Below are 71,823 nucleotides of genomic sequence, written 5' to 3'. Positions count from 1 at the left end.
TGCTGCAAAGGGAGTACTTGTCGCGTAACATGAAAATTCATTTCAGGCAAAAACGCTGGCAGGGGTGCCTCAACCTGTTTCTTCATAGACGGCCTTTTAAAGGCCGAAGGTAAAAGGCAAATCCATCGCGTCCTTTTTACGTGTCGCACTAAATTTGCTGTAATATTTTCTAACTGATACCTGAGCTACATCGATTTACAACAGTGCTTCGCATTTACAATTCAACATTTTGTATATTCCAATAAAATGTTCGCAACTTCTATGAATCTTTTATGGAAGCTGGACTTCAATCGCTGTTCTCCAAGCGTCCTCCACGGTCTATCCGGTGTATTTATTGCGTGCCGCATGCGATGAGCTAACGGAGTTTAAGAGCAACGCATCAAACATATCGCGCATCTCATGTTGAACTAGATAAAGTGTTTGGCCCGCTGCTACGCAGTAGACGTGCAGAGGAAACATAATTTGGCAACCACTTCAGCCGATTCAGAGATGGTGACTATATTGCTGAGCGAAATATCATTCTTGCCTGACCAGCCTTGTCCATTGCATGCATTTCTTCAGCAAGGGCTCCTGATCTCCGTCACGGCAGAGTAGTATGTATAAAAACTATCGTTCAAATAACTGAAACTCGAAAGTCATATAGCGTCGCCATATTTTTCCGGATTGCTGCATGCATGCATCCGTATCATTGACGACGGCAGCAGGTGCACAGTGTGCTAAGGTGACTCTAATCGAGAGAACAAAGGCAGTCGAAAAATGGTCGACAATTACGCGGCGAGTGCACGCGGACGCCTGAAAATTGTCAGCTGATGTTCGATTTTTTTGTAATCAAGGAGTTCAGCTTTTACAGATATAGCAATGCGAGCGTTTACAATCATGGTATGTATATACGGCGGGATCACAGCCAGTCTTTACAGCTTTCATACATAGGAGCACATCATTACTGTTGCGTTTATAGATATTGCCCGTTATATTCGAAAAAAATACAACATGAAATGCTTCAGTTCTCGCAAAAACACCCACATTTCCATTCAACATTACGTCGACATCACTAAGGTGGAGTCTGCGAATGCCACGGTCGTTCAGCCTACGTTCCGCTTTGCCTCAGAACTTTCTTTCTTGAAAAAATGCAACACTATGGCACCCATGAGGACAAGCGGTGATTTCCCTCAACCGTGCCGTCATAAACGCCCATTCGTAATTTCGCGGTGATTGCCAACTTCTTTGCTTACTTATCCTGAGTAAACTACAGAGTTTTCATCATGATGCACATGCATTGACCTGAGCCATCTTGTACTATAAGACGCCGCGGTGGATGAGTGGTTGTGGCGCGCTTCTCTGCGAAATGCGCGGGTTCGATCCCGACCGCGCCGGTTGGTTTTGGATGCAGGTGAAAATCTAGAGATCCCTGTACAGCGAGATGTCAGTGCACGTTAAGGAATCCCATGTGGTCTAAATTTCCACAGTCCTTCACTGCAGAGTCTCTCGTAGTCTGAGTCGCTTTGGGACGTCAAACCATAATAAACAAAACCAAACCTTGTACTTAACCTGCGCTGCACATATACAGCTCGGGATTCAAAGGTGGTTAAAATCTGCTTATTAACTTTCGGCCTCAAGAATGCCTTAGCAGGATCGTGTGACTCTTTAACAAAATTTGGATTTCAAGCGCAGATTATCCCCGAGCAGTCACTGCAGTGCATCTCTCGAGTAACGTATACGTACAGCTAGCCCAAGGAAGGACCTCTTGGTAAGATGCTTACAGACGCACCTGCTCGAAAGCTTGTGTTTTGGAAGGAATGGAAGATTGCATTCCATAAACCAGGCTGAATAAGACTGGCATAGCAGAGGAGCTAACACAACCAGCAAAAGCATCCTTATCACCTGGACAGGATCGGAGAGGCTGTCGCCAGGAGACCGTCCCTGGAAGCCCTGGAAGCTGCGGCTGTTAGCCTTGCGTCCCTGCTCCTCAGCCTCCTCTTTGGACGTTATGAACAACGGCTTAACTCACACGGCAGCAAAGCTCTTCAGTTGCACCCAGTGGATAGCGGCGTTTTTGCATTCCAGTGCATGCATCCTCAAGCGGAATATTAACTGCGACTGTGCAGATGTGCTAATTTTCAGAATGCACCCATTTGACTGTTGTGTAAATGGTAATATGTAGAATGACCCGCTGAGGCAGAAAAGAGCGGGAGTCTTTCAGTTTAGTGCATACTTATTCTTGCGCTTAAGCAGCGGCAGCCTGAACGATCGCACATTGCAACAGGGCTGCGTGAAACGCCCATTGACGATGTAGCTGCTGACGATTGTTAAGTGCATCATCTGAATCAGCATGCTTTATAAATCGAAGGTAAGGTGTATTATGCACCAACTCTCGCGGACACCCAGTATTTTGTAGCGTAAGCTACATTGGCCGCGGTTGACCAGATTTGCGTGCATCCTGGAGAGCCGTGCTGCGCATGCGCAAGGAGCTGTGACGTCACAAATGTGAATTAAAAAGGCCCTGTGTCGAAGCTGGGAATCGAACCAGGGCCTTTGGCGTTTGAGGCGCAGACGCTGCCACTTCACAGCGATGGCTCGATGTTTAACCGTGAATAAAGGCGCAAAATAAATACGCGCAAGGTATCCGACATAAGGAAGTTTAACAGGGACAGAATCCAGCATGCTCTAAAGAACGGAGGTAGCCTGAAAGCGGTGAAGAGGAAACTAGGCATAGGGAAAAACCATATGTATGTGTTAAGAGACAACGAGGGCAATGTCATTAGCAATATGGATACGATGCTTGGATAAGAAGCAATATGGATAAGAAGTTGCCTAAGTAGCTGAATGGGGTGATGCGCATATGGCAGGTTCTCTCAGATAATGAATAGCAGTTCACCAATATCCCTCAAGAGAAAAGCGTACAACAGCTGTGTCCTACCGGTACTCACCTACGGTGCATAAATGTGGAGGCTGACGAAATGGGTGCCGTTTAAGTTAAGGACAACACAGAGCCATGGAAAGGAAAATGGTGGGTGTAACGCTAAGAGACCGAAAGCGGGCCGAGTGGGTGAGGGAACAAGCGCGGGTTAATGACATCCTATTCGAAATCAAGAGAAAGAAATGGGCTTGGGCAGGACATGTGATGAGAAGGCAAGACAACCACTCGTCCTTAAGGGTAACGGAGTGGATTCCAAGAGAAGGTAAGCGTAGCAGGGGGCGGCAGAAGGTTAGGTTTGCGGATGAGATTAAGAAGTTTTCAGGCATGCGGTGGGCGCAGCTGGCGCAGGACAGGGTTAATTGTAGAGAAATGTGAGAGGCATTTGCCGTGCAGTGGGTGTAGTCAGGCTGATGATGATGATGAGTGAATGCGCGCCTTTCAGAGATTAACTCTTCCGAACCCCATGTCGCCGCGCTTACGCTACGTATATACTGGCCCAGCAGGGCTAGGCCATCATTTTTTTTCCAGGTGTCCTTAATCAGAGACCCATACAAGATAATTATAAAGCAGAGTAATGTCTTTTTCTTCTCTGCGTTGACACGGTTGTCTTGTGTATTTGTTGTTGCTGTTGTTCTTGTTTGTTGATTTTAAGTGTGTACGTTTGCTCTCTACACTGGAGTGCTATTTTAAAAAAAAACAGATATTTGAATCGCCTAATGTAATGTGTATGCCTTGTGGATGCAAATATAGATGTAGAAATTATAGCTTGTCGGAAAGGGTTGAATACCACTTCATCTGAGAGAAGAACGCCGGCGAAGCGACGAACCCTTTGGGTCTAAGCACCCGCTGGTAAGTAGGTATTGCAGTATCGCCGTTATTGGCTGGGCGAGAACTTCACCGCGGCAGTTGGTTGGTTCTAATCTAGTACAGCATAAGGCATTTAACGTCAAACTGATGATAGGAGAATGATTTAGACACGAATCTTTTCCTTATCACCAGGACATGCCAAGACTCACACACGTTCAACAGCAGCAAATCAGACTTGAAATCAAACCACCCTTTAATAATAATAATAATAATTGGTTTTTGAGTAAAGGAAATGGCGCAGTATCTGTCTCATATATCTTTGGACACCTGAACCGCGCCGTAAGGGAAGTGATAAAGGAGGGAGTGAAAGAAGAATGGAAGAATAGGTGCCGTAGTGGAGGGCTCCGGAATAATTTCGACCACCTGGGGATCTTTAACGTGCCCTGACATCGCACAGCACACGGGCGCCTTAGCGTTATTCCTCCATAAAAACGCAGCCGCCGCGGTCGGGTTCGAACCCGGGAACTCCGGATCAGTAGTCGAGCGCCCTAACCACTGAGCCACCGCGGCTGGGCAAACCACCCTTTCCCGAAAAAGGTTGCTGGAAATGTTAAAAGGGACTTGGCGGTAACGGGGGACCGCGGAAGAGCAACAAGGCCAAGTTTCAGCGATAAACAGACATCGGTGAGGCAACGGCGCACATAATAATGGCGCTTGGTATAATAATTACGCAGCAGAGCTGACACAAAAACAGGGATTGACAGTATAGCGCTGTGTCCCTTCTGTGTCGATGCTTGTTAGCGCCTGGATTTTCCACAATAAAAGCTACCGCAGCTTCATTACTATCTTTAAGATAATCTTGTTCATCGCTTTCTGTATCGCTTGCCGAAAAGTGCAACAATCGCAGCACCAGTATACAAAATAGATCTTGAGTGTATCCTGTTTATGAAGGATACTCGATCCTCAAAGCACAGTGCGTGGCACATTTTGAGGGGGCTTTAAGCGACATTTTCGGCCGGTAGTGCTCGCTCAAGCGGTAGCCCAGAGAAAAAAGGTGAGGAATGCAACTAAGAAAAGATGACGCGAAGGCTGTTAGCCCAGGCCTCTTTATTCCTTTTGCATGCGTTTGTTGTCAGGTAGATAGACGAGGCATGCATCGCCCTTCAGCACACTCTTTGCCAGAAGGGACGAGGAGACGGGCTCATCATTGTGGTAGAAACAACACCCCATCACCCCAATTTTGCGTTGCGGCAGTTTCCAACCGTAATGAGACTTCCGCCCTAAAGCTCGCGACCTTAAGAGAACATTTGTTGCTTACTTAGTATGGGGTCATGTTCGGTGGCCTCGTCTAATGTCAGAGCCGACGCAGACCTTTCGTTTGGAGAAGCAAGCGCTCCAATAAGCCGTTCTCTAGAGGCCCTAGGGCACATCAGTTTCCTTACTACACCGCCGGAATCCTCGATGTAACGAGGCACTCTAATTCTTCGAGAAAATGCACCGTCATAAAATGCAACGCATCAAGAAACTCGACTGCTACTGTAGGCAAGAGCTTTTTTTTCTGCTTCGCTTACAACACGGCTGCAGCGCGGGGACCTTCTGGAACGCCGGTGTCAGCACATGCTCTTACTTAACACTGTTAAGAAAAGGTAACATAGAAATAACAGTGATTATCAAACTTTCTTCAGTGCAATAGAAACTAACACTCTTTTTTGTTTTTGTTGGCTTTATTCTGGGTTCTAACGCAGAAAGTTGGGCTTCGAACGTCTGTTAGTCGCTGTATTTGGGAAATAACTCGCTTTGGAAAGCGCATGGACCTTGTACCATTTAGTACAGGACAAAGGCAGAGGCAACCCAATAAGTAATGCAGCAACAAACGAGAAGAAGCTTCAAGTTTATTATTATGTAGTCAGGTTCTAAGAGAAAAGGCTTCTAACTTAGCTAATAAAACTTTCACAAATAGACATCTTGACGACTTCAATGATATACAAAAGAATCCACAAAGTTGTATCGAGTATCTGCAACAGAAATAAATTTTGGTTCTTTGTCTGACACCTGTACCGGAGATACAATTCCTGAAGGGATTGGCCATCGGTATTGAAGAGAGTCATTTCTTATTAAGTAACGTGATCAGCAATGCATTCAAGAAATGCGTATGCTGGATGAAAGCATCCCAAGCAGCGCATTTTATCGCCAAAGAAAATACTCTGCACTTGTTCCGAGCCACACAAATGATATAGCGATGGAATACCGCAGCTATAAAAGAAGATCTGCAAACTCACGCCAGACACAGAAAGTTAGTTGTTTTAGAGGGACCCGTAAATTTATTTCTGTAAAGTTACAGAGATCAAAATATAGATTTTAATAAGCTTCTTCACTTCATCGTATAAAATCATTTTCTCTTAAAGTTTCTTCCTTTTCAAAACAACAGGCTTTTTCATTCAAGAAATTTATAGGATAGTTCTTTGCCCCCCCCCCCCCCCCCCCTACTTCCAGTTGCTCTTCGCTAGCATTTTCAAGGCTGATGTAGCTGGCAACTGTTTTCAACGAAATTCAGATATCAGGATGAAAACTAACTTTGGCAACGATATGAAAGGGTTATGATCAAATCTAGGAGCTCATTTTTAGAAATGGGCCTTTTAGTCAATTTCGGAAGATAGTGAGATTAAGGTTGGCAGACATGCACCGCCACCGTTCGGTTCGCGTGGATCACACCAGGTGGCGATAGATGAAAGTGCAGAAGTTCAGTCGAGATTAGAAGAAAATCAGACAGCTGTTGAAAGATTAGCAGTAGGTGCCCATGGGTAAACCGCAAACGAGGAAGTACAGGAGAATATGGGCTGGGCATCGGTCAAAGCACGTGAAGCTCAGAGTAAAGTACTATACGAAGAACGCCTGGAGAAATTGGACGATAACAGTTGGGCAGCTAAGGTATTTAAATACCTATACAGAAAGAGCGTTGACTCACAATGACGGAAAAGAACTAGGAATCTAACCAGTAGGCATGCCAGATGCGATGCCGGAGAAAGAGCATTAAACAACAGGTTAAAAACGCGGAAGGTAAAAATCGGATAAATTCAATGGAAAAGAAGCATAGTGTAGAACTATATCGATATTGGGAGCAGCAGATCAGGAAAGAAGCGTTTTATGATAACTCAAGGGGCGGTGCCCTACTCTTTGAAGCTAGGTCAGGATGCTTAGAACGCGCAGCTATAAAAAGAAATTTAACGAAGAAGATGACACATGTTCTGTGTGTGTGGTAAATATGTAGAAACAATAGAACACCTCATAATAAAATGCGATGGTATCCATCGCGATGTCGATGCTGGCACAGTCACTCTTCCTGAGGCCCTAGGGTTTAGAGGTCATGTCAATAAATCTGCGGTGGAAATTAGCAGAAAGCGATTGGAAGATCGGTGGCTCAAAAGCAGAGAGGAGACATAAGGTCAAATGTGTAGTAAGATGTATCTAAAAAAATTGCGAATTTGAATAATTTATAACGCCGTTAAACAAAAATAAAGGGGGAAAATCTGAGCATGGTGGCAACCACTATCACCCTGTTTCAAAGGGGACGCTCCTACCTTCGATCCATCCATCCATCTAACAGAATGTGAGTGGTCGTTAGAATTGTGGGCGGGGCATTTGAACGGTTCGCTTTTGCCGGAGTGCCCAGCCGCTCCATGGTCGCTTTGCACTCGCGCAGCTTTTACGTGCCGGGAAGCATTCATTTCAAGTTTAAGGACCAGGCGGGACCAGGAAACCAAGGACGAAATTCCGAGGAGACCACGTGTGAGTACCGCAGCTCTTCACAGCTCACTTGCTTCGCGTCCTTTGTTGTCTGCTTGCGGTACAGTAGGTTCGAGGTGCTATTTACAGGTGTACGAAGAAATTTCATCTACAGTTAAGATTTCTTTTCAACAGCTCCTACTGACAAATACTGCACAAAACGGAGGAAGCTTCCTGCGGTCCGTTTAGTTTAAGACTCATCTGTCAATTAACCTAACGTGAATCTAATGCATACAAGCAGATTCCTAGGATAGTTTTCTGTAAACCTGCAGTGGCTATTATTAGAAAGCTTAAAGCCGCCGTTTAACAACGCCGAATCGAGTAAAAGCTTACCTTTCATAGCGTTCTGAAACGCTTAATTCGCCAGTAGGAGCCATAAGCGATTCCCTATCTGCATCATTTCACCTTTGGGAAATAGTGTGCGACCAAAATTAAATCTTGACACATATCATGTCGTTGCAAAGAAAGGATCAAGGAGAACGCTTACAGTTTTGTCGGGCACCAGTGACGCGTACCTAGGTATTTCAATGTGTACGTAGAAACCCCACTGCTTTGAGGTGTGAAATTAAAAAGGCGCATGTATTACAATTACTGACAACGGTGTTCAGTGAGCAGCATGAAACGCCGATTTCTTTTTCTTTTGATAAACGCGCGTGCTGTTTCCTTGTGGCTGGGGCTGGACAAGAGCAAATTTCATCTTGTACAGACTTCTTTTATCTATGTTGTTCTGGATCAAACCTAGAGCAGAGGAGCCTTTCGGCTTTGTCAACGAGTACGTAAGCAATCGGTGGCGTGTTAGCATTGGCAAATCCAAAACCAAATGATCCAGCAGTAATGTCCCAGCTTACGCAAAAATTGTACGAATAAATGTTAAGACAGGTAGGGACCCAGTTTAAAATAGAGGGCGGCTACGCGTAGCTCGGACCAAAGTTATAAAAAAAGCGATACGCCGTATCTAGATATGGTTTCCTTCCACTTGCGCAATGTAAGATAATTTAAATCCCGCCGAGTTGTTCATTAGCCAAGAATAACTATGCTAGGGCAGTACTGCACTCAAACCTCGTTATAACAAAATGGTTTATAATGAAATAGTGAAAATAACGAAGGAATGAGGATTCTCCTTATAGGCTCGGCTTACCCGGGGGTGGCTAAGTGGTTATGGCGCTCGGATGCTGCCCCGAAAGACGCTTGTTCGATCCCGTCAACGGTGGTAGAATTTCGATGGAGGCGAAATTCTAGAGGCCCGTGTAATTTGCGATGTCAGTGCAAATTAAAGATCCCCGGGTGGTCGAAATTTCCAGAGCCCTTCTACGTCACTCATAACCTGAGTCGCTTTAGGACATTGAAGAACCATAAACCTAAACCTTACCCCGCCTATAACGACGCAATGTCTTTAACGAATTAATCGTCGGGCGCCGTCCACTACATTATAGAGAGGTTCAATTTTTTTTTTTTACGCCCGACTGCGTTGACTGCGGACCAGTAGATTTCGTTGGTTTTTTTTTTTTTGCGCAACGTAGTTTCTCTGAGTAGTTTTTCGCAGAAGTTCAAAGAAAAGCTTGTAAAATATAAAGGAAGTCAGTTGCGCAGCCTGCGCAACTGACTTTTTAACCGAAACAAGTAGGTGTGCTAACCGCGTCGATATGAACTGCCGCCACCGACTTGGATTTCCGCGGTGGTGTACACAAACAAAAAATACTACGGCAGCCTCGAACAACTTCACTTCACCCATTTAACTTCCTTCTTTTTAATATATGTGACGACGAAATAAAATCTACGCTTCAGCGAGGTTTAGATTACATTGCAGTAATTCTTGCTTCAGGGATAGTTTATTCATGCTATGAGATTTGAAACGGCGCGAAGGACTCGATCACAGGAAATACAAGCACACAAACAGTTCCTCTTTCTACCCGACCTGATTCATTTGATAATGTGCATCGGGGCGTTCAAATTTAGAACTTACCTACTTATCACTTATCAGAGACGGCGGCACGCGCTGTCATAGTTCATGAGGAAGGCACCGAAACTCATTGATGGCTATGCTTATGGTATCGCCTGCTCGTTTTGATATAGCGCGTACATTTCTTCCATGATGCGATTGACAGCGTTATAACGTTGCCGTAGAAGAGTGCATTTACGTCGGCGTTTTTTTTTCATATTTCTAGGGGTTCATCTAAGTGCAGCAACAAAAAAAAAAACTCAGTGGATCCCGTCTAGATCTTCAGTAACAATACCACGTTGCTTTTAGGTGATCAAACACATGTTGATTTGTCTTATATGTTTTAGTTTCCCAAAGAAGCCAATGTTATGAACAAACTATAGGTATAAAACATTCACCTTTAACAGCAATATCTAACCTTGTATTTGGCGCGTCATAGCCTCAGTTGCTTTTGCACCGTTAAACTCAACTAGCTAGCCGTCTTGAACCTCACAGAACACGCGTGGCGCTAAATTAAGTTATACAATATATGTATGATTATTTTTAGTTAGTAAATAATTCTCCCAAATTGAAAAGCATTATGTATTGCGCAATACGACGTCCAGGAACTTTTAAAGAAATCTTGGTTCATGTCATGGGAAGTTCCCCCATATATCTTAGGCTTGACAGCCGTGGAATCAAGAATCCGTACGCTCAAGCTTATCTCCAGATACCAAAAACTTTCCCGCGCATCAACTTAACCTTGTCCGCTTCAGTAACACATCGATGTCTAAAAACGTATATTCATATCCGATATTTAGAGATGATAATTTCTTATCGAAGCCAACTTATCGTACTTCATAAGCATCAGTAACAGGTCTGCTCCTTTTTCATGAAACACCATGCCAGGTATTCAAAAGCTGCCCAGCCGATCCGCCTCGAATATCAGAGGTATGAGCAGTGAATGATATCAAAGGCGTGGTACTTTTAAGTAGAACGAAAATTTAGCAGCGATGAAGAGCTCACACGAAAATGCCACATGTATTAGACCACTTCGCCAATAAAAAAACAAAATACACGACCACGTAGGTGCCCGTTATATCAAAGACGGGAATCGTAGAGTCGCCCACGCCTACAGATATTCTAAGGCGTGAAGATTAGGAGAGTGCCGAAAACATTTATGCGAGGTCAAAAGATTCTGCAACTGGTCTGTATCTGATAATTCCTCTCCGGCGTCCAAATTATGCACTCGGGATAGGTCTTTAAGCGGGTAAACGTGTACCATCGCACTGCAAAATAAAACATAAGCTTGGTATCCTTTTGCTTATCTTTCTTACGACGAGTAGGTATATTTCCACATGCAGAAATCCTTCTGCACGCTTTTTCTGGAAAACGCATTTCCGAAGTCTGAAATTGTATTGAAAGTGTTTTGCGCCGTTAAACAGAAATAAATCGTATATAAGAAAATACAGACAAAAACCGCGGCAGTTGTTGAAATAGAAGTGAGTTATTACATCCCATTTCAAATCAAGGGAAAGCAAATGACATGGCTGTACAAGCTCCGAAACGACGACGGTAGTGTTATGTAGCCAACTCTCGAGGAGAGCCGGCTATTATAATCTCCTGCTACCATTGTTTATCCCCCGTTGTCACATCCTTAATCCATTATGGAAATACTGTTGTCCCGAGATAACCCTCATAGCTAACCATACACAGAAAGAAATTATTTTTATTGGATGTTTATGGAGTTCCTTGCAAACGTGCCTTGAAGTGGGCAGCGCCTTACATGCCCGAAGTAGATAATAATGATAATAATTGGTTTTGGGGAAAGGAAATGTCGCAGTATCTGTCTCATATATCGTTGCACACCTGAACCGCGCCGTAAGGGAAGGGATAAAGGAAGGAGTGAAAGGAGAAAGGAAGGAATGGGTGCTGTAGTGAAGGGCTCCGGAATAATTTCGACCACCTGGGAATATTTGCGACCACCTGAAGTAGATCTGTCTGAAAACGGCCACTGCGAGAAATCCCCAAGAGAAAAACCTGGCTCTAAACTAATGCTGAAGCTCTTTACCGTTCTCAAAGAGAACGGCAGCAATGATAACCTCAGACGTAATCAGTTCTAGCTGAGCATGTTGTAATTCGCTGTGCAAGTGCTTGACTATTTCTTTCTTCCCACTGCTGCTCTCTCAGTGATAAGGCTCTTTTCCATTCCCACTGCTGCTCTATCAGTGATAAGGCTCTTTTCCATTCTCTGAAAATAGTTATTGACGCAATTCTCCGCTTGTGCAACTGTGTAGAACTGGAGAATGTGGAGGCTACGTGTGAGAGGCTGATGGCGTTTACATCTTTTGGATACGTTCATGGGCTAGCGGGCTCATGGCAAGAGTGCCCCTGTGGATGCTTTCAAAGCGGTGCCACTTGCAGTTCTTGAAAGAGCGTTTATATTTTGCCTACAACGGTGGGCTTCCCGTTTGATCAATGGCGCGCTCTCTTTAAGGCTTTCCACAGATTAAAAGTACAATGACAGCTGGTCTCCTACGATTACGTTGGACCCATGGTTCAGCGTTAAAAGAAGAGAAAGTTAATAATTTGAAAACGGAGTGGTGTCTTCTTGCGACTAAGTGCTTGTGGCGATACAAATTTACGGGTACACCAGACCCGAAAAAAGATTTTACCGCAACTATAGTGTTTAAGCAGGAATCGGAACCTCAAGCTAAGGCATAAACGCGGCAACACGACAAGGTGCTTTTCAGGCTCCGTCGCGGTTAACGCGAGAAAATATTTTTCAGCCAATGGTGTGCGCGTAAACATTTCGTGCCTGGTGTACTTCGCAATGATTGAAATTTTCAATATATATAATTTTCATTCTTTGCAGGTATTAACGGGCCGTAACCTGAAGGCAAAGATATCGTTGCGAATTTCTACCATACGCACGGGTGGTGTCATCAACCAGCAACCATTAGGCCGAATTAGCTACCCCCATAAGCCCTAACAGGAACTATCATGGACTATGACCCCGAAACTAGCCCCCAAGTGGAAAACGGTGAGGCTAATTTTGGGCAAAGTCGTTTTCGCCTCTTCCGGCCTTGAGAATGGGTCGCAGTGCACGAAGAGTTCACTGAACCGCACTTCTTACAAAATGGACGCGATTCAGAGATATTACAAATCGCTCTTATTTCTCCAAAACGGAGCGACGCACTCAAAGCAGTACTTCAGAAAAACTAGAGTACAAAGAGATATTGCAACAGTGCCACCAGTAAATCAGTGAGACAAAGAAGGAAAACTAAATTTTTTAACCGCGCTCTGCGATATTCTGACGACCGAAAGATCGCGGAAAGCGCTGTTCCGAAGACTATAGCGACTGTTCTCTAGCTCGTTAGAGACTCGCAGACAGGGTTGTCGCTGCGGAAGTCGTGCATCAGCACTTTCTCGTAAGCAATCGCACTACGTGTATCTGTAGTTTATTTCTGTAATTTTTAGCAGTGTTTGACAGTATATTCTCGGGAGCATCAGGCACAGAAACTCTTTTTCTGATCACTTTTGCGAAAGTTGCACCGTGTTTCATTACTTTTTTCAGGGATATACAGTGGGTTTGGTGTCATACCTTCTCAGTCAGGGTTTCAAGTCTCTGATATTGTACAAAATGTTACTTGTGAATTGCGCACTGCTGAATGGGAATTTGAGCTGTGCCGTTAGTGCTTTATGTAAAGGTCTCAAGAATGTTCCTAGCCACACGTGAAATTACGGAGGTGGATAATGCACCTTATCTGGCTCCCGCCGCGGCGGCTTTGTGGTTATGACGCTCGGCTGCTGATCCCAAAGATGAGGATTCGAACCCGGCCGATGCGATCGAATTTCGTTGAAGGCGAAATTCGAGACGCACGTGTTCTGTGCGATGAAACGTTAAACAACTCCAGGTGCTCGAAATTTCCGGAGCCCTTCACTATAGTGTTCCTCATAGCCTGAGTCGCTTTGACACGGAGAAAAATGCACATAAACCATATCTTCTCTGGCCAGATTGTGGTTTTGCGAAAATTAGAGATTGGGTATGTATACGGTCACCCAGGTATGTCCAATAAGCCGCAACATTCGCCCTGCCGTCGTCAATTCGTACATATGTTCACGAAGTTGAGGCCTGCATCTGTTTAAAGAACACGAACTTGATCGAAATTGTTTTCTTCGGGTGATGATGTGAAAATCCTTTTTAAGGCAACTGGCCTGTTTATGCAGAAAACATAGGCTTGTCCTCTAGCTTGTACGCTGTTCCCTGGTTCACACCTATATGATGTGGATGTATACATGGAACTGAGATAAATCACGTGCATTCTTTGTGTACGCTCCTTTATTTATTTTTGCTTGAATTAGTGAAGATGATTTCCATAGGTTTATATCTACTCCTAATCTTTATTTTATTGCTATTACTGACATTGACCGTGCGCAGATTTTCTTTTCATTGGCTGTCAATTTTTTTTAATTACGTGCTTGTATATTCGTCGCTCTTCATACTAATTTCGGACGTCCCCTGGATTTGGCTGAACTACATAGACATATTGATCTCTTCGGGTACAATATTGATTTTGAAAGTTGCAATATGAATTATGAGGCGTTTAATTAGAATCAAATGCAAGCTCCTTTCTTATAAGTGCACTGTCGCGGTTGCACAGTAGTAAGGGTGATTGGCTGCGACTTCGATTAAGGCGGAATGCTACACACCCTAGGACTCCGCCATGTCACTGCACATTAATGAGCCCCAGGTGGTCAAACTTATCCGGAGCACTTCACTACGGCGTCCCTCATAAGCTGAGTCGCATCGAGACGTAAAGCCCATAAAACGAAACGATAGTTATGTTCTTCAAAATGATGCAACCAGTGTACGGACTAAATTTAAACAGGAGACAGAAAATAGTTAGCCCGTTGTAATGGGCATATTTGCAGCCTAGAGCTTTATAGAGTGCCCAAACACCTCACCCCGCCACAGATATTGTGGCTGCTTATGCACAATGAGGTGAAAAATGCTGCCCACTTCCTACTGCTAACAGAGCAGCATTTGCAAGCAAGGCTGCACAAATTACATCAACGACTGTGCCTACACCGCGGCTTAAGGTTCAAATCCGCCCTTGAAAATCCTTCTGATAGTTTTAATAGCCGTCGATGATGTGTATTTTCTCAGTGTCACTGTGTAAAGTGGGTTATTTAGCACGAGTTTCTTTAATGCAATGAGCCGAATAGTGCGGCATTCTTGAACCATTGTACATAAAAGTTGCCTGACGAGTAGGTACGAAAATAGCCGATTTCCTCTAAAGTTATATTTTATCAACTTTGATTCCAGGTGCTGTATCCAGCGCCGGGTACCTTCACCCGAACTCTGCTCCACAAACGCCGTCGACATCTACGCTCGGAGGCGTGATCCATGCACATTTGGAGAGCCAGGAGCCTTCGCATCGAAATGAAGAAAATTCGGTTCGAATTCATAACCCTGACGGTACACTAGAGCTTTTGCGATGCGGCCTCTGCCCGTTCACTTCTTCGAATCATGCCGATGTTATGAGACATATCCAATCGCACAAGGCAACAAAAAAATTTCAATGCTCCCTGTGCCCAAAGGCGTATCAGACGCGCTACCACCTTAATAGGCATATGTGCTCACACACGGGGCCGAGACAACACAAGTGCGACAAGTGCAATTTTGCAGCTCTTTCCTCTAGCGATCTAGCTCGGCACAATCTTACGCACGAAGGCGAAGAACGCTTCAAGTGTGACGTGTGTTCGTTTTCGACGATTCATAAATACAATGTAAAGCGTCACAAGCTCATGCATCTAAGACAAGAGGGATTTCGCTGCGCTTTATGTGCATGCGTTTGCCCAAGTACTGATAGCCTCATAGAGCACTTGCTATGCCACGGGAAGTGAATTACTCATGAATGCGCGCATGTGATGGTGGTGATGCTGAGAAGTTGCATGTGTCTCACCACATAAATAAGTATCCACTCTTTGCGCACGCGTGATCCGGATTCTGTTTGGTGTACTGCGGACAACCGGTATTTTACCACAAACTTATCAGCGCAAGGCGATCAACACGAGATTTTTCTATCTTCGAATAAATGAACTCCATCGCTTACTACTGCATGCTCTTATTTTACCTACAGACACAGCGCATCAATTTCTTCCGTGTTTTGCCAGAACCGACAGGTGGTGTCCTTGGTGCGTAAAGACTAGATCAATAAAGTGGAGACTGCGGACACTAAGGCCGTTCAGCGTCCGCTCCTTCTTTCCTCGGATGAAAATTCCGGCGGCGATGTCTCGAATCATTTTGTTATAGAAGGTCATTTATGAGTCTAAGGTGACGAACAAATCCCTTGCTTCCTCTTTAGTCGTGGCCGTATAGTATGCCATAAAATTTTCGCCACGACGCACTTTCGTCGCGTCCACCTTAGATGATCATTGCAGCGATCATCAGCCATTTCGCTGGCCTCAAGTTGAACCGGATAAAACGTTTGGCAAATCACTGCACAGTGGCCGTGCATCTTTCTGGCCCCATGAGCCTGGTTAGTTTTTTTTCATCATATTAGGAGAAGCTTAGTTCGCCAATAACTAATGGCGGTTAAGAGATGCGCACTTTATCGTAGCACGAATTATCTTTCTTGCCGCACCGGCCTTGTCTATCGCATTCCTTAGTTGTGCAAGGGCTCCTCTTCCTGCCTTGACGGGACGATGTGTCCATTAACACATGTTAGAATACTTACAATCTGAAAGTCATTGAGCATCTGGTTCTGTGCTGCTGCAGCGTGCGTGTGTATTATTGATGAGTGCAGCAGGCACATAGCATGCTGAGGCGAAGAAAGGGAGTGGAGCAGTAGTGAGCAAGCACGGTGGAAGGAACACGGATGCCTAAAAATTGTAAACTCATATCCAACTCTGTTGTAATCAGACAACAGCATTTTTAGATATTGCAAAGTGTGCGTTCATGATCATGGTACGTATATTTCCAAGCCATTGCACACGCGCAACACGGTGAATCATGGTCTGGGCGGCGAAACAAAACAAAGTTCCTGTGCAGAAATGACGAGCTGCAGTGCACAGTTTAGCCCCGATGATTTCCTTTGCAACGTCACCAGTAAGCAACAATTTTGACTGACAGAAATCACTTCACAAGCATGGTATATTCGCCTGGTAAGAAAAGCCGGAACTGTGGAAATAAAGTGCCGAAAAGTGAAAATGAGCAGAAAAAAGAAGGCGCTTGCAATGAATAAGCATGACAGCTAGGCCGCCAGGCTGCAACCTGTCTATTTTTCTCTCTCCACCTCCCCTTCCTCCTCCCCCAACTCAGGCTGGGTAGAGGAGGGGTGCACAAACCCTGTCTAAAACTGTCCAATGTCCGCTATTATTGCCTGCCCTGCCAAGCCCATCTGTCCCTTACTTTAAAGATTATCAACGTGCTGTCTGCTATGATGGCCTCTGGAGAAGGGTAAGAATTGGTTTCGAAAGGCAAGCCTGAGTTACAAAGAAAATTTGTCTCGGACATTACGCCGATTTACTTGTATTTCTTTCAAAATTGAAATTTCCTCTGAGGAGCTGTCTGCTATCGCAAATTTGGCCACATTCAAAATTTTTACAGTGAAAACTCAACTCTGTGCTACCAGGCGCTGGTTTGCCGTTGCCATGTACAACAAATGCCTTTATGGTTCCTGCCAAATAGATGGCACACTTGTGAGAGTGTTTATGTGATCACTGAAAACTGCATAGACTACTGCAGCTCCTCGCAAAAAAAACAAACAAAAAAAGCCAGAACTCTGCTCCCTCGAGAAGAAATTTGGCCAAGAACAAAATGTTAAGCTATCAGGTGAACGTACACGCACTGACGGACGTTCGACATCATTTTCAGTCTTCGCTATCTTCTTCTGCTCCGCTGTAATTCACCACCTTTAATTCATATTTCCTGCTCATGATATTGTGTCCTTTGTAATCGAAGACCGCGAAATTACACGCTCACTGAAACTAATAATCAGGTAAGCTTATTCCGAAACAAGAGCACCGTTGCTATAAGCGCTATCAGTTGCTATCAGGCCTAGACTCTTGTGTCAAGAAAGGCTTAGTGGCAAAGGAGCGATCGGTAGCTGATAACGCGGCATTATGTAGATGCTTTTTCGAAACATGCGTGGGAGTGAATTTCTTGCTGCCCGCAAACGGCATAAGCAATTTCATTTCTTTGTTGAAAGTACGTTATCATACTGTCTGGCAACGAAACAGCGCTTTGAAGTGCTAGCAGCCGATCGTCGTCGTGGTATCGTGCACTGGACGGCACACGGGCTTAGTGAATTATTCTATCTGCCTGCTCGGCGGAAACACAAAAGCATGGGCCAATGTTGGTGGCTAGAAATGAAAACTGCGTCGACGTAGCGCCGGCAGGGCTTAGGTTTCAGAACGTTGCAGCACCTTGCGTCAATGCACATACCACTCTATCACATTTATTTTTTTTTGCGAAAGAAGCCCGTTCTGCGGGCATCACATATACGTTATAAGGCTCATGAAAAACTGCTGTCGAAATGTATGAATATAAAACAGCTGAATATTGCGCCTACAACAGCACGTGCTATCAACTATGTGTAGGGCACACTTTCTTGTTCATGCTATACATGCACGACCATCGTTTTAGGCAGGCTCAATTGATTTAGCGGTGATCACAATTTTTTTTTTGCCAGCGTTATATGTTAAATTTTAAAAGTGCACAACTTTGTAGGATAGCAAAAACACTGCACGAAATATAAAAAGGCTGAAAAAAAAAGTCTTCTTGCATCAGCGAGCAGGGGCTCATGATCCCTTAACACTTCACTGGTGAGTGGTTTCAAGTGATTTAGCCACTCTTGTATGGGATTGGAGTGTCTGCGGTTCTCAATCCTCGTCACCCCGGTGACTCGGTGGTTATGGGGGGTCGGGTGCTGACCCAAATGACGCGGGTTCAATGCCGGCTTCGGCGGTCGCATTTCGAAGCGAAATGCTTGAGACCCATCTACTGTGCGATGTCAGTGCATGGTAAAAAAGTCCAGGTGGACCTCTACGTCGTCCCTCATAGCCTCAGTCGCTTTGGAACTTTAAGCCCCACGAAAACCAAATGCTCAATCCTAAAAAGAAATTTTGTCGCATATTTTGAGGCCGCTGTGAGTCAGATTTTAGCCGGCAGAGCTCGCTCAAGAGGCAGCACACTGAAAAAAGGTATGGACTACAACTAAGAAGACACAATGCGAAGCCTCTTTAGCCCGTCTTTGTTCCTTATCCATGCTTTCTTTGTTATGTAGATAGACGACGCATGCATTGCCCTTCAGCACACTCATTGCAGACTGGACGAGGAGGTGGGCTCATTGTCCTGGTAGAAACCATACCTCATCACCCCGATTTCAAGTTGCGGTGGCTGCCAACGGACATGACACTTCTACCGTCATTCTCATGACATTGAGCACATAATAATAATAATAAAAATAATTGGTTTTGGGGGGAAAGTAAATGGCGCAGTATCTGTCTCATATATCGTTGGACACCTGAACCGCGCCATAAGGGAAGGGATAAAGGAGGGAGTGAAAGAAGAAAGGAAGAAGAGGTGCCGTAGTGGAGGGCTCCGGAATAATTTCGACCACCTGGGGATCTTTAACGTGCACTGACATCGCAGAGCACACGGGCGCCTTAGCGTTTTTCCTCCATAAAAACGCAGCCGCCGCGGTCGGGTTCGAACCCGGGAACTCCGGTTCAGTAGTCGAGCGCCCTAACCACTGAGCCACCGCGGCGGGGCTTGAGAACATTTGCTGTTTACTTTTTTCCTTAAAAGATTAGAGTGCAGCATTGCCTCGTTAGATCGAGTATCCTGGCGGTGTGGTAAGAGGACCGAAGTTGCACCATCGCGTCTTGGAGAGCGGTTTGTTCGAGCACTTGCTTCTCCAAACGAAAGGCACTCGTCAGGTAGGGCATTTGACGATTCCGGCGCTGATGACTGCATAAACCCGCACACAAAAATATGCGTGACCTTTGCAGTGCTGAAAAAGTAAACTGAGAACATTTGCCGTCTTCCAGTGGTGGATGGTCTTGAATGAATTCCTTGCTATAGAGAGTTATCTTTTCATTAAATGTCTACTGGAGTCAAACCAAAATCACAGAGAAGCCTGTCTATTTCTGCTGACAGGTGCAGTGGCTATCGTTAGTGCCTTAACATTACAAAATTCAAAAACAAATCATTCTGCATTGATCCGCCTTATTTCGCAAATATTCGTAGCAACCTATGTTGAGACAGGTTGGAGTTGCTTAAGTGGTGTTTCGAGCACCTTGAGGCAACGTTATAATCTTAAGTGACCAACGCAGCTAGACGACACCAATGGCGTATGGTTTGCCATAGTCTTGCACTACTAAGGATAATTTTAAATTCACCTCATTAGAACACTAAGTAGAATACACGTATAAAACAATTAATATTTACTTTACTCCGGAACGAATTTATAAACAGTGCAAAAGAGGCTACGCAACAACCGATTCAGTTTTATGCAGTTGCGTGCCTCCTGCGTAGTTTCCTTCTTATGCACATAAAAAATCTCCTGAAACTTGAAAAAAAAAAGGAAACGTTGACTCCGCGCAATAGAACTGTAGATCATGGAACTTTGTATTGAGCGAGCGAAGCGGTAGAAACAAAAGACCGCCACTTCCTTTTACGGGCAGCGAAGTGGTAAAAAACAGGAAATATTAAGGCTGCCTTCAGCGCTTTCCCTTTAGAGTTCTTTCCTTTGCAGTTTTCTATAAGTGATGACTTATAGAAAAAAGAAAAAAACACCCTTCTGTTAACTCAGATGAATTTATTATTCCCACAGGATGCATCAAGAAACTAAATACCTTCACGCGACATCAGAAGCCCAAGGTCAAACTTCATTTCATTATTCCGAATAACGTCATTCCACGGAATCACGTCTAGGCACAGAGAAAATGCGGCTTCAATGGTACCTCCACTACAAAAACCAATGGCAGTAGACTGTAAAGGAAGCCTATACGACGGCGTGCCATTCTCTTCAGCCTGCTTACCCAATAATTCTAAACTGACCGTAACTCGTCTGCAAAGGGTTTCGTGAAAGCCGAGGCTAACCAAATGCACTTGCAGGCATGGTGTGTCCGAAATGCCACTCCCTTTCATCACAGACATAGCAACCGTGAAACACACACCTCTACGGTCCCAGTAGGTTACCTTTGCGGAAGTGCTAACGTCCATTTGCTCTGCTGTCTTCAATAATTCAGCGTTCATCAGAGTCAAGCGATACATCGTTCCTGAAGAGGCTGAGGCAACGCACCCTATGTCTTGGTCAAAATCGTGATTCGGGATACGCTCGCAAAAAAGAGAAATGCAACTGGGTCGCGGCTGGACACAGTGTCTTAATTCTTCCATAGCATGGAACGATGCATTGGCCAACAAAAGCAGCTTTTGATGGATAAACTTTTTTTCCATGCTCCAAGGTATTGTCGACGTATTGCCTCCTTCGCCAAGATTCGGTGCCGCCGAAGTCGGCTGCAGCAGCGAAGTAACAGGTTGGAGCTCTTGGGCAAGCTGAGAAGAAAAGTTGCTCGCAATGTCAGCCACCTGGTGTTTAATGTTTACCTCACCTTTTTCTAACTCACGGGTTAGGGAATCTTTCACCTGAGCCCTTTGCTTCCTCGAATGTTCTATGAGTTCGTTAAACTGACTCTGAATGGCGAGCAGCTGGTCGTGGTGTGGGTCCCTCAAGAGAACCTTGAGTTCTTCCAGTGCAGCGTTGACATCGTGTATCGTGAACACGTCGCCTCGCATAGGTGGCTCCTCTGCTCTCGAACGGTCTCTGTTGTTAACGCATCCCGCCATGTAATGCGTTGCGAGGTATTTGTGCAATACACTGTCGCCGCACCGGGGGCACTGGACTGCCTGGAAAGTACAGTCCTGCTCGTAGTGCCTCAGGACAGCTTCCATGGTGCCAACGAACTCGCAGCCCTGTTGTTCATTCCAGCAGTGCGCCTGATGAAGAAAAAGAGAATGAAAGGTATGAGTTGATGCTGCCTACTGATACCGGAGGAATGTTTTTAAGCGTTTGGATAGAAAGCACAAATATTTTGCCGGCTATCTGTGCTGACGTAAGGAAAAGTCAAAGAGCCGCGGGAACTACTTGCTGTCTGAGAGCTAAAGCAGTGTGTTTAAGTTTATTTTTGTACTTTCAGCGCCTTCGGCGATGAATCGACTTCACGAAACTTTGTTCTGTAGAGCAGAACAGAGATAAAACCTACTTTCAAGCTACATGAAAAGCGGCGTGTTGGAGCGTTGTAAATTTGAGTTTATTGGGAAATATTTTTTTTGTTTAGTCTAGGTGAATTCAGGTGAGCATCACCCTCGAACTGATGCCGAAGTTGAAGCCAAACCATTCTGAAATGTTTGGAAGTTTTCTAACCAACTGGTACCCAAGCTATACGTAAGAAGTTGTCGTAACTAACACGAAATCCTACGCCCTGGATAAATGTCAGCATGCGGGACGCATCAGCCGCGCCTGGGTGATGAGGGTCAAGATTGTTTCGCCTAAACCTATCCTAAAAGCCAATCCATAAAAAGGTAGGCCACGAAAAGGTAGGTCCTTCATTTCGGCTCTGAAATGATTTCTTTCAGCTGGATTTCGGCACCCGAACTCAACCTTGTCATAAATCGCTGCCTCCCAGCGCTCGCAAACAATTTCGCGCTTTCATATCAGCCAGCTTCTGCGGAAGCTGTACACTGTTCCCACATGGCTTTATTTTTCACAATGTCGTCAGACGGGCGGGACGGAATCTCGGTAGCCTTCCATTTCCATTGAAAAAATAGGAAGCTACGAGAAGCATTGATAGAAAAGCTAGGAGTTGGCAAAAAGGTGGGGGCACACTGTTGTGCGAATCAGGATGTCAGTTGTCGTTTATGCAGTTGGCGCTAAGGACTTCGGTAAACAGCAGCACACACCGAAGCAACTGGCTAAAAAACACCGCTCCAGCGAGTTAATCCACTGAAAAATTTCTAGGCAGCTTAAAGGAACCAGTCGAATGGTGTCGCATCCTGAGACCGTAACAAAATTCTAGTGACCTACATTATTTTTGTGCAGGACTCACATGTGTTAGAATTCTGCGTAGCTTTGCACCTTCCACATGAAAATTATCTTTTCACCGTAATGCAGCGATAATTTGCTGAATTATGGCGCAGCAGCCTCAGTTTGGTCCATAACAGCGGCAGCACATACAATGAATACACTGCACCGTTGTAGGCGCGCGTAAAACTCGCAGGGTTACACTCCCACAGTTAGCGCACTATGTGAGGTGGTTTGGTGAAAGCCGGTATGATACCTAAATTAGAAAGCAAACATGCTCACACAACCAAATTCAAAAGTAAAACGGCCCCAGATTAACCGCAGAACCACAGTGAAACACAAAGGATTCTACTTCGAGCGTCACTGTGTTGCTCTCAAGATAAAGCACGCCACGATACCTCATCGCGCCCAACGCGTGTAGAAAAATATTCTCAATAGGGTTTTCCATCGGCGCAGAGGGTGAAATGATGGGAAGCGGCATACTGGCACCAGTACCATTAAAAAAAAACATAGTAAACAGGATACGCACACAACCATGCACAAAGTCTGCGCCGTCAAAACAATGATGCGCTCAAGCGGCATTACTCTAGCAAAATAAGTTTTTTACTGCGTAGAACACCATCTAATAGGATCTCTCAGATTATGATCAGACATTCCCTCCATCGCTCGGCTTAAGCCAATAAGAGAAAGGAAAGACGTAGTGCGCCGTTGCTTGAACAAACTGCAGTGAGTAAACAAACACACGAATGGAAACAAAATGCAATCGCTGTAGTTTATCGACCTTCAGACAGGCGGTCGACGCACTGCCGGGCCTCGTGCACTGCACAATGTTCGGCGCGTCGCATAAAACTGGTTACTTCACTTTTATCTTTTTTTATTTTGGTAATGCACCGGTGAAAGCGTTTTTCTCTCCTCTTACGCACGCCAGATGAGACTGGCCTGCCACTGGCGACGTTCTATGCATGTTTTGACGGCATAGACGTCATATTGCACCGCAAAGTAAGGCAGACAAGAATAGAGGCATGAGGTAGCAAAAGGTCCGGTGCTAGATACATATTTTAGGAACCAAAGTTACACCGCTAGGCTGACTAAGGGAATAAGGGAACGTAACAGAAAAAGACACGTTTCCAGAAGCTCTCAACTTGCCTTCAAGCTGTTCGCTTTCCTGGCGGGTATAGGAATTCTGTGGCACTCTTCCTGCTCGTAGGGCTCCTGGTCCAAGGGGCACACTGCGACGCCATCAAGACGGCTGGCTCCGAGGCAGGTCTCGCACAGTATGTGCGAGCAGGGCAGCTGTGACGTTGTCTTCGGAATCAGACGACAGAGGCTGCAAACATTCCAAGGTGGAACGTCATCGGCGAACCGCGTCAGTCGCCAGTTGACGCCGCCGATGTGGCCGCTCAGAAGGTGTAGCACGGCCTCCTCCGGATACGGCATGGCGGAGGCTGCGTAAGCAGCGGCTAACACAATGGTTTCGAGGGGAGGTTCTTTATGAACTTCGGCCAGGCTTATCACAGTGTCGCCGATAAGCGCACTATGAGCCATGCGCGAAAGGCTGGGGTTTGTTAGTTGCCATGCATGCCCAGCCACCAGTCGGCGCTAGGGCGAATACATTCAGTGCGAACCAAGAGACGCGGTGTAGCGTCACGCTGGATGTGCAAACAGTGTTCACTAGTGCGCCGCTTTCATCATCGTCATCATCAGCCTGACTACACCCACTGCAGTCCAAAAGCCAGAGGCCATCATCATCATCAAAAGCCTCCCCCAGGTCTCTCCAATTAACCCTGTCATTTGCCAGCTGCGGCCACCGTATCCCCGCAAGCTTCTTAATCTCATCACCCACCTAACCTTCTGCTGCCCCCTGCTACGCTTGCCTTCTTTTGGAATCTACTCCGTTACCCTTAAGGACCAGCGGCTATCATGCCTTCGCATTGCATGCGCCGCCCAAGCCAATTTCTTCCCCTTGATTTCTACTAGGTTGTCATTAACCTGCTTTTGTTCCCTCACCCACTCTGCCTGCTTCAGGTCTCTTAACTGCGCCGCTTTACTGAGGTCGTAATCACTGCTGTGCTTTTCTCGCAAGAAGCGTCAGTGGTCGCGCGTTGGCGCGGGCAAAACATGTTTCGCATAAAAGGCCTTGTTGTAACAGGCATCGGTTAGAAGGCGTGGTAGTGCGATCACTTGCACTTCGGCATCCAAGAAGCGGACAATAATAATACGAGCTTTGGGTCCCAAACAGTGAAATGATTATTTATTTCCGTCTTTTTTAGTCCAAATAGACCAGGAATGCCATAATCAGGCCTGATTAATGCTTCAGCTAGACCGTACGCTTCTGAACTTTTGATTCAGGAATTATTATTTTAATGATGAAGTGGCGATGATAGTGAGCCAATTGTTTAGCCCATTCTGCCGTCGCAGAAAGGGCTGCTGCTAAAGGCAAGTGTACCCATGATTTGGGGGTAAGGTGGTATCATAACCACATGTACTAAGAGTGGCCCTACACTGTGAAGGTCACATATCACAGTATCCTGTACCCTTTTAGGGGTGCTAATATGACCTTGCGGGCTTCTGCCGAGTAATAAAATAATTATTGGATTTTCCTATGCCAATTCTGCAGATTAGCTCTGAAAATTGCTGCACTGGGTCGGACCGGTTAAACTATGACCAATGAAAAATGCATAGAAATGTGAATACGCGGGTGCTTTAGCACTGTGCCCAAAGGAAAATGCGGCAGTCATGACGAGCAAGCGAATCTGCAGCCTTGTGCAGAGTATAAAATGGCCATGCCACTGATGCTCTGTGGTGGCAATAGCTTAGTTATCCCTCGCTCGCCCTTGTTCTTAAAGAAGCAAGCCCTATATCACTTTACACTGCAAATTTCGACCTTTTTCCTCTCCACCACCCTCTACCGAGCGTCCGTCCGGGTAGACGCAGTTCCGGTAGCTCGCCGCCTTATCATACACAACTTAGATCCACAAACGTGCGTCAGGGCGAAAAATAAACTAGACGCTAGCCTCCAGCGCAGTCAGAATAGGGATCTCACGAGGCCTGGCCTTTCTGGATAGTGGAAACAACGTCCCATAGCAACTACACACTCTGGTCGCACGTAAGATTGCTGGCCTTGATTCGATACATTTGTTCCAATCGGCATCAACGCACCCAAAAGATCGCTTCTATTCTGTTTCCCAACGTTTATCAGGAAGCATTTTTTTAGGAAGCTGACGAAAGCGTCAATTAGGTCTCATTCTTTTACACCACGAGCGGAACGTCTGCCTTCACTTACTCTCGGCGTTCACAACGGCCTCCCAAGTGAGTCAATCTTCTACGCCGCCGAGCTTATGTTTCGAGCAACTTTTGTTGTTCCGATATAATTTTTCGAACCCCTAATTATTCCATGTGCTGACGCTGGCACCAGCCAGTTAGCGGCGATAGGATGGCCACGGCTGGCAAAAAACAGGGTTAACTGGGGAGACATGGGAGAGGCCTTTGTCCTGCAGTGGGTGTAGTCAGGCTGATGATGATGATGACGACGATGACGCTGATGGCACGAGCCTTCTAAGTAAAATCCATGAGCGCTGTCGCTTCAACCAATCAGCGACATTGCTCTCGCTGCAGCTACGCCAACCTTTACCTAAAGCGCGGTTCTCCTGTGTTCGAGCGCCATGACGCTATGTGCCCGCCCTTCATTGCCCTATACGGTTGCAAGTTAATAACGCTTGCTCGCAACCACAGTACAATGTTCCTCAGTGACTGCGACTACAGTCTCCACCGACCGTTCCAGGCCCGCGCATTTAAGCATGACATCATCGTCCGCTACTACCACGTCACCTCCCAACCGGAGAGTTCATACCCGCTGCATACGGTTTGCGCCAGCCACCGACATTGCTCCTCCTCAGTCTGCTGTAGATCGCTCGTTTTTCTCGCGGCTTCCCGACAAGGCGTAGAGGGTTGTGGTCGTACCGTTCCGTTGCAGGACGAGTGCAAGAGAAGAAGCCGCTCTCAAGCACGTGAAAATCGGCGTTCTGCAGCCAGGCGGTAACCCGCCGCGGTGGCTCAGTGGTTAGGGCGCTCGACTACTGATCCGGAGTACCCGGGTTCGAGCCCGACCGTGGCGGCTGCGTTTTTATGGAGCCAAAACACGAAGGCGCCCGTGTGCTGTGCGATGTGGGTGCACGTTAAAGATCCCCAGGTGGTCGAAATTATTCCGGAGCCCTCCAGTACGGCACCTTTCTTCTTTCACTCCCTCCTTTATCTCTTCCCTTACGGCGCGGTTCAGGTGTCCAAGGATATATGAGACAGATACTGCGCCATTTCCTTTCCCCAAAAACCAATTAAATTAAGCCAGGCGGCATGCCGAGTTCTTGTCGACTTGCACCGTGACTACTATGGGCTACCCTCGGCACTGCCATTAAAAAAAATACAGCAATTATCGGAGTAATTAAAAGAAGGCTGAAGGGTTTCACGTTGAGAATGACTCACACAACCCGTTTCACGTAACTTGCCGAGGATTAAAAAGAAGCAGTGCACCGAAGCTGAATGAAACCAACGACGCATCGCTTCCTAACGTGTGGTGCTCATCAGAGCGTTCCCTAAATTCCGCGTAATTAATTTATTAGCGAGGATTACTTATGCAAATCTTTTATGTTAACTTTAGCACGACATGCGTTTCGTTAAGTTGTAGAGGGGGTCAAGAAACAAGCGATCGAACGCGAAGGGAAACAGTACGCCATTGGTCTAATCCAGCTCCGATGCGACGCTTAATTTTTAATCATATATATATATATATATATATATATATATATATATATATATATATATATATATATATATATATATATATATATATATATATATATATATATATATATATATATATATATATAAGGAGAGGGGTGTCCCTTTGTTCAGGCAGCACACAATCCCGCGCTGTCGAAAGACTCGATCCCACCAGCTCCTGCGTCGCAGCGTACGGCAGACTCACAGCAGATGGTGGCTGTCAGCTTCTGCATCTCGGCAAATCCACCCGGCGTCCAGCCAGGCCAAATTGACCTCGAAAGTGAGGTCACCTACGACCGAATGCGCAGGTTATGACGGCTCGACTCGTATCTATTTTACATCATTTTAAATCACTGAAGACATCGATTCGGAAGCGCCATCTGATATGCCTACAAGTGTTGTGTAAATCCTGGATATAAATACATGTAATGTCATTTCAATGTAATAATAACGCCACTATCCCCTCATTTAGCGGTTGTGGCTGATATGTGGTTAGCATGAGTAGCGGTGCGTGCAGTCCACCAATGCCCTCGGAGTCAGAGCATAACACAGGCTCTGCTTTATCGCATCCATCGTTATATTAGGAACCAGCTATGATTGTCGACTTTTTGCATGAGCTACAAGGCAGCACTCACCCGCCGTCGCGAGTTACCCACCTACTCCCACATTCACCCTTCAGAAACATACACAAAAATTCTGAACAAAGGCATTCTTGAGCGATAAATTGTTGATGAACGCAATTTTTACCTATAATGCAATATTTCACTGTAACAATAAATATATTCGAAAATCATCCAACGGCGGCCTTGCTTTTTTTCTAGGAAGGTTTTGCTATAGTCAAAAGCGCTCCTCGTTTTTTTATGGCTGTCTTAGCTGTTCGATGCGATCGAGGGAAACACTTAATTTTTGCTGCATAGCAGGAGAATGAACCATTACTTTCAATATTTCTATGAGAGTATTTTACAGTCCAATTTTCGAAATTTCCGACCAAGATTGATGGACACGAACGTTGCCGCGTGTGGGAAGCGCCGACAAAGAGCAGTAACATTTATTTGAGTAAAACCTTCAAAGTAACCATCGAAGGTAAATCCAGCTCCTTTAACAGACCTGTCGCCTTAGATGTTTCATCATCGTGTAATTTGTTTTTTTCCGTCAAAAGCAGAGGTGAACTGCTTTCTTTGCATGGGGCTCACCTTGTTTCACTTTGCAGAACAGCCGAACATCTATGGGATAGAAAGCTTGCCCTCCTTTAGTGATATATGAAGAATAAAGTCTCAAGAAAAGTATTAGAAGTCGGACGCTTCTGAAAAAAAAAACATTTCCTTTTAATAACCAAAAAGAAACCAATTTTCAAAGCCAGTAATGGAGAAGAACAAAACTAACAAAAATTTATTCCATTTCTTGTTTCAAACAGCGTTATATGCGCCGATATCTCGATTGGTAACCACTGGCACGCTTAAATTAAGGTTAGAAAAGAGGAAGCGCTTCTCACGCTGTTCTAGATTCCGAAGTGCTGTGGGAAAAACTAACTGAAGAAGAGAGTTTTACCTCCTGGTAAGCCAGTTTTTGTTTGCAGCGTGAAGCGTCACGAGAGGAAAGGCGCAGTAAGTCGCACTCACGGTAAACGCATGAACCGTGCCATGAGAAAAGGAAAGAAGGAGCAATACCAGAGAGGAGCTCTATCTTGTGTACACGAGGGCTCCACACCATATTGTACCACGAGGTGTCCTTTATCATACGCTGACATCACATTCCACTAGGGTGGCATTGCAGTTCTCTATGGGAAAGTGGAGGCGGCCGCAGACCGGATGCAACCTCGTGAACTACCGCACAGCAGATGAACACGATCCTCACTGAGCCACCATCCCGAGTGCATTTCGGCTGCTTAGGCACCTCATTGAAAACAGTTACCACTGGAATTCAAAAGACAAAGGCTTTGTAGAACAGGTACGATAACCATCTTATCGAGGTGAGACTAAAATCAGACTGTTGAAGACAGGTGCCATACCGAACAAACATCACTTTGCTACTGACCACAGCGTCACCTTGCATTCCTTACTGCGCCGTACACCTAGTCAAACTCCTGGACGGCCGCTGAGCGTACACAAATGCGACCCACAGTTGCTTGACACAGTTCACAGTCTGCTGCAGTACTCTTCGACGCTAAGAAATTAAAAGTAAACATACAGCTCAAAAATGAAGAAGGCTTCAAGACGTTTCAAGCAGTTCCGGAGACAGTATACGTTTCGTCTATCGTGAGGTTGAATCTGATTTCTCTGTTTTGAAGATAGCCTGCGCACTTCAGCGAGTTGAGATTTTTAAGATACCACCTCTGAGATAGCTCTGTACTGCAACCGTTCTCTGTGAGAAGAACAGGATCCTTACCCGAGAGCTGGAGGTTTTTGTCAGGGCACTCATGCAGTAATTGCATCTGAAAACGAAATGGAGCCAGGGAAGTTTCTAGAAGCGTGTAGCATCTCAGATCGACTACCAGACGTTGCTTGCTCCGCGTGGCACTATTTTTGTTCATATTGAATTCAATAGCAATATACATGTCCCTCTGGTGCCAGAAAGTTACCTCTGCGAGGATGCCGAGAGGAATTTTCCCTGGGGTCCGCAATAACTCAACGTTCTGTAGAGTCAAGAGATAAGATGAAGGCCTTAGAACGGGTTGGTAGATGTCCTCTAAGGTACCCAGGCGTTCGCAGCGGGCCGAAAGCCGGCGGGGATGCGGCTGAACGCTGCATCTAAACTCCTCTATTGCGCGCAAGGGCATGTCTGCCAAAGTTTCTAGATTTCGAAGCATGCATTTCTCGCTCATCCGCGTTACAGTTGAGCCGCTGCCGCCTCCTTCAGAGACGATATCTTTGTAAGGAGATACCGAGGTGCCGTGTAGCTCTGAAATAACAGGTTGGAGTTGGTGCGCAACTGTGGAGCAGAGATCGCCTACAATTTGAGCCACCTGATCTTTCATGTTTCTCTCCCAGTCTCTTAGCTTAAGGGCTATGCTGTCCAGCAGTTCGGCTTGCTCACTTCTTGTATGCTCCACAAGTTCATTAATTTGGCTCTGAATGGCAAGCAGCTGCTCGTGGTACGGGTCTTTCAAGAGCACCTTCAGGTCCTCTAATGCTGTGCTGACGTCGTGCACCGTGAGCACACTGCCTTGCGTGGACGGCTGCTCTGTGCTCGCAGACGGAGTGTCAGGGAGGCAACCACCCAGGTAATGCACTGCGAGGTCTTTGTGGAGGACTCTCTCTCCGCACACCGCCGGCACTCGATGGTCTGGAAGGTGCACTCTTCTTCGTAGTGGCGCAGGACAGCTTCCATGGTGCCCACGAACTCACACCCGTGCTCTTCGTTCCAGCAGTGAGCCTGAAGATGAGAAGCACAATAAGAATCCGTGCTCACAGTTCCGCTACTAGCAGCAATTGTAAGCATTATTAAAATACGCTATTAGTGCCGTAGCACTAAGGTCCCAATCACTGATTTCGCCGCTGCCTCTCTGGAAAAGCTTGACTTAGGGGGCAGGTGGGCAACTTAGGTCACATGACCTTGTGACGCCATCAGAACCTTGACGCCGCATTGTTTGGTTTGGTTTATGGGGTTTTAACGTCCCAAAGCGACTCGGGCTATGAGGGACGCCGTAGTGAAGGTCTCCGGAAATTTCGACCACCTGGGGTTCTTTAACGTGCACTGACATCGCACAGTAGCCCAGTTGCGGTGTTCCCCTGCATAAGGAGGCAGTTACCAAGCTGCGTCTCCCCCCTTCTCCCCCTCTCCCCCCCCCGTATGAGAGTTCCCAAATAACCACTTTAGACATCGCACAGTACACGGACCTCTAGAATTTCGCCTTCATCGAAACTCGACTGCCGCGGCCGGGAGGACGCCGCCTTGTGAGCAAACTGCCAACCGTGGCAGATGGCAGTTCAAATGCTGCTCGATGAGAACAGCCTGGGTCCCACAAGCCCCACAGATGACAGCACATGCTATCATAGGTCAACGGGAGCTGCCGGCTGAACAAGACGAGAGAGCAGTTACTCATCGAAGGTTGACAGCCGCAGAGAATTTCATCAGGTTGTGTACATTTCATTCGAAAATGACTGCCTCAATGGCCTGGCGGGAAACAGATAGCCACCAGCGTTTTAGAATAAGAATAAAAGGAAAAGAAAGGAAAAGGCCGTAAGTCATCCAGCGGTAGTTCATCAAAGCAATCACGTGAACAGTGCGCAAGAAAAAGGTAGAGTAACAGCAAGTGTCTGGTTCAGGAAAGCTCCTAAGACCAATGCGGGCATCGTGATAGTCATTAAGGAGAGCTGTATACGCAGCTATGACGAAGCGATACTCAAGAGGGTGAGGATATGGTGAACGAGGGAAGATCAAAGTACTACTAGGACGGAAAGTGGAAGCACGAATTGAAGAAGCTAGAAGGCAGCTATGCGAGATTTGTAAAGAGTGAAACTTATTCGGTTCAGCTGGAGGCCTGAATGCTATGCTTAGGCAGAAAAGAAAAGCAATCGCGGAGCAGGCAACAAAACGAGTGGAAGACTTGCAAGCTATGACCGCACAGCTCCGGTTAGCGAGATGCGCTAAACCAAGTGTGCTAATAACGCGTCCACGTGGAGTAAACTGTGCCCAATAGAAATCGTGAAATAAGGAAGCTGGCGCACGAAAAGCGTTCCGAGGTAGTTGAAGTGAACGAGGAACTGCAAGTAGTGGAACGCTATATTGTTTTTTTAACAGTACGGCACGTAATTCACTGAAGGGTTTGATTTGGTTTGGTTTTATGGGGGTTTAACGTCCCAAAGCGACTTAGGCTATGAGGGACGCCGTAGTGAAGGTCTCCGGAAATTTCGACCACCTGGGGTTCTTTAACGTGCACTGACATCGAACAGCACACGGGCCTCTAGAATTTCGCCTCCATCGAAATTCGACCGCCGCGGCCGGGATCGAACCCGCGTCTTTCGGGCCAGCAGCCGAGCGCCATAACCACTCAGCCACCGCGGCGGCACTGAAGGGTTTGAGGAACAATTTAAAGATGACTTACTGGTAGAGCAGGAGCTTTAGTTAGAAGTCCTGAAGCCCACAGGAAGATAGAATAGTTAGCAACGGGCAGCTTTTAGTGTCTAAAATTCTCAGCGAAGTTCTCTGTACAGAGTAGAAAAGGCACCAGGAGGGCCTTAACATAAGTTCTGAGATGAACCAAACAAAGGGATTTGATAAAAGAGCATTGGAAGATGGTCGAAGCCATCACTATAGCTTACATATTTAAGTATGCAAGGAGGCAGAGTGCTACTAAAATGGTTTGAAATCATCCAACAATTGGAAGTAGATGGCACAGAATACGTTATTTTATGGACATTCATTTTAAACATCTTGAAGCTCCCTTTACACTAGCGTGCAGCCATGTAGGGGTTAGAAGAGAAGTTGATAGCAACGGTGGGAGCGTAGGATTTTAATTCAAACTGGCAGTACTTCAGGGAGAATAACGAAGTAACGAGGGGAACATCTATGAAAAACCTGGAACGCTGCCATTTGAGTACGGACAACAACAGCAAAGTCATAAAGAAAGCTATGAGTGGTAAAAGGAAGATGTACAAGTAGTGCGAGGGAAAGTAAAAGTACTTATGCTGTGTATATTAATGGTCGCATACAATAACATGGGTATCTAATTAAATGCAGGGAACGTGATGCAAAGTGTGTGACCTAAATAATGTAAGTAGAGAAGTTAAGATTAGAGAATAATCATTTGGGAATAGACTACTGTGTGACTTTGAAAAATCTATGAGAGTCTTAACACGATTGAAATAGACGAGTAACGAGAAATTGTATTTACAGAAATCACGGGAGGCTAATCGCAATTGAATTTACAGGGGAAAGATAAATCCTGGACGCCAGCATATAGCCCACCGCATGTAATTCAATACACAGTTACTGTTAACTACTAGCTATATCAGTGACCATAGCAAAAATTATACAGAAAGGCTCGAATAACTTATGAATCTTTTATTTTATTCGAGAAGTGTGCCCTGAGGCATAAGTTGAAAAAGGAAAGGGGGGGAAGGAATGCACGGGATTGAAAGTTAAAAGAAGGAGTGAAGAACCGTTGCGCTGAAGTAGTCGCAGAGGTTGTTATGAATCTAGCAAAGCCCTAGATGTAATAGATATTAAACTCAGTGAAAACAAGAACCATATCTTTCCTGGTAGTTTATGCAAAAATGCATTCGAAGTCTCCAGCCAGCCTGAAAGAGGAGCTGAAAAGCAGAGAAAAAATTTCAAGCAACGCACACGATAAAATAAGACCTAACAAATGGTTCAAGGAAAGGTAAAAGTAGCAAGCGATTGCTAATCGCCAAATATAGAAAAAATAATAAAAAGACTCACTCAACTTATAGTCTTGTGAATCCTCTCGGTACAAAGTCATTAAAAACGCTCAGATGTATACAGGATGGCATGGACAGTCTATGAAATAATGGAGGAGTGGCCCAATTTATTCCCCTAACAGTTCTGATAAACCTTTATACAGCATTAAAAGCACCCCTTAGAAGCCCTGATAGAAGCTGCACGACATCTCCAGTTCAAGCGATAAGTTAAGCATAAAAATTCCAGGACTTGTCCGCCGATCCTCGCTATCGTCAAGCGCTTCGCCTATCAGTGCGTGCTGGAAAGCACTGTGCACATCGCTCGCAGGCTGCGTTTTACTTTTGGGCAAGTGTAGCGAACTTTTTCGCTTTGCGAGGCCGTGAAATGCGTTCCTCAAACGCCCGCGTCACGTTCCCTCCTCCGCTTTCCCTTCATTCACGGCACTGCAGAACACCACAATGAAGCGAAGGTGGAATTTAATGCTCTCGCAAAGCCCTGTGGTGCTCAGCAAAATCTTCCGATGCTCATAAGCAGTCGTAGATGAGTAGACTTACATCTTTCTTTTTTCTTTTAAGAGGTGCTCGCAAATACTCCCCGCAGTTTTTTTGCGTGATCGGAAACACAAGTGAATGCAGCGAATTAAGGAAGGGACGCAAAAAGCACACAAGCTGGAGTTTCAAAGCTATGTTTAATTATCGATACATATTCATTACCACCCGTTACAGTCGAACTGCGTGGCTGCTAGCGTGCTAGAGGTCGAGGTTTCTCACGCGCAGGTTACGTACCAGGTGCGCTGCTGATTTACAGGTCCCCATAAAGTTCGCAACTAAAAGTAAGTGTTTGTGCAAGTTCTGAGCTCACCTTCAAATTATTCGCTTTCCTGGCAGGAATGGGAATTCGGTGGCACTCGTCCTCCTCAAAAGGCTCCCGGTCCAAGGGGCACATGGTGACGCCTTCAAGGCGACTGGCTCCCAGGCAGCACTCGCACAGGATGTGCGAGCAGGGTAACTGCACGGTCCTCTTCGGAATCACGAGACACAGGCCGCAAACATTCCAAGGCGGCACGACTTCGGCGAATCGCGTAGGGCGCCAGTTTACACCGCCGACATGGCCGCGCAACAGGTGTCGCCCGGCCATCCCCCGATCCGGCATTGCTGTGCGCCCGTACGCGCAGTGACACGGGCACTGATGTCGCTGGGCGGTTCCTTTCAATCCCGACTGGGCTTATCAGAGTCGCTCGGACGTACCTACACACTATCGGCCTCGAACAAAGGGCGAAGCATTGCTAGACTGCACGCCTGCTTCCTCGCCTGCTGGCACTCGCCAGAATTCAGTTCATAAAAGCACGCAAGGACTTTGGTCTCTTTACACGGGTAACGGGCCGAGTGACGAAGGCCTCTTTAGGTCGAGATGGCAGCGACATTCCTCTTTCCTGTCGGTGTCGATTTCATTTGGCCGTCACTGCGTGGGTGCACTCCAAAAACGGACAAAAAAAATCTAAGAACTAGGAGACAGCATTTCAACAGCACCCGCGGAATAGTCGTACTGGAGGGGTTGACCTGGAAAAAGTAGAATAAAGCAACTGAGCTGCGCAATTGCAAATTTCTTCCAATTTTTTCCAGATCAAGACAACCAGTCTAAACATGCCATCTTGTCGCAGCTCACCTCACGTGGACGCCTAGCCTTTCCAGCCCACGTTCGCTATCTTTCTCCCTTCTCCACCCTTCGGATTCCTTAGGGGTAACGGAGCGGATTCCAAGAGAAGGCAAGCGTAGCAGGGGGCGGCAGAAGGTTAGGTGTGCGGGTCGGAGATGAAGAAGTTCGCAGGCATACGGTGGGCGCAGTTGGCAAAGGACAGGGTTAATTGGAGAGGCATGGGAGAGGCCTCTGCCCTGCAGTGGCTGTAGTCAGGCTGCTGTTGATGATGATGATGGCTTCTTTATCGCAGTTTTGCCGGTCACCCATTTAATCAACTACAGCATTCATCTCGCCTCGATAACACATTTCAACTCCAAGCTCCCCATCCCATTACCCTTCTCACATCACACCCTCCTCTAGCGAAGGGCCTAAAATACACCCGCCGGTAATGGATGCTTTGCTCAGACGAAGACAAATCCCCTTGTCGAAACGATCGCTAAGGAGTCTCAGGCTTCCTCATCCCTTCTTCATACTCTTTGTGTTGTCAAGAAACCCAGCCTCCTGCCTTTTTCACTGTCATGTACTATATCATCATCAACAACAAGAAAAACAACAACCTGATAGGCCCAGTGCAGGACAAACCACTCTTCCATATCTCTCTAAATAACCCTGTCCTGTGCCACCCGCGGCCACCTTATCTCCTCAAACTTCTTAATCTCGTCCGCCCACCTCACTCACTGTCAACCCCTGCTACACTTGCCTTCTCTTCTAATCCAGTCCGCTACCCTGCTCGAGTCAATTTATTAATCTTGATTTCTAAATACATGTACACTATACATATATGTACAAAGCTGCCGGCTCGGTATCACGGGCACTCCACTCTGGTCTACATATATCGGCGAAGGCCAGCTTGGACAACTGAATTTGAACCGGACGCTGTAACCCCGACCGTTATGCAGAGTACACTGCTGCCCCTCAGTCACAAATCTGTCCATTTGTTAATAAGCTGCTGCAGCTAGGGGTGTTTCACCAGGCTGTGCAAGTCATGCGTGGCGTTATAATTACATTATAAGTTATGCATGGTGTTTCATCTTAGACTTTACAAAATTTTTAAAAATACGCTCTTTAAGTTAGAAGAGCGCTTTTTTCGCCATAACATTTTCAGCGGTGTTGTACATCAAAATACATCTCAGACGTGCTAACTGAAAGGCTGCTTAGCCATACTGAAAGCTAACTTTTAGCTAATACTGTTAGGCTCCTTAATTATTTAGAGGCGTGTAGCCCACCGTAAGTAATATCCATATCAGTTTTTGGAATTTCAAAAATGCGGTTATCCTCGGCGCTGTGGCCCAACAAATTTTGCCTATATCATGCCAAAATACATGCGCTTTCGAGAAGTTTGGAGGCAAAGCAACCTTTCCAGTGCACGTTATTCGTCGAAAACTCCAAAAACTTTGTTGGGCCGCCGCCTCGAGGGTAACATCATTTTCGAAATTCTAAACTGCTATGCATATCACTTAGGATGTGCAACATGCCTCTCAATTATAAAGGAGCCTGACGGTAATTCCTAAAAACGTAACTATTCAATATTAGTTAACGAGCCTTCTAATTGGCATATCTTAGCTGTATTCTGATGCACATCACCACTGACGATCTTATGCTGAAAAAAGCGCAGTTGTAACTCAAAAATCCCATCTTTAAAAATTGTGTAAAATATTGCGTGAAACATCATGTATAGCCAGTTAGTGCTTAATTATCACTCGTCGCAACGCGAGGGTAAGCGGCTGAAACTTTTTGTTCACCCGAATTTCTTTTAGGCCCTTCAGCCGCCTTGAGAACGCTAGTTAATGTTATCTGATTGTGATGGGGTGGTAGTGAGCGCAAAAAAAAAAAAGCGGGTGAACGACGGCCATTAGTGGAGAGAGTGGAAACGTGCTTAGAAGAAAGGGATGAAGGACAAAAATTCTGCCCCCGAAGTGGCTGGAATTCTATTTGCGACCTGACGCTATGTCGAACGCCTTAAGCAGTAAGCTACAGTTCTCGAGAGGGTTAGCTTTTCCTTCGTATTTGCTTTAGCTCTACTGAAAAAAGACTTCGTTCTTGGATCGTATTCTTTTGTTCGTAATTCGAGAGGGTGTAGGGGTGGGGGGGGGGGGGGGGGGGCGACTGAGTTTTAAATTTTGTGCTGTCTTTTATTTGAAATTTACGTACATATCGGCTCATTAAAATTAAATTCAATTATCTGATTTTTTCTCTGATGTGGAGGTGCTATCAGATCAAAATAATTAACTATTAGCTCTGGTAATCGCGTGAGGAGCACGTGAAGTGTGCACTCTAAACGTGCTCAATAGTTTAATAATAATCAAGAAATTAAATGTCGCTACAAATAATGGCGAATCAAATCAGGCTTACTTTTTTATTTTCAATTTATCTGCTATTTTAAGTGTGCTCTGGGAAACCGCCAGCCTTGGTACCCTGCGAAAATATTCGCTCACCACTACAGTGCCAGATTAACATTAAACCGTACAGCTTCTAATTTGTGACGTAAGAATGCCGGTTTCCGCATCGCCGCTGCACAAGTTTCTCTGATGTGGTAACACCGTGTTGGGACGCAATGAAAGTGTGCTAAAAATCGTAACGCCTACTTAATTGTACTCGGAAACTTTTTATATCACAGCGTTGATATAAAGAAAGTAAATATTGTCTTCTTTTTCTTCATAACCCAATGTAGGGCTGATTCTTTTTTTCAGGATTAAATTTTACGGACCAATTGTGGCATCATTCAAAATTTTTTTCCCAATTGCCGTTTAAGATCTCTTTCTTATATTGCAAGCCACTCCGAGGACAGAAAAATATAATGGTTCATCAAGGAAGTCACCGAACAAATCTCCATCGCAGTGGCAGTATGAGACATTTTATGCTACCCATTACATAATGTGCTTATCGCCGAAATGCAGGCTTGTAATGTGCAGTGCACGCATCCCCAGTTTATTTTAAGTTATTTCTGTGCATTTCTCTTTCCGCTCTCTTTATATTCAGTGCCGTTGCATTGTTCTGTGATCAGATGATGATTTCTTTATACAGAATCTTAGGTTTCGGATAATCCTGAGCACCTAAATTTGGCTGCGAAGAAATTTTTTTTTGTTTTTTAATTCCAAGAAAAATGTACCACCTTTTATCATGTTTTCATTATCTCTGGCGGATCACTTCCCGGCTTGATGAATATTCCCAAGATTTCATATTATACTTTACATATTCTACACACGAAATTCTTGCTATGATTCTTCACCACTGCGCGAAATGATGTTTTGAGATGCGTCTCGTGGGATGTTAATGTATTTCAAAGACATCCTCTCTGTCATCAACACCACCTGACTACGCCCACTGCAGGAGAAAGGTCTCTCCCATGTATCTCCAATTAACACTTTCCTTTTTCCAAACAAAAACGCAAAAAAAATGGTTTGTGCTGTAACGCGGCAGTGACTCGATGTCAATTTCCTATGCTCGCCTAGAAACCGGGACGCATATATCTCGAGTATCCCAGCAAAGCGTCATTACCGAATTCTAACGGGCCAAAGAAGAAGCAAACAAACCTGCATTCGCTCCAATAGGTCTGTGTCCACGTGAACATTTAATGTCCCTAGGAAATGAGCTTGTGAACAAACCGCTCCTTCTAAAGTTTGCTGATTTGTTGCTGCACTGCATACTGCCGCATTTCCAACAGGCGCAAGCTTTGCCCCGGTTTCTGTGGGCTCTATACGCACTGCAGTGAACGCTTATGAGGGCAGTTTTTTTTTTGTTTTACTAAACTCGCATAACCTGCAAGTGCGCAAAATATGCTGGTGCTATTTAGGTCCCTCCTTCCTATACTTTGATGCACAATTATCCGCACATTCATCTTCAGCTGTTCTGAGACAGGACCGGGAACAGTTAGCACAGAACAACAGTTCAAATAGAGCAGACTCCGATTCTCCTGAAAGGTGATGTCCTATATCTAAAAAGTACAAAAAGATAGTACGGAGATGAAATTTTCTCCCTTTTGAGAGGCGCTTCGGGACAAGGCTTCAAATCTGGAAAAATGGAGTTAATTATTCATGGGCATCCACCAAAGCGCAGCCATACAACTACAAAGGAAAGCTAAACAGCTTTCTCGGAAACTTCGCAGTTAAAGAAAAATTGGTCCTGGTCCGGGGTCCGAACCCGGGACCACCGCTTCACCGGAGCAGTCACTGTACCAACTGAGCTAACCAGGACGGCAAGCTTATGGCAGGGCGAGAGCGAGTTGATCAATAACTCGAAGTGGTAACAGTGTTGGTCAAATGCTGTGTTGGTCAAAGCTTTCTTTTGTAGCCATACGTCTGCGCTTGGATGGATGCCAAAGAGTAATTACTCCCTTTTTGGAAATCTACTCCACCTTGGGGGATTCCCCTAAAACATTTAACCAAGCCTTCAAATCTTTGAAACTTCTCAAGCTTTTAAACAATATCCGTGGCACAGGGTACTGATACTTGTGCTTCGTCGTAGACACCGCCCTGCGGTTGCCATCCACCTCGAGCTTCCGCAGTCAACAGAATATTATCTCGTCTCAAACCCCTTCCGCGTCCAGCGCCACGGATGTGGTTCACCAGTTACCTCTGAGACGTGCAAGATTTTACGCCGGCCAGGTGGCCCACTGTCTCAAAGACAGCTTGCCACAGCATTTGCGGTCTTTGAAACACAGTAATAGCGTTAGTCGTCAAAGACATTTTGAGGAATGCGAGGTGCTACCCCAAGTTCAGTAAAGGCAATGTCATCGGCAGGAGCAAATCTAGAGTCATGAAGGACATTTTGGAAGCCGCATCCATGCCTAAACGTTTGCTTGAAAAATGTGAAAGTCAGCCCTCTCTGCTCTTCCAGATAACGAGACCCGATTTTTATTGAACCACTGATTCCCTTTTTTTAATTTGGGTTCTTTGCTCTTTGTCATCTTTCGTGGCTTCGAGCCCTCAGCATCTTTGTCTTTTTTTTTTTTGTAAATCGTACGCTACGCGAAAGAACGCACATTTACAGCATAGTGTTTTTTTTTAAATAAACCTCACTTGCTAATTGCCACTTGTGCCGTCACTATATTTCACCTAATTCTTGTCTAGAGTTGATACTCCTTTTGTTCTTCCAAGTGTAGGACAAACTGGAAAAAAACTTCTCCCTGTTGATCAATATAATCTGTAGCCTGCCTTGTTGATAATCAATTGATTAAGCAAAGTCCTCTTTGCACCTTGCGTCGTGAGCACCCAAAATTTTTTATTCCCATAAAGAGGGTGTGTGAAACATTACCTCTTAAGAACTCTCTTATACCTCTTAAGAACTCTCTTATATTGGGCAGGATGCAGAATCAAGTCTTAAAACAAGGAAAAGAGGAAGTGAAAGAAAAGTCTGTAGAACGACGAAGTGGCGCAATTTTTAAGCGAGGCTTCTTTACACTCCTCCTTCTCTTCCTCTCTCTCCCTTTCTCATTCTGCTTAATTGCAAACATCTTGAATAAAAAAAAGTGGCGCAAGCAGATTCCGGCTATGGTACACGAAGTACGCGCAGCATTTTCTTCAGCGATGAGATGGGACTTCAAATTTTTTTTTTACATGCTGAAAATAAGTTCTCAACTTGCATACTGCACGTCGTCCAGCGTAACGCTTTTTACTTGTTTCCGGGTCATTTTCATGCCTCGATTGAGCGAAATGTTTTACGACACGAGACGCGTGCGTAATTTAGTTGCAGGCCAAGGGCCGCTTTTCTCCACGCTGAAGACGTACGGCAAGATTGTTAATGCATTTTATATTTCCGTGTCAAAAGGAAGACGGAATATAAAAGCACTAATGAGATTAATGGGCGCAAACACGGCATCGCGCGTCGCTCTGTACAGACAACGCAACGTAGCGTGCGCTGGGAATAACATAACACTTCGAACTGACGCATCTACGTCGATTTGGAGATCAGGCGCACTCTCAGCCGTCTCGTCGTTTGTGCCCTGGTTTCGCTGTGTAATCTACTGCGCTCGCTTTCTACTACACGCGCCATTACTGAAAAATAAAAGGCGCAACATGCGTCTTCTTAGAATCGTCGCCAGTTATCGACGTCTCTGCAAAAGCATTTGTTTTATGCACCCTCTTTCCACTTCTGTCCCGCTTTCCCAAGACAGGTCCGTCGGCCGGATGAGTGGAACTGCTCTCCGAACGCACGCAGAGCCTGGCCTGTGCCGGCCGCAGCCGCCGCGCTTTAAAAATCCCCAGTCTAAATTTCAAAACTAGATAAATTGTAGCCGCTAAACTTCTCACGTACAAAAGCCATTAACACTTGCATCTGCTTACTAATGTCCGGCCAGTATCTCGAGTGAACCCTACACATGGTCTCAAGCATTCACGCAGCTGCGTGAGTGCTTGAGGCAGCTTAGAGCGTCCCTCTTCTGATGTGGTTGACTTCAGTGCTGACCACCCAGAGTGGAGTACTTATTGGCTTCACTAGCGCAGCAAACACCTGTAGGAGGGTACGAAGCTCTTCGCTTTAGACAAAGCACAAAAAAAGTTATATCTACAGACCTCACTCTCGGCAGCCCTGCTCACGTCGAGAACTGGGTACTCTGTAACCAATCGTGGGGGGCAGGGAACACTTCCCAGTGACCTTCGTACCTAATCGTAACAGACTGCATGTTATAATCACGACCTGTCTTGGAGGAGGCAGCAGAGCGGGCCTAGCAGCTAAAATGTAATCAATAAGGCTCAAGGTGGGGCTTCACTTCGCGCAATTTCTGAAGTGTGGGGACATTGAAATAACAAGCAATGTCATTACCAAACAAAAAAAAAGGTGTCATCGTAACCTGGTGTAGCTTCACACCGGTTAAGAAATGCTCAATCGTTGAGGCGTTCAGCGCAACACAAAAGGCGAGAACGAGAGAAGGGATTACGGTGAGTGCTGTCAAAAACAGTTCTTAGATAGTCAGCGCTTGCTATGTCTTCCCTCGTCCGGATGAGGCGCTGATTTTTAAGATGTGAACGTGCCAAGATGCTGAACCGTTTGGCTTAAGGCCGAGTGACTTGTTCTTGATTGTTTTCAGCTACAAAACTGTGTTCAGAGCTTTTTCTCTGTATAGAATGAAGCAAGAATGACAAATCTGATTAATCATTCATTTATTGTATCAAAACCCATCCCGCAGTGTACAGAAGAAGAATAGCGATATGAAATGAGGTCTTTCGTGTAGCCCACGGCAAACGTTTTCACATGTTTTCACAGCAAATGTTTTCACAGAGAAGGATAAGCTAGTCGCATGTTATTTATCAATACTGCAAGTTTGCTCGAAATTGGGGAGTAGTCTGGTGATGAGACCGAAGCAGCCTTTTAAGAAACGTGGAAAAGAAAACTGCTTGAGTTTTTTTCCAAACCTTCGTTGTCACAACGGATCACACGATGGCGAGCTAACACATCAAGTAAAAATAACGTTCGGAAATAAGAGAACACTAACAGTCACCTGGAATCAGTCAACCGGACACACTCAAGAAATAATCGGCTACAACGCTATACAGGACGTTTCACCTAAGATTTTACGCAATTTTTAAAAATAGGGTTTCGAGTTATGAGAGCGCTTTTTTCGGCAGAGCGCTGTCAGCGGTAAAGTGCACCAGAATAAAGCTAAGGCATGCTAACTAGCAGGCTGGTTAACTAATATTGAATCATAAACTGTTTACCTATTACTGATAGGCTCCCTAATTACTGACAGGCATGTAGCCCACCGCAAGCAATATCTATAACAGTTTTAGAATTTCGAAAACGCGGTTATCGTCGGCGCTGTGGGCCAACAAATTTTACATCGCGCCACAATACACGCACTTTCAAGAAGATTGCAGGCAAAGCAACCTCGCCAGGACAAGCTCCCCGTCAAAGAAGTCGAAATCTGTTCGGTCACAGCACCGAAGGTAACGGTGTTTTCGAAATTCTAAAAACTGATATGGATATTACTTATGGTGGGCTGCACGCCTCTCAATAATTAAGGAGCCTAACAGAAATAGTTCAAAATTTAAATATTAATTACTAGTTAACCAGCCTACTAGTTAGCACGCCGTAAAGTCTTAGGTGAAGCACCATGTATAGTAAGTTTCCTGAAACAATTCATCTCGATAAACAATGGTTTCGACCAAATCCGAAGATGTAATTGGGCATCGCAGCCCCATGATGTCCACAACGGTGTCCGAATATGGCCAGCAATATACTTTAAATTAATATTGGATAGGAAGCAGCGATTGTAAGGGGAGGATTAATGACGTCCAACCATTTCTAACATAACTCACGGTGCACAAACAGCTTTCTGTGGTGCTTTGCACAAATTCAATCGCCGCTTTTCTAGGTGTCGCAAGTTCACCCCAAATATAGACCAGAAGTAGCGACTGCCACATAATACTGTTAGGCTATCGTCTCCAGCAATTGTGACAAAGCTTCTGTGTTCAGTGAGATGCTGAGGCAATAAGTTGAGAGTGAAGCGCTAGTCCTCGTACGCGCTGCAAACTAGGCATGAAGAAAGGATTCCTAGTTCTCCAAGCCACTGAAAACCAATGTGGTGTACTCAATATTTCAAATTACTGTGGTGATTCTGGTTCTCCCACGTCCTGAGGCAAGTGGTCACAGCGGTGCAAACTAAAATCGCTTATTCAGATTTGATGTGCTCTCGTAAAAAGGTTTTGGTTTCATGAGAGCATTAGTTACTATGGAATAGGTACGGGTTGAATAATTTTTAACCGTTAGAAAACGGAGCAAGTTACACGGACGAAAGCACAGCGTCCAGACAAAGCAACATGTGTGTGCATTTCGTGCCATCATAACCGTGATGTGACCTTTCATTTGCTGCTTTACATACATATTTTTCTCCATGTCTATGCACACGAGCACTCACTGTAAGTTACAGAAGGAAATATTAGCTACAAATAATGGCCTTACTGCCTTTCCATGCCCCTTGGATAAGGTGTATGGAGTGTTACTGAGCAGGAACATCTTCGGCAGAAGTTCTTCTGGTTGGGTTTGAAATAAAAGTTAATGAAAATGAACGTTCACACCAACCAATATTAATCAGTAGCCCACCATTTGGGGACCAAGCGTGAGAGTTACACAATGCACCATTAAATCTGAAGCAAAGTGATTTGGCTACAAAAACAACATTAAATTTCTCTGAAACAGTCACCTTAGATAAATCCTTCACAGAAATTGTACAAGAAAGCTTCCATAGAAACGTAAACAGATATAAAACTTATAACATTGCATGTTCACATCCACGAACTTCCATGCTGTGCAAAAAATGTGCGTAAAATCTTGCCATTTACAGTCCTGCCAAGTAAGCTTCAATCACAGCAAATTCACCAACGTGAACATAAATAACTCCAAGAAATTTTAGCGTCATCAACGCAATGTATGCTCTTTCAATCCTGCTGCAAGCAGCAGCAAAAAACAAAACACTACCAAGCAATCAGCCCCAACGTGAATTCCACGTCTCCCGCAACAGGTGTTGAAGACAGCTTTCCGCAAGAGCTAGAGAATGATTGACAACTCCATAAAGGCTCTCGGTATGCCAGGGCAACGTTTCCATGAAGTGCTAACACCAGGCGCCCCATCTGTTAGTTGGGCAGGTCCAGAACAGAAACCACAATTCGCTCTCTGGGGAAAATTCTCGGGATTGGGGAATCTGGCTTCGTCGCTGGTTGCGAACAGCCGGGATAAAGCCAACTACGAACTCGCGCCCTCTCATAGCGATTTCCTCCAATCTAGTAAAATTTTGCACAAAAAGGTTCGTCTGAACGCTTCCACAGAGACATTGTTCTACTTTTTTTTTAAGACGCATTGCATCAGGAGCTGGTAAATAATGCACCTGGTTGACAGAACGAGCTGCTTTTATGTTACACCGACCAGAGCAAGGCACTTTTATAAAGGTATGAAGGGAATTTTCTGAAGCCGGTGGACAGGGAAAGTGGACAGCAGAAGGCACAGCACTCATATGGGCATAGGAAGCAGCTAATGTAAAAAAGGAGTGCGCAGAACGTAGTCGCATAAGAAAGAGTCGCGCAGGATGAAACAATTCCGCTAAGTATGTCTGCCTGGGTACTATTGGGAAGTCCATGGGGTCTCACTTGAAGTTCAGATGTGTGGCTGAGTTGTTGGTAGTGTTCCTAATTTTGAGTATGTATGCTAACATCTGGCTTAAGTTGGTGGTCTTAACGAATGGATCGGAGCTTCCTGCATTTCGAACACGAGAGCTGATTGAAAACTCAGCTCACTTCTTGTCATCTCCACACTGCCACAGACCTACTGTAGGGTGAATGAGGAAGGGCCTAATGGTGCAGGGCTTCATGTAGGTCTTAGATCATGTGGAAAGGAATTTGCTGCCCCTGTGGGAAGCAATTGGTGGCCAAGATGCCTGCGTGAACAGTGCTTAAATAAGTACGCGAGGGGGGCATCACTGCTTCTCTGGTAGGGATATGGAACGATTCTATGTCAAACGAAGCGGATTTTGTGCTCAACCCTCTGAGACTTCTAGAAAATTTATGGTTCTTTGTTTCCTTGTCAAAAGTGTGTAATTGCCGACAATAGCATGCGGGAAAACAAAATTTTCGTTCATATGGCAGCTCTGAATTTTAAAGGAAAGTTGAAAATTGAGCGTCATTCAAAGCTGTAAACATTTCTAGCTCTAAATATTATAACAACTGCTTAATATGAGCCAAAAATAAACTTCGTTTCAGATTTCAGAATGTTTGTTTTTCGCCCAATAATAATAATGATAAATGGTTTTGGGGGGAAGGAAATGGCGCAGTATCTGTCTCATATATTGTTGAACACCTGAACCGAGTAAGGGAAGGGATAAAGGAGGGAGTGAAAGAAGAAAGGAAGAGGCGCCATAGTGGAGGGCTCCGGAATAATTTCGACCACCTGGGGATCTTTAACTGTACTAACATTGCACAGCACATGGGCGCCTTAACGTTTTGCCTCCATAAAAATGCAGCCGCCACGGAGGCTCAGTTGTTAGGGCGCTCGCGTTTTATGGAGAACCCACTTTCATGACCTGCGCATGTGATGCCAGCAGACGCTTTCCCTCTTCTTCGAAAGTCAAAGTCGAGTTAATGTAATAGCCGCTGGGTCGCTCCTGTAGCTGACGTCATGTGTCGAACCTGACTACCACCAGTTTTGCTCATGGTTTGACCTCTACCTACTTTCAAGGTGAAACTTACGGCCGCAGTGTCCTCTAGGTACATTCACGGTCAAACTTGCGGCCCTGCTAACGGCTCGAAAAGCTGGCGTAGTGAAGTTTTTCGCTTCAAAAAACAATGTAGTCGGTGGGGTCGAATCTGAAAATGGCACACAGAGAAGCCAGGCAGATCTTTCTGAATGCACGCAAAGCACAAAAATGAATGCACACATCACGACCCTTGCACAAGGAAAGTTTAGAGCCTCTTGAACCTACACCAGAGGGTGTGCAGTGGGCAGTCTCAAAATGCAATATGTGCATTCACTTGTTCTTTGTGTGGTTGTCTTTCGTAAAAAAATTCTGCGCTACGGACAGATGTTTGGATTTTTGACCCGCTGCAGTGGCTCAGTGGTTAGCGCGCTCAGCTACTGATCCGGAGATCCCCGGTTCGAACCAGACCACGGCGGCTGCGTTTTCATGGAGGAAAAACGCTAAAACCCCCGTGTGCTGTTGATGTCAGCGCTCCCGATGGTCGAAATTATTCCGGAGCCCTCCACTACGACACCTCTTTCGTCCTTTCTTCTTTCACTTTCCTTTATCCCTTCCCTTACTCAGAGCAGATACTGCGCCATTTCCTTCCCCCAAAAAAACAATTAATATTGTTATTAATCTAGATGCACCCATGACTCATGCCAGAATTCTCACGGGAATTTTTCATTGCGCAGTTTTTGTGCCAGTTAATACTCTCCACTCTTTGTGGAGAGTATTAACCTTGACTTCTGTGGACAACAATGCACTTCTTTTCACTGGAAAAACAGCACAGAATGGAAGATGCACTATAAATGGTGACTTAATACATACTTATAATTGGCCGAGCAGAAAAATACAAAGCTGTACATCTTATAGTTCCGAAAAAATATGCGGTATTCCACACTGCGCAAACAACATTGGGACCCACCATTCTACCATCGACCCACACGGGGCGGTCGACTGCTGAGCCCAAGATGACACGATTTTACCCCAGCCATGTTCTGAAGGAGGCAAAATGCAACCCCCATATGCTGTGCAATGTCAGTGCATACTAAAGAAACTAAGGCCATCAAAATAATCCCAAGCCCTGCATTACGGTGGTTATAGCCCATATGCACATTTGGAACATTAAATACCGCATGCCATTTGCATCATAGAACCGTACTCACTCATTCTGGAAGCCTTTCATGCCAGCATTTGACTCAGTAATATATTCAGCTAGGCTACTATCCGACTCTCGAAGCACATATATTCTGAAGGTTACCATCATTGAATTGTGTGCTGTTCAGGTTAACGTCGCTTCCAAAGTCCGGCAAAGTTCACATTTCATTCCCAAATTCTATACCGTATTGATTCCAGTTCTTATACATTTAAAAATTGCATGGAAACAATATTTATTCTCGGAAACTAGCTCGCCTAATGACACAATTTGGGAGGTTCAAAAATTTTATTTATGCTTGTCTTTGAATTATGAGCATCTATAGCAATTAATTTTTGTAGAACTTCGGTTCTCACCTCAATAATAGCAGCAGTAACACCAGATACTCCAGCAACCTGAACTTCAACCACCCAGTAGGGCACAATTCTTGCTGATAACAATTATTGCATTACTACAGCTGGAAAATATAGGATGATAAACGTGTAGAAAAGGGTTAAAAACGTTGCTTTTTGCAAAAAAATAATTTCCTTGCTAACATACCATACCATGAATTATTCTTTATCCCTTTGGAGCTTTGCTTGCACAGTTTTCTTTTTGAATAAGAATGTAGAGTCTCATCTCGTGCCTTGCTTCTTCCTTTCGTCCTCGTCTTTCGCACTACCTTCACCATGAATCAGATTCAACTCACCCAGCTTTCCACCTTAATGAGGCTTTGCGACTTTAAGTCTATTTTGTACAAGAAAAATAAGCAACACTGGAAAAGTTCTGGTCGCCTGGTGCCTATAGGGCCAAATACAAGGCATGATATTGGCACGCGGGTTGGCGGTTGGCAACACTGTAGCGTGCCCGCACACCACTCCACTTCATGCAAAATAAGCAAAATAAGAACGGCTGACCATCTTTTGTTTATTTCTGTTCACACCTGTACTCAGTGAATGCAGCGTAGCAACACCATGGTGCACGCTACAGTCCAACTACAGATGCACTAGGCAGGGAAAGGAACATGCTTTTAGTAACAAAATGTCAAAAGAGTGGCCCAAGAGTTTTGAACTGCACAAGAACCGACAACTGAGCGAACTAGCTCACTCCTGACAACCACGACCTTCACTTATGACAACCACGATCTTCAGTTCTCCAGCTGTAACAAAGCCTCCCGACTTGAGGTCCGACAGATTTGTCAAGAAGCGGTGACCAAGAAACGGAGAGCCCAACAAAAATTTTCTCATGACCAGGTTTTTAGATTCCTCTCCATGCATCACCGTCATTGTGAAAGCAGCCGATGACAAACAAGATGTTTCCAGGAAACCACCGCACTTTAGGCTCAAACACAACTGGTCGTCGCCACGGCTTTTACCTGCCAACAGGTACAGAATGAAGTATGTGTCCCTGCGATGCCACTGAATAACAGTTGCAAATTTGCGCAAAGGCCCTGAAGACTCAAATAACACATCCGCATTTGTGATGGTCAAGAGGTAGCTCACTTCAACCACACTGTCTTCCCTGCCTTGATGTGGCATTGACAAGGCATTGTCCATAACGTGGCAGAAAGAGGGCCCAACCCTTTTGCAGAAAGCTGTTGCTCTGCGCACATTGTGTTTAACACACTGGCGCAACTCTTCTATGGACATGGATGCTTGATGAACAAAAAGCTCCAGCTTCCGAAGAATTAGCTGTTTCTCATGGCACCAAGGTAAGGATATTTGAGTAGCCCTAGCATCAGCAGCAGCAACTGGCTCTGTCGTTGCCAAACTCCGTTGTAGCACACTGGTGAACGCATCCTGCTGACATCGAAGGTCTGCCTTAATCGTCATTGACATGTTTCCTGCAATTCCATTCATTTCCTCCTTCAGGCTCTGTTCAGATTGTTCGAGTTTCCGTTCGATTTCCTGTATCTGGGCACTCTGGTGCTTTACACATTCAGCCAATTCATTTATTTGACTCTGAAAACTGGGTAAAAACTCCCGGTAGGGGTCCCTCAGCAATGTCTTCAATTCTCGAAGAGCACGACTGACGTCCTGAATAGTCAGTACGTTATCTTGCGAGGAGACGTGCTCTGTAACCGTGAGGGAACTGTTCACAAGGCATCCAGTTAAGTAGTGATCTGGGAGGTCTTTGTGAAGAACACTCATTCCGCACCGCGGGCATTCAAGTGCATGGAATGTGCAGTTGTCTTCATAGTGTCGCAGAACAGCTTCCATGGTGCCTATGAACTCGCACCCCTGAGTACTGTTCCAACAGTGCACCTTCAAAAGGAAAAAAGAGTGTGCAATAATCATTCTGATTTCCAGAAAATGCAGTGCTGGCATTTTGCATTGTGTAGACTTAGTACAATCGGCTAAAAAAAAGAGCATGCAAAGCAATTTAAACGCAACTCCACTTTTTTTTCTCATCTTGTTCTACAAAGAAGTAAGTTAGAGGCTAAATATGAGTGCTATGCAATAATTTTGATTTGAAACAAAATGCTGTGCTGGCTTTCTGCATTGTGCAGTCTTGATGCGACTAGCTGGAAAAAAACAAGCAAGAAAGTTTAAATGTAACTTCAGTTTTTTCTCATCCTGTGCAACAAAGAATTAAGTTAGAAGCTAAATGTCTGGTGCAAGTACGAAGGAATACACATAGATCGCCTTGTCAGATAAAGAGCATGAAGGCCACTTTTGGCCCCTTCAGGTTTTTAAATTTATTTTTGGAAAACAAGTTGGATACGGTAGATTCTCCCTAACTGCCTCGATACTGGTGATGCTTCCAGCAGTTTGGTGCTCTATTGTCGCAGTTGCAGCAAGCGAAAGGCAGGGTGTTGTCCGCTATTCTCAGAAACGAGTGTTCTGTTTTGTCACCGGCATCGAGTGACACAGGAAATAGTGGAAGCTTTTCTTATAGCGAAAACCAGACATGCACTTGTTAGTGATCCATCAGTTAGCCTATCTGGACCGGAGATAGAGCAGCGACTGAGACTGGCATAAGCTTTTCGTCCTGGTTAGCTCAGTTGGCAGAGCGACTGCTCCGGTGAAGCGATGGTCCCGGGTTCGTACCCCGGACCGGGACGAATTTTTTTGTAACTACGAAGTTTCCGAGAAAGGTGGATAGCTTTCCTTTGTAGCCGCATGGCTGCGCTTGGGTGGATGTCATTGAGTAATTACTCCCTTATTACAAATCTACTCCCCCTTGGGGATTCCCCCAAACATTTGACCGACACAGTTTCCACTTCGAGTTATTGATCAATTCACTCTCTCTCCCTCACAAGCTTACCGTCCTGGTTAGCTCAGTTGGCAGAGCGACTGCTCCGGTGAAGCGATGGTCCCGGGTTCGTACCCCAGATCAGGACAAAATTTTCTTTAACTACGAAGTTTCTGAGAAAGGTGGATAGCTTTTCTTTGTCTTTGGCTTTATAGCTTTTCTTTGTTTTTTCTTTGGCTGCACTCGGGTTGATGCAATGAGTAATTACACCCTTATCATACTGATACAGTACAGACAATGTGTACTACATTAATATAGGCCAACTTTATATTGCCCACAATGTCCCTATATTTATTACGTCTGAAACGTTTGCGACGTGCACAGTGGGATCACGGTTAGGGCGAAATGTCCTCGTATAGCTAGAGCAATATGCACGTGTGACCAAGAACTCCTTCTTGTCTAACTTCTGTAGCTTCTGAAATATATGAACTGTGAGAATTCACAGTACACTATATTCACTAACCTTCAAACTGTTTGCTTTCCTATTGGGCACTGGAATTATGTGGCACTCGTCTTCAGCGAAGGGCTCCCGGTCCAATGGACAAATTGTGCTGCCCGTTTGGGCAATGGCTCTGTGGCACAGCTCACACAGAAGGTGAGAACAGGGCAGTAGTACTGTGCTCTTGGGGATCATCTGGCAAAGGTCACACACATGCAAATGCGGCACGTCCTCAGCAAAGAGGGTAGGTCGCCAGTTGACTCCGGCAACATGACCATGCAGCCGATGCATCTTTTGTTGACCCGGACCCGGCATGATACCGTTATCAGCGGCGACACCTGCAACAAGCACAATAGGATGGCTGTAACACGCACTTCAATAACGATCAATGCAGTTAGATAAAATACTCCAGTCTCCATAGCCTGTAGCAAGCAGTATGAAGCTACATATTTCGTTACTGAAAAAAAAGTAACATGAATAGGAAATATGGAACTAAGCAAGATAGATTGATTATTCTTCGGGAACACTGCTGTCGGTTTGCATGCGCAGAAATGCGGCAGCATTGCGGAGAAAACTTCAAATGAATGACCTTAAATTCTTCCACATTCTAACTGCCTGCAAAAAAAAAAAACGAATGACAGTGACTTCATTTCGGTGACATCTTTGCAATCAGAGGCCCCAATTTCAAAAACTGAAAATGCTCCTTGAAATATCTGAAAGTAGTGAAACGGTTTGTCAGGCAATGAAGAATTCAGCATCAAACCCCACTCACATCTTAAAATACCAAATGGTACGTACTATAAGCATTTATAAATAGATTCCTCTTGTATTGATAAATGAGGGCAGAGTGGGGCGTTTAACTGAATAGTGTTGCAGTGACATGTTGCTGAGTTGCACTTGGCCATATTCGCTTGAAAAAGGCTTCAGATGCCCGGAGTACTATGGAGCAACAGGTGAATGTACAGCAGTGAGTTGAAAAAATTTACTGAGACTGGAAGTAATTTTGATAGAAATAACAGGCACTGGCACCATCAGGAAAAGCTCACATTTCTAGATCGATGGCAACCAACGAAAACCTGAGGTGTATAAGTTTTAATCAGCTGACCTGATTCCTTTTCATTTCATGCTGGCCGTTCCTGTATTTATACATGGCAAGCAATGAACAGTTGACAGCGCAAATGTCGTCGTACATTCCTTTTGTATCCCGTCTTGTTACGCGTTGTTTTTACCACCATCAGGGCCAACTGCAGCTCAGCCCGTCTTCAAAGGACAGCCTGCTGTGTATCCAGTGGCACATTGTAGAAGGCCACCAAGCGGGTCACGCAATGTAGTGTTTAAAACAACTTTTTTGGCATTGAAACTGAAGTTCAGGATGCTATGGCCACTTTCTGTGTGCATGTCAAATTCAGGACATTGCAGGAGGAAGCCTCTCTGCAACAACCTCAGCTGCCTGTGTCTTTATTACGGATCTCATTCCATTACTGCTTTGCTAGTCACGCTTTATGAGCACCCACTAGCTCGGCTTTTGAAGGTTGTTCTTGAACATCTGGCGTAAATGTCGTTGGAGCTGCTAGCAGGACATGAAGCAAGGCTTAGTGAAAACTGATTCAAGGCACAGAGATCTGTGATCTTGCTGTGTAGGTCTTGCACATAGCCTAAAAACAGAACACAGTACATAATGCCATCGCTGAAATAATTGTATTTCTGGCCTATGTGAACATTAGTGATAGGCTGCCACGGAACCAAACAAAATAATGGAGATGACAATTCTGCGGCTTAAATGAGAAAACTAGTGAAGCAAAGCAGCCACGTTCCTGTCTCTGCCTATGTGGTGTAGGGTTTATTTTACGTGCGTTCATGTGGGTACAGCTGTCGTCCGGTCCATTCTTTCGGCCCGAGCGGCAACCACTGATCGGTCGTGCCTTTTTATGCTCTCGCTGGTGCGTTGTAGCGACCACAGAATGGAAAGGTCATGAATTAGCCTAGACCTGAAGAAGAGGGAACAGAAGAAACCATTGAATAGGAACCCCATTAAAAAGTTAGCGGTAAAAGGGGTAGTAGAGGAATTCACGATATCTCTTCAGAAGAGATATTCGGCTCGAACTGAGGACAACGACCCTAATTGTAAAGCAATGGACGACAATCTCACAGCTATCATTACAGAATGCACAGCAGAAGTAGGCAGTAGGATGGTGATGATGATTATGGATTTTTATGGCGCCAGGGCATCTATGGCCAAAGAGCACCATGGCACAAGGTATTTTCGACTTCTCAAGATGGGGTCAAAGACGTATTTCTCAAGAATTTCACCCTAAATATGCTGAGCATGAGACCAAGGCAAAGCTTGTACCCAATGTATCACTGGTGGGTACCCGGCGGCACTGAAAATTGAGCTCCGCACCTCCCGCACGTGAGGCGGATGCTCAACCACTTGGCCACCGCTTCGGTATACAATAGGATGGTTCGACAGGATACCGGCAAGCTCTCTAAGGAGATGAAGGATCTGATTAAGATACGCCAAAGCATGAAAGCATCAGACCACACTGACAGAATAGAACTGGCACAGCTATCAAATTTTATAAGTGCTAGGTAACTGTCACAGGGGAGTTTAATATGGAGAGCACCAAGCACGCTCAATATCATGGAGGTAGCCTTAAAGCGGTGAAAAGGAAACTAGGCACAGGCAAAAACCAGATCCATTTGTTAAGAGACGAAGAGAGCAATGTGATTAGCAACATGGATAAGATAGTTGAAGTAGCCGAAGAATTCCACACAAATCTATAGAGCATCCAATGTAATCAGAACGTAATAGAGATAAGCAGTATCACACAGCAATAGGACATTCCGCCAGTAACGAAAGAGGCAGTGAAGAAAGCTTTAGGAGCAATGCAAAGGGGAAAAGCGGCTGGTGAAGATCACGTAAAAGCAGATCTGTTGAAGGACGAAGGGGAGATTATGCTAGAAAAACTAGCCACTCTGTATACACACTGCCTTATGACCTCAAGCAAACCAGAAGCTTGGAAGAACGCCAATATCTTTTTAATCCGTAAGAAAGAAGACATCAAGGACTTGAAAATTACAGACTGATCACCTTACTGTCTATTGCCTGCTAAGGTAATCGCTAATAGAGTGAGGACAACCTTAGACTTCAGTCAACCAAATGATCAGACAGGCTTTCGTAAAGGATATTCCACAATAGATCATATTCACACTATCAATCAGGTGATATAGAAATGCGCAGAATATAACCAACCGCTATATACAGCCTTCATTGATTATCAGAAAGCATTTGACTCAGTGGAAACCTCAGCAGTCGTTATTTCAGAATCATTATTTCAGAGTCGTTATTTCAGCAGTTATTTCAGAATTAAGGTGTAGAAGAGCCTTATGTAAAAATACTTGAAGATAACTATAAAGGCTGCATAGCTATCATAGTCCTCCAAGAAGTGAGCAATAACCTAACACTAAGGAAGGGTGTTAGGCAGGATGACAATCCCCACAGTGCTATTTACCACCTGTTTACAGTAGGTATTCGGAGGCCTGAATTGGGAACAGTTCGGAAGAAGAGTTAATGGAGAATACCTAAGCAATCTGCGATTCGCTGTAGACGTTACCTTGCCAAGTCACTCTGGAGATAAACTGCAAAGCACGATCAATGACTTAGGCAGGCAGAGCAGAACGGTGGGTCTTAAAATTATTATGCAGAAAACCAAAGTAGAGTTCAACAGTCTCGGAAGGAAACAGCAGTTCACAATTGCTAGTGAGGTGCTGGAAATGGTAAGGGAACGTAACTCTTAGGGCAGGTCTACTTAGGGCAGGTAGTGACAATATAACTGGATCATGGCAGTGAAATAACTAGAACAATAGGGATGCAGCACAACTAGCAGGTTCTCTCAGATCAAGAATGGCAGTTTACCAATGTACCTCAAGAGAAAAGTATATAATGGTTCTATCTCAAAGGTACTTCCCTATGGGGCAGAGACATGGAAGGCAATGACAAGAGCTCTAGTTAAGAACAATGCAGCAATCTATGTAAAGGAAATTGATAGGTGTAATATTAAGAGACAGGAAGAGGGAAGAGACAGGAATAAGAGGAATACGAGGAATAAGGGGAACACCCCTTTCTGTGGCCCTTTAAGGGTAACAGGACTGGATTCCAAGGGAAGGCAAATGTAGCAGGGGGTGGCTGAGGAGTCACGACAATGGGTGGCAGCAGCTGGCACAAGACAGGGTAGATTGGAGAGATAAGGAGAGGCCTTTGCCCTGCAGCAGATATAGCCAGTCTGATGATGACGATGGTGCTCTTAGCATACCCTCCCCTTTCCAAGGTAACCTTCCTCTGCTTGGAGGTTCCTTCACTCTCATCATATTGTCCTCCATCGATGGTAACCACCATCTGGACGATTCCTGGGGTAACCACCCTCCAGTTACATTTTCCTATACTCTCCATGTCCTTCCAGGATAACAATCCTCCGAGAAGTTTCCATGGCAACCACAGACTGGTTGCACCTTCTTACGCTCTAGCCATGCCCTTCCCCTTCCACAGTAACCGTCCCACAGTTGGAGGTTTTTTTGCTCTGTCGATACCCTCATCAATCCCCAGTAACCACAATCCAGATGGTTCCTGGGGTAACCACCCTGAGTGGTTCCCATGGCAATGCACCCACTGGTTATGGCGACTGCGACATACTGCTACTACTACGATGCTAACCCAGGAACGGGCATTGTTGTTATCAGGAAGAAGGCAAGTGAGCATAGGCTACAGAACATTCATGGCATATTACATAAAGTTTCCTGTGGACCTGTAGATGTACGCAAATGCTCGGTTATGAAGGTTGGCCGTGGCAGAAAGATGCAACCAGATGCAACCGAGAAAATGGCCAAGCATGCAATGCACATGTTTCTAGCCACGTGAAAAAATGCTAGTCAGACAGAAACAAATTATGCCAATCCTACGCCACTGATGCAACATTTCAGCTTTGAAACTACATCATAAGATTCACACTAATAGCAGCGGCTCTCCAAACACATGCGTACCACTTGCACAAAAGCCTCCTAGCCAATAAGTCTAGCACAGCTGCATTGCACACCTTTTTTAGTGAAGCAAGCGGCCGCATTGATTATCGCACTCGTGAGCAATGGTGAAGATTCCCTGTGCCAACCTTTCGAAACAGTGGGTGGCAGTGAAGGCTGTGTCACCGTATCCAGCCACTATACTATAAGATCGGTGTGCATGTGTGTGGGCCTAAAAGGTGCCAGAACCTACCATCCAACAGTTGGGACAATATACTATCATAAGAGATTTTTTTTTTTCTGCAAGGAAGCCAATAGAAGTTAGTTCTCACTCTTCTGTTTTATTTTGACAGAATAGGAAAGTAAATTTTTTGAAAGGTAATGCCAGTAAAAGAAGTTCTGTACTTGTCTTGAAAGCGCTCCCTCTCACCTAATGTCTGTCACGCTTCTGAATGAATGCAGGGAGGGGGCAGGACGGCCCTTGTTTTGAAAAATTATATATTATAAGCCTAAAACAGTGCACCTTTGCGTGCATAGTTCTTCCTCAAAAATCACATGTAATACGAATGAAGCATAGTATTGCCTTTGTAAACAACCCACACAGGTTGCATCTGACATCTTTAAGAGCACTTGGTCACGAGTCTGCCACGTACTGTGTGAACAAGCAGAAAATGTCGGACACAAAACACTGGCTTGCTACTATTCAGTGCCAAAAAGACAATTCAGAGATGCAACAGAAGAAATGTGGCTGCAGTACTAAAAACATATAATACCATTAGTACAGTGTAAGTAACTAAGGTTCTTAAGTTCACAAGAAAAACAACACTGAAAGTGTGCTGCGGTACCATATAACACACACTGCTGTAACTTCATGGCAACTTCAAACACCGGTCAAGTGACAGAGTCCCTGGCACTGTAGTCACTCACAACTGCTGCTTCTATTGCTGCCTCGAGGCTTGCCACCAGTGGGATGTTGCTGCAGGCTCAGGTAGGACACCGCTCAGCAAGGCACGTGCCGAGATCGTCTTTGGAACTGATCAAAAACACAGGCCCACTATTAGCCAAGATGGGCAGCAGCCCCACAACAGTCCATCATCACAAGGTTGACCTTGTCCATCATCACAAGGTTGACCTTAGCCTCACAGTGTGAGGCGAGGCCAAATATTAACACAAGCAAAGTCACTTGTTTCCACGTCAGCTTCAATGCAGTAGAATAAGGCTGAGTCACATGGGCCGCAGTGAGGGTATAGAGTGGACTTGAAAGAAGCACGCATCCCAGGGCCACAACTACAGTTAATGAAAAACATATAGCACAAAAAGAAAGCTCCAAGGTTGTTGCTTGCTTTTATATTTTTAAGTATAAAAAAGAATGGCATGAATTAACGCAGAGACAGCCATGCCATGTCCTAGAAAATGAGCTATAACCATTACACAGGCTCAGGTGGGTGGCATGTGTAGTGATTTCTCTGGGTGTTCATTACGAAGCAGTTTTACCCGTCTCCTGTCTTCACTTAGTGCCGAGTGAAGTCTACCTACAAATAAACATGGTTTGGTTCTGCAAAGAGGAAGCCAAAGTGGGAGGGGAGTTTTGCTTTTGAAATCATCACTTCTACAGGCACCTGATTAGCTGACACATTCATCTTGAACCTTGCACATGTCAGTCAGGCCATAGCGCAGTTGCTGCAACAAAACCTCTAATACAACTGTTGCTAAATCGTGGAGCTGTACCTTGCCGGTACTCACCTACGGAGCAGAAATGTGGAGGCTAACGAAAAGGGCTCAGCTCAAGTTAAGGACAACGCAGCGAGTAATGGAAAGAAAAATGATAGGTGCAACGTTAAGAGAACGGAATCAGGCAGTGTGGGTGAGGGAACAAATACGGGTTAATGACACCCTAGTCGAAATCGAGAAGAAAACATGGGCTTGGGCAAGGCATGTGATGCGAAGGCAAGATAACCGCTGATCCTTAAAGGTAACAGAGTGAATTCGAAAAGAAGGCAAGCATAGCAAGGGGCGGCAGAAGGTTAGGCGGGCAGATGAGATTAAGAAGTTTGCAGGCGTAGTGTGGCCGCAGCTGGCAAAGGACAGGGTTAATTGGAGAAACATGGGAGAGGCCTTTGCCTGGCAGTGGGTTCAGTCAGGCTGATGATGGTGATGATGAAACCCTGGAGGATAATTTGCTGCACAAAGGAAATTTAGGTTTTTTTCCAAGCTCAGTGATGCACAGCATACTTCAATGAACAAAATCTGAAAAAAAAAAAAACTTTATAAATAGGCTATAGAACTGAACTGCTCTGAGACGTTCAGTGTATCCCCTTAAACGAAAGAGCAAGGTATGCAATTTTCTATCTGAACAATCACATGCACAAGATGTGGCCTTTCAGTCATACACTGCCAAATTACCATCACTTTTCTCACTGATAAGAAGTCTACCAAGTTTATTATACCCCAAAATACACAAACTTCCTTGTAAATCAGGCTGCCACAAGCAAATCATAGTAATCCGATGGCCAGTTAACCTGAATGTAGGACATGCATGCCAGTGATTGTAGCGCGGCGAGTTGTTGATGAGATCACACAAGTGGTGAGGCAACAATGAAGGCCTTACTTAAAGGTGCACTAAAGAGGATTCTGAGCTCTTCTTTTTATCGTGGAACTCAGTCTGCACACTCCGAGCATTCTATGAAGCCTTGGATTACTGTCCTGTGTGGCTGATTTCCCTATTAAATTGGATTAAACGTCCTGCCTCTGCCCTTTCCTTTTCTTTAACTGATTTCTGAGAGTAGAAGGAGTCGACCAATGCGTGGAGTGCCTTTCAGCCAGTCACACAGCGGCTTCACTTTCGCTTTTATTTTGTTTCTTTTAGGTTTCCGTGAATAAATAGTTTGTCGCAGACAACATAGCCGCAAAGTAGGCCCATGGAAATAAAAATATGCGTGGACTCTTTCCTTTCGCATATCACTTTGCGTATTACTACCTACCCCTACGCTGATGGTAGTGCGGCAAGCTGCCACGCAAATGGTTGAGAGGCGCTCCATACATCGGTTGACGCCTACTCTCGGTGGCCAGTTGAAAAACGGTGGAAGCTGGGGCATTTAATCCGATTTAATAGTGAAATCGGCCACACAGGACAATAATTCGAAGTTCATAACAATGCTCGGAGCATGTAGATTGAGTTCATGCGGTAAACAGGCGAGCTCAGAATCCTCTATAGTGCACCTTTAAGGTGCACAAGTCAAGTGGCACTTCATGCTTTACTTTTAAGGACTGTCTGTTTCAAGAGCAATTTTAGACACTTAATGCAAAACGGAAATATTATTATAAGGACCATTCGTTTAGATAAGCATAGCTATTCTTCAGTGGCTGCTTGTTTACTGTCATCATTCTACCTGTGCAAACCCAATGGGGCATGTTGGTAAGCTGACAGCTAAGGAGAAAATCAAACTTGTGCTTTGTAACATGAAAAGCAAAAGATGCATTTGTGAATAGAATAAGCAAACACTGGATCAAATTAAGAAAATTAACCTCAGCCATGCCAGTGTAATTTTGCAGAATGCTGAGTGCAAGATAAGCCAACATCAATTGTACAAAGCTATAGTGCACCAGATGCAGGACTGTAATATGGCTGCCCCCACAAGAGAATTACAACAATTTCTAAGCTTTCTTTCATCACAAATTATCACGTTACTAGCTTCCAATCGTTCCGCTATGTAAAGCCTGGTAGTAAATACACCGTAGTAAAATGGGAAAAAGAGATGTAAACATACCCCAATGAACCACATGGTAATGATTTCTCGATAATTTAATTAACCAGACACTTGCAATGCCTAGTTACTAAACCTAGAAGTCTGTCATGCATATCCTTATATTTAAAGTATAATTTGTAGGAAATACAAAAAAAAGTCGGCAAACACTCAAGACTGCTTACGTGTGAGAAGGCTTAAGCCTGCCCACACTCTGTGAATGCTCAGTTTGTGCCTATGCAGCAAGTTTTCCCTGAAGATGATGATGACAGATTTTAGTGGTGTAAGGGGAAACTTGGCCGAAGAGTGCCACGTCACACAATGTTTTTTTTTGTCTGCTCGAAGTGTGGCCCACTACCCATTATGCAAGCATTTCCCCCAATAGAAGCCGAGCACCAGACCAGGAAAAAGCCTGTATCCATTGGAAGCACCAGTGGGTACAAGCTTTCCCCTGGCCTTCCTAGCATTTTTCCTAGCACTGATTTAGGCTTTGTGTAGATCAACAATACATGCTTGCGCTCAAGAGCAAAAAAAATTATTTTGTGCGTCAAAGTTCTCCTCTCATTTGTGCAAATGACTAAGAATATATATAGCCTACATCTTGCATAGCAGTAACAGAAAAGCATAGTAAGCAGAGCTTTCAAGGACCTCAGTTCACTTATCAAAACTTCACACGCCATCAACTCATGCTGTCTTTCCTTTCATGCACTTACTTGTCGCCTTGTTTTCAAAATATTTACAACCGGCAGCAAAATAAGTGGGGCATGCGACAGGCAGCCAGAATCAGATAAAACTGCCTCACCGTGCCGTCTGACATTACACTTCTGTGGTCGAGACATCGCAGTGCGCGTGCGCGTCCTTTCATACTCACAGCCGTATCTTTTTTCTCGCCTGCAGTGGACTAGCTGATTGCATGCAGTATTTGGCATTAAGGGTCACTTTCTTTATTTGCAGTGTGACAATCGCAGTTCGATGGGCACCCGTCAAAGTGCAAGCATGAGGTAGTGAATAAAGTGGCCCCTCCCGCCAAACGCAGCGGTGCAATCAGCTACTCCACTGCAGGCGAGAAAAAAGATATGGCTGTGAGCATGAAAGGACACGCATGCGCACTCCGATGTCTCGACCCCAGAAGTGCAGCGTCAGACGGTATGGCGATGCAGTTTTATCTGATTCCGACCACCTGTCGCATGCCCAGACTTATTTTGCCGCTGGTTGTTCATTAAGTCACTACTCAAGAAGGCCGGAGAAGGCCCACCTCTACAGACTGCTTTTCTGGCCAGAAAGTACACCAAATATACTAGCAAGCCACTTGGACAAGATGAATGCAGCTGCACTGACAGACATCTAGGCTATGTGAGGGCCAGTACAAGACTTTTGTGAGCCCATCTTGTTAGCTCAGTGGGAATTGCAAGCCCATTAAGGGACAAAACAACCTTCCTAGCTGTCTCGTCAAAAGTCACACAGCTTCTTCAGCAATTATCAAGGCCTAATGAGTGTGGGAATAAGGTTTTGATGTGAACTGGGGACCGATAAGTACACGAAAGAACATAGCTCTTCTAGCTGCCTCAACATAAGACATGCAACCTGTTTAGTGGTTATCAAGGCTTTTTGAGGGCTGCAATAGGATTTTGTTGTGAATTATAAACCAGTATTAGGACAAAATAATCTTTTCAGCAGCACCAAGGAAGAGACATGCAGCTTATTTGGAAGTTACTGAGGCTTTCGGAGTATGGGAACATGATGAAGCTGCAAATTGTGAACCAGTAGGTGGACAGCATAACCCTTCTAGCTCATGCTGAAGCTGGTAACAACAAAATATTTTTCTCCTGTCACCCACAGAACTTCATCACTACACTTGACAATAAATAGAAAAAAAGTGGCCATGTGATTAATGTCATGAACTCCCCTATCACTCAAGTGAGATCCAACTCAGTAGAGCTTTCATCCCCTGAGACAGGGGGCTTGCCGCAAAATGTGATGCTCACAAACTCTCATCACTAGTGATTCGCTGCCACATGGCCCACAAGCACACCTGCCATCCGCTTCAACGATGCCACAACCCTGGTGCTAGCTGCCATTTTCCTGCCTCACTTTAGAGTGCACTAAAAATCAATTGACATGAGTATGGACAAGGCAACATAGATATGTGCACGATGCCCATTATTCATCTTGAAACGTCCAAATGCGTTCTGCGAGTTCTTATCTCCAGCAGCGCTAAGCAGTGGCACACAGTGGAGTGTGAGAGGGCATCCTGGAAACAAGTTCCTAACCAAGCTGTCACAACAGCAAATGCATTATCAGCATTTACCGGTAGATTTCCAGCAATTTTATGCTGCACTGCCAGCTAGTCTCCGAACACTGATGCACCATCTGGAAACGTTAAAGATCGGCAACGACTGCCACAAACAGTAGCAAAAGAGAACTTGCACTCAACAAAGCAAGCCTTAAAAGAGTAGAGACATCAAAATTTTCTCATGTAAGTCTGCTGTGGAATCATGTGTAAGACATTCTTAAACTTGGAACACTGTGTGAAATTTGCCTGCACTCAGTAAATAATTTCTGATTCAATCTCTTCTCCTATACAGCTTCTGTTTCGGTTTCAGTAGTTGAATGATGGTAGCTATGTCATAAGTGAGTAATGATAACGTAAGGTACACAAAAACTGCAGTATAATATATCTGCCCAGTTACTCTCATTGCGGTTTCTAGAGAGGTTTAGCATAAAAGCTGGCGTGAATTAAAACGAGCAAATAGCGATTATATTACAGCTTTTTATGACTCACGTAATCTCATTTTGATTTGTGACGTCGCAATCATCACCTGGTCATCTGAAATCAAAACCGCAGAGTAAAAAAAATAAATTACAAATTATTTATTGAGTGCAGGCAAACTCCACTTGGTGATCCATGTTTACTAATGTTATATGCACAATTTCAAAGCAAAAACACATTAGGAAAATTTTAGTCTCTTCACCGCTTTAAGTATAAAAAACGCAACTGAACATAACAGCAATAAGTACCTGCGCCCCTGAATAATGCCTTTGTTATAAAAGAAACTGTGCTAAACGATGCAGGTCTAGACGACGAAAGACACGGGATGAGCAATGGTCCTGTGGTATAGCAACTTGTCCAGCTTTACATCTTACAAAAGTACAATTAATGCAGCAGTACATCAATAAAATAAATAACTTACTACAGTAGAAGAATATGTGAATATCGAAGGCCTAACCACATGGAAAGTTTGCACATTCACCGTACTGGACTACGCCATCTGAACTGAGCCCAGATCAGATGTTTAGACAACTCTATAATCTACAAGAATTAACTCCCTTTGCACATAAGTTAGCTTTAAAGGAATATAGATACCTGATTTTATTATATGTCTTGCTCTTTCAAATCAAGTGTTAGATATTAGGATACATGAATCACCAGGTGGTATTCGTGGTAACTAATTTATAACTAAACTTCTTTTCTCATGCTGTTTTGGTTTTATCAACCGAACGGTGGCTGTGAAGAGGAGTTGAAGGTTTACGTCACGTGAGGCCCGAAAAAAACTGCAATATAAATACGGATACATAGTTTTAACTCACTACAGCACTTAAACCAGACTACATTTAGAGATAAAATTTCAACAAACGACATATCAACAGTTAAACTGCCGTTTTATAGTGTCTCACATTACCTACAGTTCAACTACATGTCACAGCCATCGTTTGGCTGATGAAACCGAAACTGAAGCAGTGGCAAGAATAAATTCACTTATAATTGATTTAGCCGTCATAGGCAAATACCATATGGGATGGTCTATGTATACCAATGTCTTAATGCATCATTTGAAATAAAAAAACACGCAGGCAAAAATTTGGTGTCATGTAGTCTTTTAACTCTCTTAGTACTTTTTAAACCCTCATGATCCCCTTAATGAAACTCCCTAAATTAATATCACCAGCATTACATTAAAATGCAGAATAAACTAAAGGCGAGAGTATGACGACCAATATAGACCAGCCTCGTTTTTGAAAAACTGACAGCGTCTCAAAATCTAGTTCTAAACATTGGATGGGCATCGCCTGAATTCCACAAAGGAAGGTGTAGGCTGGTGAGCAAGCATGACTGCTAGTTAACTCATTTCTTCAACTAATGACTTGTTCGCGCCGAACCTGAAGGCGACCGAACAATATATTAACCTTCCAGATTAACAGCGCGGACTACCCCCCAAACAAACCCGCGCGTGCACACACGCAAGCACGCAAGCATGCTTCATTTCTTTTTGCATATAAAAAATCTCAAAATCTGGAGCAAAACATGGATTGGTTAGTTATAGAGGGCCGCCGGACATCACGTTTACCGCCAGATGAAATGGAAAAAACACACTCGTACATAAACAAGCAAACAAACAAGCTACAACATTGCATTATTGTTGGCTACTGTTCCCGAGAAAACGAGAAATATGCAAAGCTGACATGGAATCAGACTGGTTTGCTCGTGTCTCAACACTTCATTGTCGCGCAGGACTCCAAAAAAATGTCAGACGACACATTGACCATATGATGAGCTCGCATACAGCAAAAATTCTTGCACGGGACGGTAAGTGACTAAACACATACCAAATACGACACACAGAAACACTTAACTTTCTCCACTAGCTGAAGAAATCGATCAGCAGTGCTTCACGCGTCAGATACCTGCGCTCAAAGAGAGATTAAATACCCACAAGTTGTCATAACGGTTTACGTACACGAAACACACGACGCTCTGTGGCCTCAGCGTAGAATACTGTCAAACCCTAGATGTTCCTTGACTGATGCACAAATCTATGCCGAGAACGGCACTGAAGATTTGAGAATAATGCAGATTAAGCTATTACCCCGAGCGGTCGCCGTTTGTCGTGTAAAACCAAAGCTCGCGCTCACCTCGAGACCGGCCGACTCCAGCTGGCTGGGCATCGTATTACTTAGTAGTGCATTGTAATGCAATGCCGTAATGCGGGCTGACCAGCCGCGCCATCACTAGCCAGGAGGTGGCGCTGCGACCGCTTTAGGCACTGGCTCTTCGAAACAGGTGCATGGGAAAAAGAAATTGCAGGCAGAGATATTCACACAAAATACAGTGAAGCAGCATAGCGCTTACTGGATTTAAGAGTGGGTCAAGAAAATCTAGGCCAGAATCAAAGCCGAAGCTACTGGATCGCAGTAGAACGTTCAATTTCTGAAATGAATATAGGCACCTAACTTTTTGGTGTGTGTTCTTGTTTGTAATGATGCGTAAGGCATTATCATACATGGATTTACTCTACTACGACCGCTAAATAAATTATTATTATTCTCGTGCTGTTTCGGTTTCTGTTTCAACAGCCGTATGAGGTTTTTAACATCAGTGTGCGTTTACAAGTCACGTGTGGCCTTGAAAAAAACTACAATATAATCGCTGCGTCTACATTCGTTGTCATTCCTTTTCTTGAGAAAGGCTAACTTTAGCTTTGTAGCGTATTAAAACGATGAAGCAGCGATTATAGCGGAGTTTTTTTCCATGCCTCACGTGAGCTATAAGAACATGTTGACGTCGTAGTTACAATGATTGTAGCTCACTGTATCACAGTCATCGCTCGGCTGTTGAAACCGAAATCGAAACACCTCGAGAAATAAATTTGATTATAGATATTTTCTGGCCGTAGGAGAGTACCACGTAGAAATCCATGTATAATAATATTTTACGCATCAATAATAAAACAGGCGAGAACGTGAACAGCGTGAGTCCTATTTTATCCACAAGTTTAATACTATTCAAGAAGGTCTTAACGAAAAGCCTGGTACCCTTTCTTTTATTCACGACCTCCAAACAAAATAATACTACACTTCTCGTTAATTGGCTAACTCAGATATACCTTTTATAACTCCTAGTGTATATCCCAGGCAATCATACCCCTCCTTACTTACACTATCCTGCCTCGTGCAGTATTGATAAGTTTTTGACGTTCTTTCCTTACATTTTCCGACAATCTGAAATCTTTGCACACAGCTAGCCCAGCCCTCCTCCCCTACAAACAAGTATTCCCGGCGAGGTCGGTTCAACGACCCACCCACGGAGAGGGTTGCACCGTTCAGTAAAACCCAGACCCCGTGAGTAAGTTCTTAGACATGTGCTCGTTAACGTAGCCCACTCCTTCCTTAACGTTCTAGCCCTCGGCTCACCGGAAATTAGTGAGACCCCCAAAAGGCGCCTGGTTTGGCCTGTTCGTCACTGCCAGTGTCATTTGCGCAGCGGCTCCTCTTTGGCCACGCATCTGCAGCGGCGCCCTTTGTGTTTGTGCATTTTGTTTGTGTTTTGTTTCCGTGCTGCCCATGTCCCCCGCACCGTCTTCCTCTCCCTTTCTCTCGTTTCGCCATCCCCTTTTGTACCCCACCCTTCCTTACTATACTAGTTTTCCCCCCTTTTTTATTTTATTTCTATTTTTTTTGCTTCCTCCCCCAATATTGTCCCGGTCTGCTCCCCGTACCCCCATCTTTATTTTTTTTTTTTCAGTTTTTTGAACCGTTGTTGCTATTTGCGTGTAACACTCCTTTCTCCCTCCTCTTGAGCTCACAAACTTAAAACGTCCATCTGACGCGAGACCACTACAGTCCTGAAGAAGACCGCACCGCGGTCGAAACGTTGATAAATAAAAGTGTCTTTGTAGAAGTGCCCACTTCTCTTAAATCTATATATATATATATATATATATATATATATATATATATATATATATATATATATATATATATATATATATATATATATATATATATATATATATATATATATATATATATATATATATATATATATATATATATATAACGACGCACCCAAAATTGATTTCTGTACTCCTTTAACGTTCCACGTTTCAAATCACAATGCAAATTAAAATTTTGAAGCTTTATACTGTTGGGCACTGAAGCCAAGCTTTTAAAAAATTTATTCGTCATCATCACCACCACCATCAGCCTAACTACACCAACTACAGGGAAAAGGTCTCCCTCGTGTCTCTCCAATTAACCGTGTCATTTGGCAGTTGCGACCACCGTATCCCTGCAAACTTCTTAACCTCATCCGCGTACCAAAATTAGGTGTCTATACCCCTTTACATTTGCGCTCTTGAGAAGTTTAATTTCTCTCTAACACGGCGATAATTTCCGCTTTGCCGTACATACACGTACCTACCCAGACCCCATCGCTGTATCGCTCATACTGCCAAAAGAAAGATCCATGAGTATATAAAAAAAATGGCCGACGATTACGATACTCGATAATGCAAAATTCGAGAGTAGGTGTCCAAATATTTGTGGCCAGACCCCAGCCCGCTAGGGGCGAAAGTTGCGCATAGATCTGCAGAGTTGCCGCAGAAATCATCCAAGTTATGTGGCAATGCCACACTGTGAGTCTGCAAGAGACGCTATACGGCGCAACGCGGACGGGGAAATCATCGAGCGATTACCTTCGGCAATATTCCTCAAATCTTTCGTGCACGCTGCTGATTTATATAATTATACCGAGTAAAAGGCTCGGAAGGCTTGTCTCGCTCTGCGGCTTTGCCGCATAGCTTGGACCCTGTCTACAGTAACTTGGCGGACCTATGTGCAACTCTAGGTACTTATGTAGTAGTTCTACAGCGCGCGACATTCTCGCGCCATCTCGGAGGACCCGCTCGCCACTAACAAACGAAGGCTTGCATCGAGGCTGCCACCGTATCCTTCTCCTCCGCTTTCCTCTTCGCGCAATCTGGGCTACCGCGCGCCGTACTTTATATATATAGTGACGTCTTGTCTGACGTCGTTAAAGCTCTACTCGCCGAGTGCAATAGAATTTTATCGGGCTTGTACAGCCTACCATCTGCAAACAAATGGTCTAACTGAACTATTTAATCACACTCTGGGCGACATGCTGGCTGTGTACGTTGCAGCCGACCACATGGACTGGGACCTCGTTCTACCGTATATTACGTACGCCTACAACTCTGCTACTCAATCCACAACCGGTTTCTCCCCATTTTTTCGGCTCTACGGCCGGCATCGATCCGCTCCCATCGACAGAGTTCTCCCATGCCGCCCTGCTTCATCCGAGTGTACAACTGTTTCTGAAGCTGCCCAGGATGCAGAAGACTGCTGTCAGATTTCACGGTCGCTCACGGCAGACACTCAGGGGCGCCAAAGCATCGCCGCGGCGATGGTCTGCTTGATCCGGATTTCCCACCCGGTTCACTCGTCTGGCTGTGGATCCCTTCCTCTGCTCCCGGCCTCTCAAAGAAACTTCTTTCGAAATACTATGGCCCCTACCGCGTCCTGGAGCTCACATCCTCAGTCAACTATACTATTGAGCCCCTCACACCGTCTCCCGATCTCCGCCGACATAGCTGCGAGACTGGTCATGTCCAACGACTCAAGCCGTACTACAAGCCGCACGTGAAGAAGAGGGGCATTATCCTAGCCGCACTACCATTGCACAGAGGAAGAGCCTGCTGACCTGGACAGACCAGAGACTCTCTCGCCGCCGTGGTTTCGCCGCCGCCTCAGCGCTGACCTAAGCCCCCGTTACAATGTATTTGATTATAAAGATAGAAAATGGGAGGAGAGATGGGGAGGTCTGCCTGTTGTTAGAGCTTCTCTCCCTCCATGAATTCTACCTCGCTTCGGGCTAGACCTGCACAAGGCTTTCGACAACGTCATCCTCACGAACCTCTCTAAAATAGACCCGGGAGAACGGACATTCAATCACGTCCGATCATTCCTATCCGAGCGGACCGCAGAGCTGGCATTAGGTGGCCTCAAATAGCGGCCCATTGCTCTGGAAAGCCAAGGCACGCCATAAGGCTCGCTGCCCTCGCCTTCTCTCTTTAACCTTGCACTCATTACCTTATACCCCCAAACTCGCCGCCTTGCCGGGGCTGCAGCACACCTTACACGCGGACGACGTCACCCTGTGGGTAACCACTGGGAATGACGGCCAAATAGAGGATACCCTGCAGCAGGCAGTTGACATAATTGAAACTTACGCGTCTGAAGCGGGCCTTGAATGCTCGCACTCGAAATCGCAACTGCTCCTTCTTAGGACCAAGCCACGCGGTAGAAATGCATACCTGACCCCGCCGACCCCTCTGAATGTATATGTGCAAGGACTTACGGTAAAGGAGGTCCAAACCATACGCATACTGGGCATTTACATACAGAACAATTGCAAAAACACCGAAATAATCAACAGACTCACGGCCACGGTCAATCGGACTGTGCGGCTAATCACACGGATATCCGGCAAAAGACGAGACATGAAAGAGAAAGATCTATGTCGACTTGTGCAGGCTTTCGTGCTGCGCAGGATCGTCTACTCCCTCCCTAATTACCTGCAACTGCAGCTCGCTCAAAGGAACAAAGTCGAAGCTATAATCCGGCAGGCCTACAAGGCGGCCCTTGGGCTCCAGCACAGTACGTCCACGGAAAGGTTGCTGGCCCTTGGGGTTCACAACAAACTTTCGGAGCCGTGCGAGGCGCACACCATTTCCCAGCTCGTACGTCTCACTCGCACGAAAGCGGGAAGGGCCATCCTATACAGACAGAAGATGTTCGAACAGCTCCCAGAGATGGACGCTAAAACGCAGTTACCCATGCACACCAATAAAGCTCTTTTGATCAAACCCTTGCCCAAGAACATGCACCCCGCGCACCACGCAAGCCGACGCACAGCGAAGGCTCGCGCCCTACACACTAAATACGGCCGAAACGACAATGTGGCGTACGTAGACGCAGCGGAATACCGACAAACCCCGAGAGAAGCGTTTGCACTGGTCGCGGTGAACGGGAACGGCGACCCGTTGGCGGCCGCGTCGGCAGAAACCACCTCCTCCGGGACGGCGGAGGAAGTGGTAATAGCTTTAACTACAGCAAACACGCTTGCTTGTATTATATTCAGCGACTCCAAAACAGCCACTCGCAATTTCGCGAGTGGCCGTACCACATCTACCTCACTTCGCATCCTTCAAAACACCCCTCTTCCGATTAGGGAAGTTGAACTAATCTGGGTCCCGGCCCACTCGTCCAATCCAGGGAACGAGGCGGCTCACGCGCAACCCCGGAGTTTCGTCGACCGGGCAGTGAGCGCGCCCTCCGACCCGAATTTCACGAGGGACAGGTTGATCTCATTTCATGACATCACCCATCTCTTTTGGCTGGAGAGGTGCGCATATCCCCTTCCCACAAATCGTTGACAAAAGCGCAGGAAGTTACCTGGCGCCGACTGAAAACACGCTCCCTTCTGAATCCGACAGTGCTTGCCTTCATGTACCCTGGGCAGTACGGCCAAGACTGCCATCAATATGGCGAAAGGGCCACATACGACCACACTCTGTGGAACTGCTCAAATGATCCGCCTCCAGCGTAGTTGATACAGCTCCCTTCTCCCAAGCGGTGGGAGGCCGTTCTGGTCAGCTCGGACCTTAAGATTCCAGTACGGGCAATCTAGAGGGCCAATAAGGTTGCCGCAAGCCATGGGCTAGCAGCCATCTAGTATGTGTCTCCTGCAACCTGCTCTCGACGCAATAAACGTTTTACAATCCAATCCGTCGATGCCTCTCTGTCTGGCTATATTGCTTATAGCAGTCGCATAGAGAGCATTCGCATCGACTGCTCCTCGTCCAGAGCCACCTAGAATTCCTCAGCCGCATGTCTCGCCGACTCTCATCCTCAAGGCCCCTCTCGTGCTGCACATTTTAAACGAAGAGACCTACAGCACTGCCTCATAGATACAGACCACATTCCCCACAGAAACAACGAGGGCGTAGTTGTGAAAGTCCGCATGTGTGCAGTACACACCTGTGCGTCTTTTATTTACATTCGGCCCATCGCCTCTTGACAGCCCGGTATTCTAGCCAAACTGGTCAGCACCATTGGGAAAAAACCTCCTACTTTGTGGAGACATCAATGCCTACCATACCACATGGGGATGTCGCAACATTTTTCCAAGGGGCAGAGGACTTATGTAGAAGCAATCTTTACCCCTGATATTCACCTTTTAAACACCTACGATGCGCTCACCCGCCGATGTAGCTCAGTGGTTAGGGGGCTTGGCTACTGAGTGGCTACGGAGTGGATTGCAAAGGAGGGTATCAGGGTCCAGCATGATGTCAGGTGTGCTAATAAGATTAGGAAACCGAGGGGATATAAGGTAGCCGCAGCTGGACAGGACAGGGCTGGTTGGAGGGAGGAGGCACTGTTGGCTGAGGATGACGAAACTTTATTGACCACAGGGATAGGAAATTGAAGCAAGTTAGCGCCCCGCAGGCCATGGAGGTCTTTGGCGACGGCGGCACATTCGATGGCCTTCGACTAAATGTTCGGGTCATCGCTGGACCTTAGCTTACCCAAAGCTTATTTAGAGGGATCAGGCAAAAATTATGGGGAGGCTCATGGACTGCGTGCCAAGATCATATGGTCGAAGTTATCTTTCTGACCACAGTAGCGGCAGAAGGGATTGATATCCTCATTTATGAACTTAGATGTGTAGTTTGGGCTGGGGAGGGGGGCAAGAATACTTCCATCACCCCATAAGACACTGACCAGAAAAAAAGAGACACCGTTGGAGATATACGGGCGAAATACCTTTGTCCTGCTGGTGCTGATGATGATGATTCTGAAGCTGCGCTCCCAGGCAGCGCAGCCAGCTCTCCCTCGTAGCGGCTGGCGTGCTGTGTTTCTGGTGGC

General features: G+C 45.3%; 3 protein-coding genes across 6 annotated transcripts; all 3 read right to left on the bottom strand.

The window, feature by feature from the left end:
* Positions 1 to 20,222: 20,222 nt before the first annotated feature.
* On the bottom strand, positions 20,223 to 24,259 carry LOC144106315 (uncharacterized). The gene is made up of 2 exons (XM_077639093.1): positions 23,666 to 24,259; positions 20,223 to 21,435 (listed from the first exon to the last, which is right to left on the bottom strand). The coding sequence occupies exons 1-2, from the start codon at positions 24,062 to 24,064 to the stop codon at positions 20,284 to 20,286; spliced, it is 1,551 nt and encodes a 516-aa protein (XP_077495219.1). The 5' UTR covers positions 24,065 to 24,259; the 3' UTR covers positions 20,223 to 20,283.
* Positions 24,260 to 28,658: 4,399 nt separating this feature from the next.
* Positions 28,659 to 35,031, bottom strand: LOC144106247 (TNF receptor-associated factor 6-B-like). Its single transcript, XM_077639007.1, has 2 exons — positions 34,517 to 35,031; positions 28,659 to 30,667 (listed from the first exon to the last, which is right to left on the bottom strand). Exons 1-2 carry the CDS (start codon positions 34,805 to 34,807, stop codon positions 30,419 to 30,421), a joined length of 540 nt encoding a protein of 179 aa, XP_077495133.1. The 5' UTR covers positions 34,808 to 35,031; the 3' UTR covers positions 28,659 to 30,418.
* Positions 35,032 to 47,153: 12,122 nt separating this feature from the next.
* On the bottom strand, positions 47,154 to 65,082 carry LOC144107091 (uncharacterized). 4 transcript variants are annotated; one of them, XM_077640077.1, is made up of 4 exons: positions 65,011 to 65,082; positions 57,284 to 57,389; positions 51,368 to 51,681; positions 47,154 to 49,913 (listed from the first exon to the last, which is right to left on the bottom strand). In XM_077640077.1, exons 3-4 carry the CDS (start codon positions 51,656 to 51,658, stop codon positions 48,753 to 48,755), a joined length of 1,452 nt encoding a protein of 483 aa, XP_077496203.1. In that variant the 5' UTR covers positions 51,659 to 51,681; positions 57,284 to 57,389; positions 65,011 to 65,082; the 3' UTR covers positions 47,154 to 48,752. The 4 variants fall into 4 exon arrangements, with proteins under 4 accessions (XP_077496203.1, XP_077496204.1, XP_077496202.1 ...); XM_077640078.1 differs by having other exon boundaries at positions 64,965 to 65,011; XM_077640076.1 differs by lacking the exon at positions 65,011 to 65,082 and adding an exon at positions 64,836 to 64,972.
* Between the last annotated feature and the right edge of the window lie 6,741 nt (positions 65,083 to 71,823).

Source organism: Amblyomma americanum, chromosome 10 (assembly GCF_052857255.1).
Source record: "Amblyomma americanum isolate KBUSLIRL-KWMA chromosome 10, ASM5285725v1, whole genome shotgun sequence".
Lineage (NCBI taxonomy): Eukaryota > Metazoa > Arthropoda > Arachnida > Ixodida > Ixodidae > Amblyomma > Amblyomma americanum.
Note: the sequence above shows the minus strand (reverse complement) of the source record. Positions and strands in the feature narration are given on the sequence as shown.

Excerpts from the sequence above, each read along its gene's own strand:
- LOC144107091 (XM_077640077.1), bottom strand. The coding sequence starts at position 51,658 with ATGCCGGGTCCGGGTCAACAAAAGATGCATCGGCTGCATGGTCATGTT. Across the intron at positions 49,914-51,367 it reads GGAAAGCAAACAGTTTGAAG|GTGCACTGTTGGAACAGTAC; the intron begins GTTAGTGAATAT and ends TTCCTTTTGAAG.
- LOC144106315 (XM_077639093.1), bottom strand. The coding sequence starts at position 24,064 with ATGGCTCATAGTGCGCTTATCGGCGACACTGTGATAAGCCTGGCCGAA. Across the intron at positions 21,436-23,665 it reads GGAAAGCGAACAGCTTGAAG|GCGCACTGCTGGAATGAACA; the intron begins GCAAGTTGAGAG and ends TTTCTTCATCAG.
- LOC144106247 (XM_077639007.1), bottom strand. The coding sequence starts at position 34,807 with ATGCCGGATCGGGGGATGGCCGGGCGACACCTGTTGCGCGGCCATGTC. Across the intron at positions 30,668-34,516 it reads GGAAAGCGAATAATTTGAAG|GCTCACTGCTGGAACGAAGA; the intron begins GTGAGCTCAGAA and ends TCTCATCTTCAG.